Below are 72089 nucleotides of genomic sequence, written 5' to 3'. Positions count from 1 at the left end.
TTTAACTAAGTTTTTCCTTTTTAAAATAAAAACCTCCCTGAACCAATTCACCTGTGGCTCCAGGACCATGTCTTTTTCTCTCTTCAAAATGAACCCAAATGATCAATACAAACTTAGTTACAATCTCCTCATCACCCCCCACACCTTGGACTTACTAAGATCACCAACAATCTTCACATTAGTAAATCTCAATGGGATCACACTTACCTCCTCATAATTAAACCCACTGAGTGTTCCTGTGTCTTTATCTGACTTGGAATAAACCCACTGAGTGTTCCTGTGTCTTTATCTGATTGAATTGGACCATGACCTCCATTGGGGATGGTTATATTTCTAGGCTCCTTTGACACCACTGGCTCCTGCCTGGCTGGAGCTCTCTGCTCATTCCTCCCATTGTCTTTCCCAAAGTCCTTCTCACTCAAACTATGGGGACAGTCACAGACTAAGTCCTGGCCCTTTTTCTCTCCTTTTACTAGTCACTGTCTTTGAACTCTCAGGCATTTCTTCAATCGTATGTTTATCTTTCATGATGTCTGACAACATGTAAAAACCGCATCTAGTCATTACTTCTAAAGCTTAACCCTCTACTTGATGAGTTAGAGCAGTGGTTCTCAACCTTCCTAATGCCGCGACCCTTTAATACAGTTCCTGTGGGTCGCGACCCATAAGTTGAGAACCGCTGAGTTAGAGGCACCTAAAATGGAATGTATCTCAAAGTGAAGCCATTAACTCCCCACACACCAAATAAATATTCCTTCTCTTGTCTCCAAACATATTTTGTCATAATGTGAAGTGAGAAGAGTATACGAAGAATATTTTTGAATATTCCTTAAATTGTGTGAAAAGTTATTTTGCACATGGCCAAGCTGGGGTGGGTCCGTGTGGCTAGAGCAAGGCAGGAGGCCCAGACGTTTTGGGGTTGGGATTGTGGCCACTCAGCAGGGAAAGTCCTGGGAGGGAGTCCTGGAGAGTCTCCAGGTTGGCATCTGGCAAGAGGCCTTCCCTATCCATCTAGAGGCCACCCTGAGACAGAGCTGACTCCTGGTGCCTATGTGGTGCATCTCCCCCTCGCCCAGGGAGATGGAGTGGGCAACACCCTTGGCAGCTCCTCCATAGTCTTCTGCCTGCAGCCAGGGCAGAGGGCATGTTGTTACCTCTCCTTCTCCACACATGAGCTTCTCAGATCTGCAGCCCAGAATGAGAAAAGATGAGACTTCACCGGCTCGGGAAAAGCATCAGGGAACATAATTGGCAGCCAGCTTCCTCCACTTGCCAGCGATGGTCTTGGTGTGAGTATGACAAGCCACCAGGCCTCTAACCCCAACTGCCTGTTCCTGACCAGGACCAACCAACCCCACAGCCACTTCCCCACAAAGGAAAGCTGGTTGAGCTGCCCCAGTGGGAACAGAAGAGGTGGCCTGGTCTAGCCTGGTCTTCCCTGGGCCATTCTGTGTTACCCTTGGGCTCTTCCTGCTAAAAGTCCTGAGGTATGAGGGATGATAGCTGATCCTACATCTTCAGTGTTTGAAAAGACTCCCACTCTGGGTTTTCCTGAGTTCAGAATGTTAGGCAATCCAGACAGGAGAACATCTGGTTGTTTGGGGACTATTCTGCCAAGTAAACTGGGAAGGGGGGCTGTCTCTGGAATGTGGGTATCTGTTAGGTAATTGCCCCAGAAAAGCCCCTTCCTGCTTTCAACAGATCAAGACTAGCTGTCTCACTCTTAAAGTTACAGCCACCCACTGAAAATTTCAAACTTATGGCTTGCCCCTAACGGCTCTTCCTGCCAGAGCAGTAACTCCTTATTTGCTATTCTACCATCCCATCACCATTCTGAGACTTCCCCTAACTAAACCTATATAAAGATACAGCTCTCTCTCTCTCTCCCTCCCTCCCTCTCACTCTCTCTTTTCTCTCTCTCTTTCTCTCTTTTCTCTCCTTCTTGGTGCTGCTCTGCAGCATCCCTCCCTCGCCAATAAAGACCTTTCGTACAAGCCTTGGTGGTCTGTGAGATCTCTGCCGGTTGAGTGCCGCCCTTTTAGTATCTGATTACCAAGGTTGCAGGTTCTGTTGGAGTATAGTGTTCAGGAAGTGAAGTCATTCCTTGGGGTCCATTTTCCAGAATTTGTCCTCAGGCAAGACCTCCCAAAAAGGCCCCTCTGGGCTGCTGACTGCTCATCCTTCGCCCCTATAATGTGTCATAACTATGCCCAGTTATAGCTCACAGCCCACCCCAGAGCATCTGGGCCAGGTCTCCCTGCATCCAGGGCCTAGCTCAAGGAGATAGACTTGCATCAACCCAGTTCCTCCTTCTGTCCAGTTCTGTGATCCTCAATTGGGCCTCTCAGGGCCTCCCCACTTTCCTCATCTGCATAATGGGGATTATGTGATTATTCTAGCATCTAGATATCACCAGGTGTTTATACCTATGGGTACTTATGCATGTATAACCAACCCATGGACTAGTATCACACGTAGCAAACAATTTCAGAGATGGAAATATTAGCAAAAGTAGCCTGGAACCTCTCAAAACAGGCCTAAGTCAGGGTCTATGTTCTAGGGAAAGTCACTTCCTCTCTTGTCTTTTTGTTTCCCAGACTGCAGCATGGAAGCTTGAAATGAACTGAAATTCAGATGTCCTCCTTTAGCATAAAACCTTCCAAAGTCTTCTCATTATGTTTAGAATCTGGTTCCTAGTGCCTCACAAATACAACACAAAGAACCCCTGTGGTTCCATGCACTTCCAACAATCCCATATATCACTGGGCAAGAGACATGAAAAGAACCTCCTCCAAAGAAAGTAGACGAGGGCTGGGAGGGCTGGGAGCGGTGGCTCATGCCTGTAATCCCACTACTTGGGAGGCCCAGGCAGGTAGATTTCCTGAGCTCACAGATTCAAGACCAGCCTGAGCCAGGGCAAGAACCCCATCTCTAAAAATAGTTGGGCAATGCGGCAGGTGCCTATAGTCTCAGCTACTTGGGAGGGTGAGGCAAGAGAATTGCTTAAACCCAAGAGTTTGAGGGTGATGTGAGCTATGATGCCATGGCACTCTACCAAGGGTGACAAAGTGAGACTACCTCAAAAAAAAAAAGGCAAATGGCTAACATATGAAAAAATGCTCATCATCCCTAATCATCAGAGAAATGCATATCAAAACTACCCTGAGATATCACCTAACCCCAGTGAGAATGGCCCATATCACAATGTCTCAAAGCTGCAGATGCTGGTGTGGATGTAGACAGAAGGGAACAATTTTACACTGCTGGTGGGACTACAAACTAAGACAACCTTTTTGGAAGGAAGTATGGAGAAACCTCAAAGAACTCAAAGTCAAAGACCTCCCATTTGATCCTGCAATCCCACTAGGCATCCACCCAAAAGTAAAAAAAAATCCTTTTATCATAAGGACATTTGCACTTTATCACAGCTGTTTATCACAGCTCAATTTACAATCAACAAAATGTGGAAACAGCCTAAATGCCCACCAACCCAGGAATGGATTAACAAGCTAAGCTGTGGTATGTATATACCATGGAATACTATTCAGCCATTAAAAAAGATGGAGACTTTACATCTTTTGTATTAACCTGGATGGTGGTGGAACACATTCTCCTTAGTAAATCATCACAAGAATGGAGAGGCAAGAATCCAGTGTACTCAATTCTAATATGAAGGCAGTAGATGAGCTAACACAAGGGGTGGGGTAGAGGAATGACAGAGTGGGGAGAGTAGGGAGGGGATGGGGGGTCACGGTGTATGGCACACTTCTTAGGGGAGGGACACAATTATAAGAGGGACTTTATCCAACAAATATAATCAGTATAACCTAATTCTTTGTACCCTCAATGAGTCCCAAACAATAAAAAATTAAAATTATAATTATTAAATTACTTTGGAAACTAGAAGTCTGGACAAAGGTCTCATTTTTGCACTTTTGTTCATTGGCTCAGAATCAAAGTGTGGTTTTATTCTGAGGGAGTTTGAGAGTCATTCGAGGAAGAGTTGAAAAAGGATGGTCTTAAAAGTGAGAGTAGAGGCAGAATTGAAGTATTGTTGGAGAGAAGTAATTAAAGGTTGTTTGATTTTGTCGTACTATTACCACATAATGGAGAATGTAGGGTTTGAAGATTAGTATCAAAAGTAAAGTCATTAGAGGCGCTAAGAGAGGCATTAACCAAGAGAACCATGGCCACACATGGCGAAAACTGTTCAGTTTTGATTATTATGGTTTCCAGTATTAGTAAAGGATGGACCAGCTTCCTTTGGGCTGGGCTGTGGCAACACTTGTAGAATCACAAGAGAAGTATAAAGAGGAGGAAAATGATGCTAAGAAGCCATATGTACCACAGCATATTATTACAGTTCATGATTTTGAGGCTTTTGTTGGATGAATCAGAGTCTGTTGTCTATGATTGGCTAGGAGTAATGGGTTGGTGAATCTTTTAGGAATTTTGTGGTCAGAGGAAGTAGGTTCCTTGGAGGATCTGTCGTATAGACAAGCTGATATGCAAGGTAGTAACGAGGCAAGCTGAATATGTCTTTTATCTCTCTACCCCATTTTTAAAATTCATTTTCAACATTTACACTGTTGTCACTGCTGGGTAACCTTGAATTAGTGAAGTCATAGACAGTGAGTTTTGTTTCAGCATCAGTAACTTAGCAGCTGTAGCTTTACAGTAGACAGAAAAGAAAATAGAGATACAGAATTTAACAAACTCTGCATTTTAACTCTGTAGTGGCAGACTGGCCATTTCAGTTCTAAACTTTATGACATAATTTGTCTGTTAGTTGAAACATGTTTGTAATAAAACACATCATATGTAGAGACTAGCTGGAATCACAGAAAACCTGGCATGGAAAATAAAGAGAAGTTTAAGAGGCAGTAAGTCTAAGTCCAGGAATACCATATTAGAGAAGTTTTTAAGGATCATATTTCAAACAAACTGCTCTTATAAAGAACCTATCTTAGGTTCTTTGGCATAAAGGCCAAAATGACAGACACAGGACAGAAGTCAATATTTGTAGTTGAAAAAAGCCAGAGAGGGCCGCGGGCAGTGTCTCAATGCCTGTAATCCTAGTACTCTGGGAGGCTGAGACAGCTGGATTACTTGAGGTCATGAATTCGAGACCAGCCTGAGCAAAAGCAAGATCCTATCTCTACCAAAAAAATAAAAAAACTGAGGCAAGAGGATAGCTTGAGCCCAAGTTAGAGGTTGCTGTGAGCTATGATGCCAGGGCACTCTACCCAGGGCGACAGCTTGAAACTCTGTCTCAAAAAAAAAAAAAAAGAAAGAAAGAAAAGAGAGAGAGAAAGAAAAAAAGAAAGCCAGAAAGTTTGTATTTTGTAAGCATAGAGCATACTAAGAAAAGGAAAAATATTGTATGTATTTTAGCTAAAGCTTTTTTCCAGGAGTCTGAGAAAGGAAATTTGTAGTGTCTAACTTAACCATAAGATTTTTTCCAATAAGAGGTAGGACAACTAGAAACTATTAAAAGAAATAAAGACTTGATTTCCCAGTGAATAGAGAGGGGCTATGGAGTACACAGAGGGTTTATATTTTATCTTTTACTCTGACAGTGGAGATAAGGGTGGAAAACAAAGGTCCTGGAAGAGTAGAGTGAGGGGCTCTAGTGTTAATTAGAAAATTGGCCTGTTTGCCTGTGACAGAGAGCGAGTTATCTACAGCTCAGCCATCTCAATGTAAAGTTGAGCCTGTTTCAAAGTCAGGGTCTGTCCATCATGCTGATAGTCTCAAAAGGTATGGAGAATGTTGGCTTGGGAAGGCTCACTAGTTTTAAAAGGTGAGTGTAGTCCCTAGTTTTAAAGACAGGACATTTCTGCTACCAGTGTCCCTCTGCACAGGAAACAGGCAGCGGCTACCTGGGGCATGTTTTACTCTAGTGACTTAGTTGGTAGTAGGGGAAGCAGGTCTTAGTTCCTGGAGAACTGGAGAAGGGTGTGGTTCTGGACTCTTATCAGAGTCTCTAGGGCAGTAATTTTCAACCAATGTGCCATGAGAGGATCTTAGCTGTGCTGTGAAAATTTTTAAAGACCATTAATTAAATTATTTTTGAAAGAAGTTCAAAGAAGAGTAAATACTTTTTCTAATTGTTTACGTTATGTATTTATTTATTTATTTATTGAGACAGAGTTTCACTATGTCGCCCTTGGTAGAGTGCTGTGGCGTCACAGCTCACAGCAACCTCAAACTCTTGGGCTTATGCGATTCTCTTGCTTCAGCCTCCCAAGTGGCTGAGACTACAGGCGCCTGCCACAACGCCCAGCTATTTTTTTAACTTTTTTTTTTTTAATCAACATAATGTAAGTGTGCCACAGAAGTTTAACTATAGGTTCAAGTGTGGTGTGAGATAAAAAAAAAAAAAGGTTGAAACACACTGCTCTAGACTAACTCTGTCTCTGAAATATTCTTCCTTATAGTGGTAGCTACCATATGGAAAACAACATCTTTTTTGTTTGGGTTGCCAGTCGTATTTTCTTTTTTGTTTTTTCCTCTCTCTCTTCTCCTCATCTCAGTTGTCAAAGACCTGGAAACTCAGATTTTAAAAAGTTTTGTTTCCTTCTTAAGTTTTTGGAGTTTATGTCAAATATCAGTGCCAACTGGGAGACCAAGTATATTGTCAAGATGGATTGTCCCTCCCTAGTGTTAGGATCTAGATTAGTAAAGAGGTGAATGGCTTCAGACAGTCATGAAAAAAAGAGGATAGATTCTGATCTTGCTTCTGAGTGACTTATAATGTCTTCTAACCCACAGCTTCCCAGAGAGACAGTTGGCACATTAAGTGGGGAGAATGTTTGGAATAGCCAGCCAAGGTGAGTATAGCCAGGCAAGAGAAGATGAAAGGAGGTGGGGGTTGGAATAGAGAAAGCCAAAAGAGAACTTAATCTGCAAAAAGAAGGCAGTGGAAGAAATGCAAAAGTAAGAAGTAACAAGTGGCAAGAGAACTGATGATCAGAATGTCTAGCAAGTTTGAAGAAAGCCTCTACACTTGTCGAGCCAGGGGCAATAAAACTCTAGTGTTAAGATTAAGAGATCCATTTCCAGGCTAAATCTCATGGTCATTTAATTATTATTACAACTAGGCTGCATTAAACATTTGGAACAGAGATTAGGTAAGTCCCGAAGTTTTCCAAGTTTGAAAGAAAAGGGACACTGACTTTAGAAATTGTCAGATATTCAGACACAAACCATCTGAGTGTCTGAGTGAGGTGTCCCCCCCACCTCCACCCCCAGACAGCCTTTGATATACTGATTTGACTTCAGGCATCCCTGTGTTCTGAGTCGTATCTGAAACCCAAAGAGGAGCTTTCCTCACGGCCAGGCATCCCTGGGCCATCCAGGTGAAGTCAGTAGGTGATTAGGAGGTGTCCCTTCCAGCCACCTCTCTGACAGTGGCAGACTGACACTAGGTTTCCCATAACCATGAAGCTGTCAACTCTTTTTAAAGTGCATGACTATTTTCAAAACCCCAGAGTCTTACCAAATTAGAAATGAGGGCACCAAGAATCACGTCCTGGGAGCTGTGCAGATGGGGAAAGAACAGTCTCAAAACAGAGGCAGGAAAGTGAACTCTTCATATGGTAGCAGAGATGATTCTTTTTCTTCCCCATAGGAAGCTAGAGAAGTGGGTGTAAATTTGTGTGTGAGTGGAGATTTTTCAGCACAAAGATAGTTTTAAAGAAAGAAATTTATTTTACTTTTCAAACAGTGAGAAAGGCATCACATGAAAAGAAAAGAGAAGTGTCAGCATGAGGATAAGGGGTTTGAGGTTTTTACTAGGGGGTAAAAAGAAAGAAAAAATTGATTATTGTCAACTGATAGCAAAAAAAATAGCTGTAAAGATACTATGTCTGCTTTTTTACTTTTTATTTCTTTTTTGTGAAGCTGGAATGTGGTCTGGCAAGAACTGGTGTGGGGAGCTTGTCCCACTTCCCACTTCTGTCCTCTTAGGGCTCTCCAAGGCTGTAAAAATGAACTTAATGATACCACAGATAGTTAATCTTAAAGATGAGCTAAGTCCCACCTGTTTAATTAAACAAAATAATGGGAAGAGTTGTGCTATGAGTTTATTCTTACTTCTTGATAGTTTATCCTTCTCTCTTAGCTAGTTTATTAATAAGACCATCCTTTAAAGTAGATATACCTTGAAAGAAGTTAGAACAACTTCCTTACAAAGGGGGAAAATGATAAGGAAAAACAGAGAATTCAGGAATAAAGTGAAATATTTCTATTCTTAATCTGATATACAAGAGTTTGTATATATATATATGGTCTCACTCTATTGCCCAGGATAAAATGCAGTGGCTGATCATAGCTCAGGTGTAACCTCATATTCCTGGGCTCAATAAATCCTCCTGCCTCAGCCTCTCCAGTAGCTGGGGCTACAGGTACATACCACCAAATCTGGCTAATTTTTTCTTTTTTTTTTTGGTCATTCTCGCTCAACCTAGTCTCAAACTTCTGACCTCAAATAATCCTTCTGCCTCAGCTTCCCAGAGTACTAGGATTAATGGTGTGAGCCACCATGCCCAGCCAATAAATGATATTGATATACAGAATAAAGTTAAAGATGAATCCATTGTTCACATAAAGTAAATAAAATTTAGAGAACAACATGGACTGATTCGTTCATAAACTGGGTCAAGAAGGACCATTCTATCAAAAACTCAAAATCCAGAATCCATCTAAGGGATAATAATTTGAATAAATATAAAAATGTATTCTGACAAAATTTTTTTTAATCCCACAAAGTGACAGCATGTGGGACCCAGCATGTGGTCACCTGCCCTGATAGCTGACAGTGGCAGAGACCCCCTGATCCAGGAAAGAAATATCTTCTCACCCCCAGCAACTAATGACTGAGGCAACAGCTGAGCTCCTTAGATGTGACTCGGTGTAGATTCATTTTCGCAGAGCAGCCCCAGGATAAACGGGTGGCTGACCAGCTGAGCCGTAACTGGCAGCAGGCCTCAGGTGCAACTCCTCACAGCAGCTCAAACTGAAGAGTCTGAAGACTCAAAGGACTTCAAGGGCTACCACCAATGTGAGAAACCAGAGGGCCTGTGGTGAGATCTTCAGCTGTCTCCATGAAGACCTGTGAAATCTGAGGGTGTTTCTGCTGCTCACTGCAGAGCCCCAGCTCCTAAGGAAAGCCCCACTCTGTCCAGACCTTCACTCACAGACAATGGTAATGGGGGTAGCTGTGGCAGGATTCCAAGCAGAAGCCAACTGCCCCGTCTGTATGGATTACCTGAGAGACCCAGTCATCATCAAATGTGGGCACAACTTCTGTCACTCCTGCATCTTATGGTTCTGGGCAGATCTACAGGACAGTTTCCTTTCTCCTGTCTGTCATCACCAATGCCATTTGCACAGCAACATCCCCCTGGGATGGACAATTGAAATTGCCAAGCTGCTGGGCGGCGCCTGTGGCTCAAGGAGTAGGGCGCCGGTCCCATATGCCGGAGGTGGCGGGTTCAAACCTAGCCCTGGCCAAAAAAAAAAAAACCACAAAAAGAAATTGCCAAGCTGCTGCACACCCCCAGAAGCAATAAAAAGAGGCAGAAAGAAACACCTTTGTGTGAGAAAGGTGAGCCCCTGAGTGTTTTCTCTGAGGAGAACCCAGTAGTGGTGTGTCCCCTGTACACTCAGGCCCCTGAGCACCAGGGCCACCACGTGAGGCCCATTGAGGAGGCTGCCTCTCTTCACAGAAGACTCTGTGAAAAAGCAATTGGTAGACTTTCAAAAATTAATAAGCATTCAAAGAAAAAAACCCTTAGAACTGAAAGCAACGGTAGAAAACCAAACGCAAGAATTATCCTCTAAATTTGAGCACCTGAACCAGTTTTTAAGACCGTGAGCAATATGCAGTACTTTCCAGGTTAGCTGAAGAGGACATTCAACAGAAATTCAGTGCAAACTAACAGATTCACAAACTATGCTGCCACCTCAAAAGTCGTTAAGGAAAGTAGTAGAGCTCAGTGTGCTGTCTGAAGTGTAACTGCTCTTACAAATTAAAACTTTCAACAGGTCTAAAAATGAGGTCACCCCATCACTCAGTTTGTGTAAGGAGAGAAGGCTGCAATTTCCCTCCCCAGTGTTCTGCTCTTCACAGAATTATAAAGAAATTTAAAGTAGATGTTATTCTAGACCCTAAAACAGCACACCCGAAACTGATTATCTCTGAGAATAAAAAATGTGTGAGATTTACAAAGAGAAAACAAAAGGTTCCTGATTTTCTCAAAAAATTTACCGTCAAGGCCAGGTGTGGTGGCTCATGCCTGTAGTCTCAGCGCTGTGGGAGGCCGAAGCAGGTGGATTGCCTGAGCTCAGAGGTTCGAGACCAGTATGACCAGCAGTGAGCCAGAGTAAGACCCCGTCTCTACTAACATCAAAAACAGCGGGACAGAGCATCGCCAGAGGAAGAAGAAAATGAACAAAAAAAAGAGTACTTCAAACGAAGAAGAAAGAACAAGCAAGCTGAAATTAAAAAAAAAAAAGAAAAGAATATACAGTCAAACCAGTTGTCCTGGGTCTTCTGTATTTCCATTCCGGCAGGCATTTCTAGGAAGGGAAGGGGAACTAGTCTGAAAGGGCTATTAGCATTTGCAAGGACTCTCTTCCCACAAAGAGGAGGAAACCACTATCACCCTGGCAGGGATGCTAGAGGATTCAGCTGCAGAATGATGGCTATGATGCTCCAGGAGCTGTTCCAACCTCATTACTGTAGAAGTAGAAGCCAGAAACACTGGCATTTTCCTGGACTATGAGCTGTGTGAGATCTCATTCTACAGCATGACTGACAAATCTCACATTTGTACTTTCAGCAACACTTTTACTGGACCTCTTCAGCTTTATTTATAATTTTCATGTCAGCCTGTATTCTTTGCAATTGTGCACAGTATTTTATAGCATGGTGATGTGTTCTGATACCAAAGAGTACTGGAAAATCTTATTAGTAACAGACATTACAGTCAGGTACTAAAAGGGGTTCCGGTATACCTAGAGAGAAGACCAGGAGAGGTTCAGGCCAGAAGGAAAGGGACAGAGACCCTTCCTGGGCAAGGTAAAGATGGAGTTTGCACCAAGGGTAGTCAAAGGCCTCATTTTGTGGCAAGCTGAAATTAAAAAAACAACAAGCAAGCTGAAATTAAAAAAAAAAAAGAAAAGAATATACAGTCAAACCAGTTGTCCTGGGTCTTCTGTATTTCCATTCCGGCAGGCATTTCTAGGAAGGGAAGGGGAGACTAGTCTGAAAGGGCTATTAGCATTTGCAAGGACTCTCTTCCCACAAAGAGGAATAAACCACTATCACCCTGGCAGGGATGCTAGAGGATTCAGCTGCAGAATGATGGCTATGATGCTCCAGGAGCTGTTCCAACCTCATTACTGTAGAAGTAGAAGCCAGAAACACTGGCATTTTCCTGGACTATGAGCTGTGTGAGATCTCATTCTACAGCATGACTGACAAATCTCACATTTGTACTTTCAGCAACACTTTTACTGGACCTCTTCAGCTTTATTTCCGTGTAGGACCTGATTCAAAACCTTTCAAGATCTGTACAGGAACAGATTTTGAATGAAAACTCTCCTGAGACACTGAACCTTTTTTTTTTTCTTAAAGGAAGGTAGGAAGGTAAACAGGCTAGACAGTATTAATACGTCTGTAAATCTAATCCCTCTGATTTTTTTCTTTTACAGTTTCAACACTAAGAACTTTTTTTGTTTTGTCTTGTTTTGTTTTTGAGATAGGGTCTTGCTCTGTCACCTGAGGTAGAGTGTACTGGTGTCATCATAGCTTACAGCAACTCGAACTCATAGGCTCAAATGATCCTCCTGCCTCAGTCGTTGGAGCAGCTGGAACTACAGGTGTGCACCACCATGCCCAACCCCAAGATTTTCTTTTATTCCAACAACTATCATGGGATTACCTACGACATGTGGCCTTGACACAGTCCATTGCTAAGTTTGATCATAACTTGGTTCTGTTTGTCAGAAAGTGCAGATGGAGTTTGCAAGAGATTGAACAAAGTAGAATTGGTCGGCTTTGCCTCCACTCTATAAAGTTTGCCTTGTTCTATTCCTGACACAAAGCTGTCTACTAGGCAGGGACAGGTTGTAATCCTTAGTTATACCACAGAGAAAAGGTAAGCATTTTTAGCCTTTAACATATCAATCTTTTAACAGTTTTTAGTCACCCAGAAGCCACCTACTGGCAGCACTTGCCACATTAACTTCTTAGAAACCTGCTCCACATAATTTTCATGTCAGCCTGTATTCTTTGCAATTGTGCACAGTATTTTATAGCATGGTGACATGTTCTGACACCAAAGAGTACTGGAAAATCTTATTAGTAACATACATTACGGTCAGGTACTAAAAGGGGTTCCGGTATACCTAGAGAGAAGACCAGGAGAGGTTCAGGCCAGAAGGAAAGGGACAGAGACCCTTCCTGGGCAAGGTAAAGATGGAGTTTGCACCAAGGGTAGTCAAAGGCCTCATTTTGTACTGAGCACAGTGGGAGGAACATTCCACAGCCTGTTGCAAGGTTCTGGTGGGCTAGGGTCTTTCTAGTGGAATTCTTGGGGTGGGGCCAGGTAGGCCTTTTGTTGGAGGAGGAGGGAGAGAAGGAAGAAGGAAAGGAGGAGGGACAGGGGTCATGTGGGGCTGCATTAGACCCCCAACAGGTACCACATCAGTGACTAAAACATGTATCACTGTGTAGCAAAAATTACTTGGGCATAAAGAATTCTCTTACAAGGCAGCACCTATTGCTCAGTGGTAGGGCGCTTGCCCCATATACCAAGGGTGGCGGGTTAGAACCCGGTCCCCTAAACTCCAACAAAAAATAGCCGGGCATTGTGGTGGGCACCTGTAGTCCCAGCTACTCGGGAGGCTGAGGCAAGAGAATCGCCTAAGCCCAGGAGTTAGAGGTTGCTGTATGCGGTGACACTACAGCACTCTCCCAAGGATGATAAAGTGAGACTGTCTCTAAAAAAAAAAAAAAAAGAATTCTCTTACAAACATGGCTAACATTTATTGAGCCCTAACTACATCTCAGGAGTTGCAGTATTTTCAAAACAACGGAGATGAAGGCAGTAGACCATTAAAAAAGGAGTTTAAAATTAAGAAAACAGCCTTAGGCAATGCACCCTTGCAAAGCTAATACAGCCAGTGGTAAGATGACATCAAGGGACACCTCAATCACTGATGAACCAGCACCATAAATGGTTTGTCAATGTAAGTGCTTTATACATAAACAACAAATAAAGTAGTGATTTTTCTAACTATGAAAAAGGAGATGGCCACAGGTACATGTTTAAACTCTGGGACAGGCACAGCACCTGTGGCTCAAGAGGCTAAGGCGCCAGCCACATGTAACTGAGCTGGCGGGTTGAAATCCAGCCCAGCCCGCCAAACACCGATGGCTGCAACCAAAACACAGCCTGGCCTTATGGCAGGTGCCTGTAGTCCCAGCTACTTGGGAGGCGGAGGCAGGAGAATCGCTTGAGCCCAGGAGTTGGAGGTTGCTGTGAGCTGTGATGCTACCACACTCTACCCAGCGGGACAGCTTGAAGCTCTGTCTCAAAAAAAAAAAAAACTCTGTGACACTACACTAATTTAACTAGAGGACCTGGGATTCTAGGCAGGTTCTGCTGATTTCTGCTAGTGGGCTTAAAAGCAAAATGTACATGTGTACACACCAAAGACTTCCATCTTTCCCTACTTCAAACAAGACTATAACTTAGCCCTTTTATATATCTTGTTAATGTTGATACATGTAGTGTCATTTTCCTTTGTCTTCACCAACCAAAAATCTTTGTATTTTAAAATAGTCTTTTTTTGGATCCTGATTTTAACAAGTGAAAAAGACATTTCTGATACAGTAGGGGAAATGTGAGTGTGGCAGGGTGTCCCTGGATCGTAAGGAATAAACTGTTAATTCTGTTAGGTGTGACAGATTCTAGAAATGCTCTTCTTAGAGATTTATAGTAAAATATGTGGGGATAAAATCATATTTCTATGATTTGTAAAATATGTGGGGATAAAATCATATTTCTATGATTTGGGGTTTTTTTCCTATAATTTTCATTAAAGAACTTTAGTAAACAAATGGGGATAAATGAAGCAAGTATGACAAAATATTGATGATTGTTGAACCATATGATCTATATGTCCTATTCTTCATTCACTTTATGTCCTATTCTTTGTACCTTAGATTAAAAAACAAAAACAATGTAAAAACAAATCCCACAAAGTCAAAAAGAACGAGTCACATCACAAAAAGCTTACTTTCCTAGTAATAATTATGAATATTCAGGCTCGGCACCCGTAGCCCAGTGGTTAGGGCACTGGCCACATACACCAAGGCTGGCAGGTTCAAACCCGGCCTGGGCGTGCTAAACAACAACTCCAACAAAAAAATAGTCGGGCCTTGTGGCGGGCGCCTGTAGTCCCAACTACTTGGGAGGCTGAGGCAAGAGAATCGCTTAAGCTCAAGAGTTTGAAGTTGCTGTGAGCTGTGACACCACAGCACTCTACCGGGGGTGACAGAGACTCTGTCTCAAAAAAAAATAAAAATAATGAATATTCACAAGAAAAATATAGAATATCTCAATGGAAAAAAGAACAAAAGATGACAGTTCACTCCCTACCCTCCCAAACTCTTTCAAAGTCTTTAAAAGTGTGAAAAGATGGTCAAACTCTTGTCAAAAAGAAACACAAATTAAAATTACACTCCAATACATTTTCATCTTATTTCTCAAAAGTCCAATATTTTTGAGATCTCATTTGTGAAGCCATGATCAAACAGATCAGCCTAGTGGCTCTACCCTCAAAATATATCCAAAATCAGTCCATTTCCACTTTATCCTTTTGCAAACCACCACGAAGTGTCATTCATGTACATGACTGTAATAGTTTCTTAAATGCATTCTCTGCTTCTGAACTTGCTCTGAACAGACTCAAATGGAAAAGGAAATGTCAAAATTGGCAATTTGAAGGGCCCTGACACCTAGACTTTTTCCACATAATAATTACTAAATTCTGAAGATCTACAGGGTATGAGGTTAAATCCAAAGAAAAGGTAAGTAAAATGGGATTCATTCTCACTTTGCTGAGGGCATATACAAAGACCCAAGAAAAAGAGACCCTTTGAGGTCTAAGTACGAGAAGTTCTGCAATGTGTGAGTCAACAGCAAAAAGGTTAACACATATGTAATGTAAACTACAGATTTCAATGGGGGTGAGATCAGAAAAATGAAGTAAAAGCTAAGTATTTCCCAAATGTGATGAAATTATAAACCCATAGATCCAGAAAGAGCCTACAGATCACAAGCCGTACAGGAAGAGATTATTTCCCAAGGAAAGGTTCAGCTCTGTACCTAGTTTCCGGAAGGTTATCTCTTACCCCTTAAAATGTTTTGCCTGGTGTGAATAACTTTGTTTACCATAAGGCTTTGGGCCACTGTATCTTACATTGTAATGTATGGTGTCAGCCTTGGGTCATAGGATATCAGCTCCATCTCTGGAATTTCTGGACACTAAGGGCAGTCACATGGTGGTCTTCTATGCCTACGTTACCAAACCCCCATAAAAAAGCCAAGCCCAACCTCACACCAGATTCTCCAGTTGTCAATGTCCTATGGGTATCATTACCCACTGTTGTGGAAATACATAAGCACTAAAAAGACGACCCCACTGAGAGAAGACAAATGAAGGACTGTCTGGATGATTCACAGACCTGCCTTATTATGTACTGTACTTCAGATTTTAGTGGATCTTTTCATAACAGGCCTTAACTTGTGAGTATAAAGTTTTTTCTATGTTAATTCCTTCTAGGAATACTGAACCTGACAGTGGTCTTGGGGAATCCCAAGCTTGCAGTTGGTATCAGAATAATTATGGTCTTGAGGACACCTAAACCTTGTACAGCAAAAAACATGAAGATAAACACACTGAGGCATACCATAAATGAACTGCAAAATCCCAGAAAATAAAACTGTTACAGAAATCCAGGCAAATAAAGACCATTGGAAATAGTAAATATGTGAGTAAATACATATTTTGCTGTTATTTTCAAACTCTTTAGAAGTCATTGCTCATTTGAAGCAAGATCGTAACGTGGGGTTTATAACATGTAAAAATAAAATATAACATGTCACAGAAGCTGGGAAGAGATAAATGGAAGTACATTATAGTTTTTATAAGAGGTAGAATACTAGTTGAAGCTGCTCAAAGATGAACTCTGTGAAACATGAAACAGCTATCAAAACAGTTACAAGTCATCAGCCAACAAAGGAGTTCACAAGGTCATACAAAATCAGGAAGTACACTATGTAGGCCGTTATTTGCATATTTTTGTTTTCTATGTATTACTCCTATGGAAAAAAAAATGGCACAGTAAAAAAGAAGAGCCTTCAGAAATGTGAAACAGAAAATATAGCTGTGATACAGACAGGAGAGATTAAATAGAGATCGTGCATTTTAGGAGTCAGTCCAAAAAGTATCCAGCCATGTACTATGAAAAATGGAGGCATTTATTGAAGATACAAAATACAAAAACACTGTACACAGGACATACCTCAACCCCTTCAAAATAGGCACCTTGGGACTTCACACTGTTTTCCCAACATTTCTTCCTGTGTTCAAAACACTCCGCAAAATTCTGTGTTGGAAGCACTATTAAGCTGCTTTATCATATTTTCCTAAATCTTATTTACGGACTGAAATCTCTTCCCTTATAAGGTGACTTTAGTTTTGTGGAAGCTGCCTTATATTTTTCTGAATCTATGGTCTGAAATCTCTTCCCTCAAGAAGTGACTTTACTTTTGGGAAAATCCATAAGTTGCAGGTCCCCAAATCAAAGCTGTAGAGGAGTGCTGAGTCACCTGGGTGATTTGCTGCACTGCCAAAAAACTGTATCCAAGATGCATGGGCAAAAGCACTGTTGTGATGGGGCTACAAATCACCAGTTGCCCAAATCATCCTGGCCTGCAGGAGTGTACTTATAATGGATATCACCTTCCCAATCAAAATAAAACAAAACAGGTATGGGCGGCGCCTGTGGCTCAGTAGGTAGGGCACCAGCCCCATATACTGAGGGTGGCAGGTTCAAACTCAGCTCTGGACGGCTAAAACAGCAATGACAATATTGCAACAAAAAAACAGCCAAGCGTTGTGGTGGGCCTGTAGTCCCAGCTACTCAGGAGGCTGAGGCAGGATAATCACCTAAGCCCAAGAGTTGGAGGTTGCTGTGAGCTGTGATGCCATAGCACTCTACTGAGGGAGACAAGGTGAGAATTCTCTTAAGAAAAAAAAAAAAACAGGTAGCAAGGTCCCGTACTTGCCACTACTTTGTTACATCTTCTTCATGTGTGGAGAACCAGAAGATTTAGATTAGGACTACCTAGGCCTTCATTTCTAGATCATAGCCGTAGACTCATGATTCATCTATGGTTATGATCTTCTTGAGGAAATTGGATTCACTGGTAGTGGCCTGAAGCATGTCATTAGCTAATGTAGCACAATGTTCCTTCTTCTCTGGTAGCAGAAGCCGTGGAACACATTTTGCCATGACACGTTTCATGCCAAGATCCTGTGTCAAAATTTCGGACACAGTAGTTTTTGGAATCCCCAGATCAGCTTCTAGTTCTCGCACTGTCAGCTGCTGATCTTTACTGATTGCAGCCCGAACACGTTCAACATTCTCAGGTGTTCTGCTTGTTGCTGGCCTTCCTGATCGTGGATCACTTTCAACAGATTCTCGACCATCTCTGAAGCGTTTGTGCCACACTTTTATTTGTGCTGCGCTCATTGCATCATCCCCAAAAGTCTTCCGAATTATCCGAATAGTTTCTGCAGAGGAATGTCCAAGTTTAACACAAATTTTGATGAAGATTCGTTGCTCTACTCGCTCAGTCATTTTGAATGCAGCAGTCACACAGTCACATGCTCCCTCAGTGGTGTCTAGTGCTCCACTGCCTAGTACAGTAAAGTAATCATTGTTCACATATGCACATTCCAAACCACTCTCCTTGGCTGCCAGGTTACACTGATGTTGCGCAAACCATTCTCATTCTCCTTATGTCACCCTTAACAATGGGTGCATACTTCCCAGACAGACCTCATGTACTATAAACTTAAAAGTTAGCAAGGCTCATGTGGTAGTGGCAAAGGGCCAGATGAACCCTAAAAAGAAAGAAAATTATGAAAGAAATTTCAACAATTTTTATAGAAGAACTAGACAACAATCAAAACAAGGCAGAAACTAGACTGTGGGAATATGTTTAAAAAAAAAATACAAGTAAGTAAGCTGCAGCTTTACCAACTTGGAATTTTACAGAGCAAAGTACAGGGCTAACAAGACTATCAGGTATCTCAGGATGGGTAAATTTTGGAAGAGAGGAAGCCAAATCTTAAGTCCCCAAATTTGTAAACAAAGCCCACCAAAATAGCCCACTACTCATGCAAGCATACCTCATTTCATCCCATTTTTCTGCAATTTCTGATACAGTTTTCCTACAAATTGAAGGTTTGTGGCAACCCCTCCTCAAGCAAGCCTACTGGTGCCATTTTTCCTACATGTACTCATTTCTTGTCTCTGTGTCACATTTTGTTAATTTTTGTGATATTTTAAACTTTAAATTATTAGTACAGCTGTTATGGTGACCCATGATCAGTTATCTTTAATGTTACTTTTATAATTGTTTTGGGGTCCCATACCAATGCTCATAGAAGATAGCAATCTTAATTGATAAATATAGTGCATGTTCTGACTATTCTACTGGCCATTCTCCCGTATCTCTCCCTCTCCTGGCCTGCGTATTCCTTAAGACACAATAATATTGAAGCTAGGCCAATTAATAAGCATGTTCCAATGGAATAAAGAATCACACATATCTCACTTTACATTAAAAGCTAGACATGATTAAACTTAGTAAAGAAGGGATGTTGAAAGCTGAGCCAGGGTAAAAGCTAGGTCTGTTGTACCAGTTAGCCAAGTTATAAATGCAAAGGGAAAGTTCTCAAAGGAAATTAAACATGCTACTTCAGGGAACACATCTGATACAGAGAACATATTAGTAGTCTCTATAGAAGATCAAACCAGCCACAACATTCCCTTAAACCAAAGCCTAATTCAGAGTTAAGCCCTAACTCTCTTTAACTCCATGAAAGTCATCAGATGTGAAGAAGCTAAAGTCAGAAGCTAGCAGAGGTTAGTTCAAGAGGTTTAAAGAGGTGTATCTAAAACATAAAATGTATAAGGTGAAACAGGCAGTGCTAACTTAAACCTGCATCAAGTTATCCAGAAGATCTAGCTATAATAATGAAAATGGCTACAGTTACAAAGAGATTTTCAATATAAATCAAACAGCTTTCATTGGAAGATGTCATTTCAGACTTTTGTAGCTAAAAAGAATCAATGCCTAGTTTCAAAGGTTCAAAGGATAAGCTCAATCTTTTGTTAGTGGGCAATTCCCTTATGATTTTAACTTGAAGCCAATGCTCACTGAGCATTCTGAAAATCTTAGGGCCTTTAAGAATTAGACTAATCTGTGTACTGTGTGCTCTAGAAATGGAACAAAACTAAATGACAGCACATCTATTTACAGCATGGTTTACTGAATACTTTAAGCCCAATGTGGAAACTCACTGCTCAGAAAAAAAGATTCCTTTCTAAATATTACCACTCATGACGATGTACCTGGTCATCAGGTACGAGGTGATTAATGTTGTTTCCATGCCTGCTAACACACATTCACTCTGCATCCCACAGACCAAGGACTAACCTCAAATTTTAAGTCCTATTTTTAAAGAAATACATTACATACGGCTATAGCTGTCATAGACAGTAATTCCTCTGACAGACTTGGGCAAAATAAATTGAAAACCTTACGGGAAAGGATTCAATAATCTAGATGTCCTTAAGAACATTCAGGATTCATTCATAAGAGGTGGTTAAAATATTGACATTAACAGAAATTTGGAAGAAGTTGATTCCAACCCTCATAAATGATTCTGAAGGGTTTAAGACTTCAATGGAGGACAAAGTGGAGCCTGAAGGTCTCCTGTAATCTCTTGATAAAATTTGAATAAAGAGTTGTTTCTTTGAGCAAAGAAAGTGGTCTCTTGAGACAGGATCTACTCCCAGTAATACTGTGAACATTGTTGAAATGACTGCAAAGGGTTTAGAATATAAAAGTAGCAGCGTTTGAGAGGACTGACTCCAATTTTGAACCTGCATATGCAGACAAGCTGAGAGAAATGGATGGAGAGTTATTGAAGTACTTGCAGTGATTCTACCTGCCACACATTAAAAGTCTTACCCATGTATGACATGGGGCCTGCCAAAACCAATCTGGGACTATTCTACATTAGCCAACTCCATAAAAATCTTACTAACTCACTGGTGTTTTAGCAGTAGGTAACGATTACCATGTGAGTCTTTATTTCCAGGTTGGTGGTAAAACATGGTGAACTACATCATCTATGTGACCAATAATGATTGTTTCAGACTTCATATACCATGAACGTTTACCATGTTGTCCTCTTAGGGACAATTAGAATCATATAACAAATGTGTCATTTTGTCAGTATATCAGAAATAGCAGAGACTGACTTCAACTCAACTTAGGTGGGCTTAAGGTCTTATAACCCGGTTATATCAACATGCCAACTTTATCTTGTTTATGTAAACACTATTATGCCAAATTTCATTTACTTTTACTTTAAATTTTAATTAATAAAACAAGCTGAGAAATAATTAAACAACTTACTGAAGATGTATTCATTTCTTTTGCTTTTGGAAATATGTAAAGGACTCTGGAATTATATCTGAAAGAGAAGGTGAATAGAAGGAGTCATGAGAGAAATGGTGTGGATCACTCCTAGATTCTTCAGTGCAAAGCCCTCTAAGTATTAGCTGGGGATTAAAAACAACAAAGACCCTGATGAATGAGCACCCAAAATTCTATTAATTGGTAGGGATTAAACACATAATTTACCCTTAGGTTAATAAAAGCATCTATGTGCTACTGAGTATAAAAATTAATGTCACATTAATTTACCATTTTAATGATGGCTGTATAAATAAATTACAGTACACAAAGGAAGAAACATTATGCTGTCACTAAAATTTATGTGAAAGAAAAATACTTGGGCAGTAGTAACTACTTTTCTATTAATACAGACCTACTACAGAGGCGCCCGCTAAAAAACCTTTCTTTCATACACCTAAACTTCACGGAAAGTACTGGCCAATGACAGTGCAAGGAAAAATGCACATAATGTACATTTATTTTATAATATACTTATTCATCAACATTTCCCAATGACATGCCCCCATATCCATGCCTTCTTGAGTTTCTTTTCACAGTGACTGAGGATCTTGTCATTTCATTTGTTTTGACCAAAGGGACATCTATAAGTGTGACACAAACACAGCTGTCCTGTCTAAGTACAATGTCCCTGCAAATCAAGGGACCTCAGCTTTCAACTTCCCAGCCTAGGTACCCCCAACTCAGGCCACAGAAGAAACTTTGCCTGAATACAGATTCAAGGTCTTATTTCTTAAAATGGAAAACAAACTTAAAGGTATCAAGGAAGTAGACTAAAACCCTGGAATACTCAGTTCTCACGTCCTTTCCCAGAAAGTGTTGTTCCTACACTAGTGGTCACTGGGATCAAAGTGTACACACCTCTGCTACCAGAACTGCTCATCCATAGGCTGAAGATGTGGATTTCATGAGGAGGATATTCCTAAGAGGGAGTAGAAGGACAAGATTCAGTTACTCAGTTACAGTTACAGTAACCTTAACTCACTCACTTCCTTTTTGGGTCTTAGTTATATTTTCTGTGCAGTGATTGGAATTCACAACTTTGAATAACTATTCAGTGTCAAGAGCTCTAATTTTTAATCTTACAGAACACAGAAGAATGAATAATATAGTCCCTGTGGTGAAAATAAAGGGAATTATGACCAGAGAGAGGAAGTAATTCAGAATTCCACAAGGATTAAGAACCCAGGTTAATTTACACTGTTAACTTTCACAGGACTTGTTGCTTCTATCCTTTTGGCTTGCCCAAAACCTATAGGTGTTTAGGCTTTGTGGTTCCAGTGGGCTAGTTTTAAAGTCACCTACCCGTAATATATTTATTAATGTACTCACACCACTGCAAAATGACATGTGTATACAGAGAGTCACTGCAGTAGTTTGTAATAGAATGAAATTTGAAACCACTGTCTATCAATAGGGGACTATTTAAATAAATCACTTTACATCTATGCAGTGGAATGCTATGCACTTGTAAAAAGAATTTTACATACTAACAGGCAGCTCAGAATGTACCAATATTGAAAGAACTCTACGATACATTAAGTGTAGAAAGAAACAAGACATTATAAATAGAATGCTAAGATTTATGTGAAGAAAAAAATGTAAGTGTATACATGTTCATGTGTATAAAATAACCTTGAATGCAAGGAATCAGCTTTTGCCTATTCAGAATAAAATAATAAATACAGCATCATTCTAAAAACACACACACACACAAACAAACCCATCACTAATGAAAATAGCATACATGTGGGCGGCACCTGTGGCTCAGTCAGTAAGGCGCCGGCCCCATATGCCAAGGGTGGCAGGTTCAAACCCGGCCCCGACCAAACTGCAACCAAAAAATAGCCCGGCGTTGTGGCGGGCGTCTGTAGTCCCAGCTACTCGGGAGGCTGAGGCAAGAGAATCGCTTAAGCCCAGGAGTTGGAGGTTGCTGTGAGCTGTGTGAGGCCACGGCACTCTACAGAGGGTCATAAAGTGAGACTCTGTCTCTACAAAAAAAAAAAGAAAATAGCATACATGTACCTGTGGTGTCCGATCATGTTTATATTCTTACAAAAAGATAAGATCAACATCACCTTTTCCCACGATCCCAAGTAGTCCCATCAACTTAACCACTGTTATTAGTCAGGTTTACATGTTACAGAAATTTCTCATGCATTTATACCTATATTTATATATAAACATATAATGCACTGTATGGGGCAGAAGTCACATTTTATGTGGATTTGCATCTGGAATACTACAATATAAAACATTACATACAAAATCTAAAATAGGGTGGCACCTGTGGCTCAGTGGGTAGGGCACTAGCCCCATATACCGAGGATGGTGGGTTCGAACCCAGCCCTGACCAAACTGCAACAAAAAACAGCCAGGCATTGTGGCAGGCCCTGTAGTCCCAGCTACTCAGGAGGCTAAAGCAAGAGAATTGCCTAAGCCCAATTAGAGGTTGCTATGCGCTGTGATGCCACAGCACTCAACCAAGGATGACAAAGTGAAACTCTTTGTCTCAAAAAAAAAAAAAAAAACAATAAAATCTGAAATAATTCTATATACATATTACCTGTTATCAGGAATCATAAATCTTAAATAGCTTCATTGAGATAAAATTATTTAACATGGAATTCATCCATTAAAAGTATATAATTCAATGCTTTTTAGTAAGTTTATTCACAGATACATGCAATCATCACCATCATTATTTTTAAAACATTTTTATCGGGCGGCGCCTGTGGCTCAAAGGGGTAGGGCACAGGCCCCATATGCCCGAGGTGGCGGGTTCAAACCCAGCCCCGGCCAAAAACTGCAAAATAAATAAATAAAAACATTTTTATCACCTCAAAAACAAAAAACCTGTACCTTTTAGCTATCTCCCCTCAACACTAAGCAACCACAAAGCTGCTTCCTATTTGTATAGATCTGCTTGTTCTGGACATTGTACATAGTGGGTGATAGTGTCCCAGTGTTCTCAGCAGCACCATGCCCTCATACAAGCAGGGTCTGCACTGTCTCATTTTCTTACTCTCACTTACTTTGAAACATAGGAGTATGATGATTTAGTTTAAATTAAATGAATAAAGCAAATTTCACATTTTATGTCAGATTTTGGAGTATAATTATGAATTTAAAATGTTTAATTAGGCTGTCACTTTCTGTTCTTAACCCAAAATTAACTACAGCTCTAGTCCACAAACATAATTACGACACCTGTGGCATAAATCCAATTTTCCCTATTCATTATTAAGTGGTTACCTGAAATGAGATAAGAATACAATCTTTAAAAAGATTTTGAAACATAACATTCCTTTCGAACTACATACAACTGTATATAAATAAAAACTATAGATAGAATTACTGGCATAAATCTGTATAAACAAAAGGTACAAATTAAGAAAATCTGTGCTTGTTTTTATTCTTTCACTATCTTTTTACTGTCTAATACAGTAATGTTTATTTCCACGTTGGTACTAAAAATATTCTCTACTTCATCACCTATATGACCAACAAAGTGTTTCAGACTTTTGTGACAGCAAATCTTCATGTCCTATGAAAATCCAGCGTATTCTCTGCTAAGGTTCCACTGAGTTGTGCAGCATTGGTGCAGCAAATGTGTCTGTCTGCCTTTTTGTCATGACATCAGGAAGTCCCAGGATAAGTCTGCAGTCAACTTAGATAAGTCTTAGGTTTTATACCCTGCCTATCTATGTCTACATGCCAACTTTACCTTATTTATGTACCTTTCCTTCAATTAAGCTTTACTTAGTCCTAATTTTCCATTTTAATTCTGTACCCCACAAAATAAAATACAAAGTGAAGAATAAATAAAACAACTCACCAGAGATTTATTCACATTTTTGTTATCCTAAGAAATACACCAAACAATATAGAAACATCACTGGAAGAGAAGACAAATGGAGTAGATTAACAAGAGAATGGCTGTTGCTTGGTCCTAGATTCTCCAACCCTCAACTATTGACACATTAGCTAGAAAAGACAAGGGGAAAAAAAAAAACGGTGAAGGGTTGGTTAACAAGTTCGATGAAAGTATTTCAAATTGTATATAAAACCAACACATTGTACCCCATAATTGCATTAATGTACACAGATATGATTTAATAAAAAAAAATGTTTTTTGAAAAAAAAAACTAAAACACAAACTCGGCCTCCCTAGGGGCAAATAGCTTTTTTTTTTTTTTTTAAAGCATAGTATTCCATTGCCTCACCACTTCCCAGTATGTTGACCCCACAATTTCCCTTCTCAAATTTCACTCCATCATACTTGTACTCTGTTGAAGTGGTCACCATGCATTCTTTATATGGCAGCTGATTCAATCACTCTTCCACAAGTCTGATCAAACAATCTGCAGAAAACACGAGGTCTCCTTCCCTGGCCATGGGGTCCTGGATGATGGTCTACAGCTCCCAGATCTGATCACTCCCAGGCAACAATTTAAGTTGTGTCTCAGTCTGCCAGGAGAGTTCACAGACTCCTAGGAGGGAGTTGCCGGCTAGTACTTCACAGCTGCTACAGTCACCACTACCACTACTGTCTTCGGAGTTGAGACTGGTGCCTCTGCAGGCCTCAGAGTCTCGTGGTGCTGCTGGCACGCAAGAATGGGCTTGCCCTGTGTGGAGAGTCAGCTTAGCCTTGGAGGCACTATTTCCCCCAGCATGGTCCAGGAATGGGTAGCCAGGTTGCAGCAATGCCAGGCTTGGGGTTGATGCAGAATTTACTTGCTGGTTGTCACAGGGCATGGAGTCCAAACCCTTTAATTCCAGGGTCATATACTGAACCCCAGGAAGTCCCTGCGGCTACAAACTCTAAGGATAAAAGGGAGGAGAGGAAGAAGGGAGCAAATAGTTCTTTATCCCTCAAGCGACAACAAAGACGCCATTGAAGATACATCTACAACAAAGTTAACTGGTAGAGATCAGACATACAACTTATTTTGGGGTTCATAAAACATACATTACCTACTGATTTATCTGATTTATCAACAATTACTGTTACCTAAAGACAGTTAACAGTTTAATAACTTAAACAAAAATACTGTGTCTTTACTAAATTAATGTTATAATTTAGAAATATACTTTGGCTATTTTAAGTATTTCCCTATTAATATAGGGATTCCATACAAGATCCCCTGAGTGTTTCCGTTATAGCGTATCCTACTTTCACAGACCTGATGAGCATGGAAAGCATGTATCTTGCAACCCAACATTTTTTGACCATGAGAATATAGAAGAAAAATGTACAGTATATATATTTCTAACAGTACACTGCTCCAATAACACTTCCTAGCCACAGACTTCCCTGCATTCAAGCCTTGACACAGTATGCCCAGTCAATGAAATAGGATTTACCATTTGATTTGTTTTGGCCCACGGAACATTAGAGTATGTGATGCAAATACAGGTTCCTTGCCCACTGCTATTCTTTTCTTGGACACAATCATATTGTGAAGAATTCTGGAGCTAATTTGATAGAGACACATGGCCTAGTCAAGAGTCAGCACAAACCAATGGACATGTGAGAGAAGCCATCTTAAACCAACTAGCCTCAATCAAGGCACTAAATGACTAAAACCTCACTTGTGACTCAGAAGTGACAAGCATAAAGGAACTCACCAGATGAACATGAACCAAAATGCTGATCCTCATTACTTTGAGAAAAGGTTTCTCACAGCAAATGCTAAGTGATATACCTAAGCCCCCAGAACTCAATGTTTTTAACAAAATTATGTAGAGGAAAAACTTTTTTTTTTTTTGAGACAGTCTCAAATTGTTGCCCTGGGTAGAGTCTCGTGGCACCATAGCTCACAGCAACCTCAAACTCTTGAGCTCAAGCTATCCTCTTGCCTCAGTCTTTCTATTTTTAATAGCTTAGGCTGATGTCGAACTCATCAGCTCAAGCAGTCCATCCACCTTGGCCTCCCAGAGTGCTAGGATTGCTGGAGTGAGACACATGCCCAGCTGGAGAAAAAGTCTTAAATTTCATGTCAAATACATGTCAAATAGAACTTCATATCCACATGTAAACATACATTTTACCTCAATGAATGTCAAGTATATGGACTTCAGTGAGGGCACTGATCATAACAGAGGCCATGTGAATCACAAAAAAAAACTTCTGGCCAAGTACTGCAGCTACTTGGGATGCCAAAATGTAGTACTACTTGAGCCCAGAATTTCAGACCAGACTGGGCAACACAGAAAGACATCCCCCCAACACACTTACAAACAAAAAGCAACTGTTTACGATCAATGAACTATGTTTTAAGTTTACATCACAAAATGCCCATTTAAAAACATAAAATGTCTGTAACTCGTAAGTTAGCACTGTACTTGTACTATATTTTATTCATATTTTAGAAAACTGGTTAGGAGGAGAAGTGTGATGTAGTCTAGTAAAATAAGATTCTATTATTTTCTGGCAGGATTTATGATTTTCAATAATAGATTACATACATAATGTGCAAAACACAAAGAAACTGCTGGGGATTCAAAAAAGATTGAGATTTTTAACGAATGTAATTTTAAAGCAGTGTTTTTCCTAAGGTGATTTCAATGTCACAAAAACGGACAAACATTTCCTGTGAGTTAATTGTAGCAAAATGTGTAACACTAGCCAAAATGTCAAAATGCCTAACATCTACAAACCATGAAATGCTAGGCAAATCACATCTCAAGTCCAATTTTTTTTTTGCATCAGCATCTCCACATGCCCAATTTGGTCATAGACTGGGTTTAAGAAACTTCCTCAGACCCTGGAAACCTTAAGGGAAAAATGAAGAAGGAGGAGTGCTTGGGAAACCCTACAGACAAATCCTCTCCGGTATGCCACGTTTATTCTGACACTTTCAACCCCTTTTCTATAGGAACCCTGTCTCATCTCCTCCGCCCAACTCATCTCCCGCTTCTGAAAGATGGTCCGAACCTCCTGATATCACCCAGTCTGATACTTTTAGATGAGAAATTACCAACCAAATACTATGCACTCCAAGGAGAAGAATCAAAAATTGGGCCAGGCAAAGCTAAGACCTTTAGGTTTTTCTGACTCTTCTGACACTGCTCTGAGGCGCTACTGAGAGGATTTAGGTCATTACGGATGTTGTGCTCCCTCAAACTTTGAAACACCTACTTTATTCCAAAGAAAACAGGCCATCACCCAGTAAGGATAATCTATCTCCCTCTAAGAACTCACTATCTCTAAAAACTAGGTCTTGAGCAGATGCTACACAATGAAACCAGGAGGCTCTACAGTGCAGAAACTCTGCTTGAGGAAGACACCTAGACAACCCACAAATGCAACGGCCGCATATAAAGACTCGGCCCGCAAACACCTCACAATTACTCATCTGGGTATTGAGAACCTTTCAAGAATATTGCTAATACTCTCACCTAACAGACTGGTAACCTGACGGCGCGCCTGGACCACCAACTCTCCGCGGACCCCCAAGCTCCGCCGCCAGCAGGCCCTGCTCCCTCCGTACCCGCCGCCAACCTGGATGCGACACCCGACCCCGCAGCTTCTAGAGGCAGCTCTTGTGCCCCCCGGAAGCCCACCTCCACATCGGGCAGCACGGTCCTGGGCAGAGAGATGATGGACAGCACAGCCTGAGTCGCCCCTTCACGGAACCGGCGAGGTGCACGGCTCGTACCTGCACGCCAGGCCCCGCCTGCCTCAGATCCACTCACGGTTCTGCTCCCAACAGTGGGAGACACATGCCGCTTCCTAAGTTCCTCTAAGGCCCGCGGACTACCCATTTACCCTCGCACCAACCTTCAGAGACGCAAAATACAATCTCTGGCTGGTGGAGCAACAGCAACAGGAGAAAACCAAATCCAGAACTTCGGCCAGGAAAATGGCGGGAGGAGGCGGGGCTGCGCAGACGCAGAAGGAACGCAGACGAGCGCTTCCGGGGCCCGGGCCCGCGACGCGGTCCTGGGGGATGCTACGTTTCCCACCGGTCACTGAGCGTCCCTGAGAGGCGCCAACTGAAGACATGTCCTTTATTTTCCCAGTACGAATCCTGTTACCGGAGACCAGGACCGATCCTTCGGGAATGGTTTCTACTAGGAGACAGCTAATGAGGCATGCAGCGTCCTTATCAAACCTGGGACCTTGTGCCAAGTTCCAATGTGGGCTCTACTGTTGCAGAGCCCACGGTCTACTTTTTTTTTTTTCTTATTTTTACTCTCAAGCAGAAACAGAGATGGCTGTTTTTTACAGATATATTCTTGTCTTCTTCTTCTCCTTGTTATTTAAGACAGAGTCGCAGAGTCTCCCTCAGTTGCCCTGGGGTTGAGCGCTGTGATGTCACAGCTCACAGCAACCTCAGACTCTTGGGCTCAAGTGATCTCTTGCCTCAGCCTCCCGAGTAGTTGGGACTTCACAGGCGCCCACCACAAGGCCAGGCTGTATTTTTAGAGAAAAAAATCTGTCTCTTGCTCACGCTGGTCTCCAAATCCTGAGCCCAAGCAATCCACCCGCCTCTGCCTCCCAGAGTGCTAGGATTACAGACGTGAGCCACAGCACCTGACCTTACAGATATATTCTAAAGCTGAAAAAATTAATGTCTCTTTTTTACTTTAAATTTTATATAAAAAAAAATTAATATGGTAACTCTCTTCCAACCCACTGAAAGACATTTGTTCTCATCCACTAATCTAGTTTGTACATCTTCAATGATTTTATTCTTCAATTGGAAAAAGTGCTCTAATATATATAATGGAATAAAACACCAAGGTTATGGGGTAGGTCACTCTATAATTTTTGTGCTAATTTACTCTCCAGTGTCTGGCCTCCTTTTTTTTTTTTTTTTTTTGAGACAGAGTCTCACTATGCCACCCTTGGTAGAGGGCTGTGGTGTCACAGCTAACAGCAACCTCCAACTCTTGGGCTTAAGTGATCCTCTTGCCTCAGCCTCTCAAAAAGGTGGGACTTCAGACACTCACCACAATGCCTGGCTATTTTTTGATTGTTATCATTGTTGTTTTAGTGGCTGGCTGTGCTCGAACCCACCACCCTTGGTGTATGTGGCTGGCACCCTACTCACTGAGCTATGGGGTTGAGCCAGTGTCTGGTAACTCTTTACCTAGACTTCCAGTTGCATCAATTCATCCATTCATCAATCAAAATTTTAATTATTTTTTTGTGTGTGAGATATGTTAGCAGCTACTATTAACCAGAATGGCCATGTCATGTAGGGCACTACAGGTCAGGCCCTAACAAGGCCAGATGAGCCTATGTTGACATCTGGAGATTATTCACTTCCAAGACCTACTGTCATACATAAGTATAAGTACTATCTCAGAATTAATAAATAAATTTGATAAAGGTGCAAGATACAAAACACCATGCAAAACTCAACAGCATTTCTATACACCCACCAATAATGAACTAGCTGAAAAAGAAATCAAGAAAGCAATTCTGTTTACAATGATTACAAAACTTATAAAATAAAGTTATAAAATAAATTATAAAATAAAATACCTACAAATAAATTTAACCAAGGATGTAAAGGACCTCTACAAGGAAACTACGAAGCATTGATTAAAGAAATCAAAGAGGATACAAACAAATGAAAAAGCATTCCAAGCTCATGAATTCAAAGAACTAATGTTGTTAAAATGACCATTCTTTGTAAAGCAATCTACAGACTCACTGCAATCCTTTTCAAAATAACCAATGACATTCATTGCAAAAATTGAAAAAAAAAACAACTACAAATGACCCTGAGCAAAAAGAACAGAGCTGGTGGTATCACACTATCTGACTTCAAAATATTGCTACAAAGCTGTAGTGACCACTACTACATGATCTCACTCTTTGTGGAATCTAAAAAAGTTGACCTTACAGAAATAAGAGTAGACTAGAGGCTGGAGAGTGGTGGAAAGACAGAGATATAGGGAGAGATCAGTCAACAGGTACAAAATACAGTTCAATAGGAGAAATAATTTCTGATTTTCTATTGCACAGTAGGGTGGGTATATTAACAATACTGTGTATTTAAAAACAACTGAAAGAGGGCTCAGCACCTGTAGCTCAGCGGCTAGGGTGACAGCCACACACATCCGGGCTGGCAGGTTGGAACCCAGCCCGGGCCTGCCAAACAACAGTGACAACTGCAACTACAGAGATAGCCAGGTGCTGTGGCGGGGGCTTGTAGTCCCAGCTACTTGGGAGGCTGAGGCAAGAGAATCACTTAAGCCCAAGAGTTTGAGGTTGCTGTGAGCTGCGACACCACAGCACTCTACCAATGCCAACATAGTGAGACTCTGTATCAAAAAAAAAATAACTGAAAGAGGATATTTAATATTCTCACCACAAAGAATTAAGTCTTTGAGGTGACAGATATGCTAAATATCCTGATTTGATCATTACACAATGCATACATGCATCAAAACATCACATTATGAATTTTATTTTTTTTTTTTGAGACAGAGTCTCACTCTGTTGCCCTAGTTAGAGTCTCATGGTGTCATCATAGCTCACAGCAACCTCAAATTTTTGGGCTCAAGTGATCCTCTTGCCTCAGTCTCCCAAGTAGCTGGGATTACAGGCATCCTTCATGACCTCGACTAGTTTTTTCTATTTTTAGTAGAGATGGAGTCTTGCTCTTGCTCAGGCTGGTCTCAAATTCCTCAGCTCAAGCCATCCACCTGTCTCAGCTTCCCAGAGTGCTCACAATTATGTTTCAAAAATAGAAGCCCATTGGGTGGCGCCTGTGGCTCAGTCGGTAGGGCGCCGGCCCCATATACGGAGGGTGGTGGGTTCAAACCCGGCCCCGGCCAAACTGCAACCAAAAAAAAAAAAAATAGCCGGGCGTTGTGGCGGGCGCCTGTAGTCCCAGCTACTTGGGAGGCTGAGGCGAGAGAATCGCCTAAGCCCAGGAGTTGGAGGTTGCTGTGAGCTGTGTGAGGCCATGGCACTCTACCGAGGGCCATAAAGTGAGACTCTGTCTCTACAAAAAAAAAAAAATAGAAGCCCAGGCATCATCTTCGAGATCTTTCCTTTACTCTGTACAATTACTTAGACACAAATCCTAATGATTCCTTATCATTTCTCTCAACTGACTCACCCGTTCCCACCTAAGTGAAAGACCATAATGCACAGGGAGGCTTCTCCACCTGTACTTACTTTCTTTCACCCTCTAAGTAGCACCTCAACCTGCCCCTTTCCATCTTCACTCCCGAATCCTCAGCAGGTCTCTGGTCATGTTACCTGGATGAGTCTGATGGCCTCCCAACTATTCTCCTTCCCTCCAAGCTGGCCCCTCAAACCCATCTCTTCAGCCCTGCTAGCTAGAGCTATGCCACAAAGCCAAATGGATCACACTCATCCTTTAAAATGCGTTAGTGGCCCCCACAGCTTCTAAGCTAAAGCTTTAAACAATCAGTATCAAGGCCCTTTTGGATCTGCCTCTAAGGCCTGACTGGCTTCATTCTACAATCCCCCCCATCACGCCACCCATTTTCCTTGCATAAATATTTTATACTTCCTCTGCACCAGCCATTGCTGAAAGATCCCACACACGTTTCTTCCTCTCCCCCAATTCTTAAACAAATGGAATTCCTAAATATATCCCCTCCAAGGCACCAGGATCTGCACATTCTACATCTCCATCTTTCCCTGCTTGCCTCAGGTCTCCCAGCCCATATTCACTGGGAATGTCCCACTTGTCCTCCAGGACTCGCCTCTTCCATAAAGGCCAGTGAAGGGACTTCATTCACCCCACTCCACCGGGCAGAGTTGGGCACTTCTCCCTTCAGCTTCTACAGCACCATATGCCTCCTGATAGAGCAGCATTTACTTCCTCATCAGTATATCACTGCATCATGTCAGTGCTGGAGCCTGGTGAGCCAGATCCTCAGAAGCCATCAGTTCACATTCCAGCTCCCCCACTTCCTAGCTATATGCTTATAACTTCTCTTAGCCTCCATTCATGCATTTTAAAATGAGGATAATAACAGCATTTAAACTTGAAGGTGTGCTGTGAAGATTAAGTGAGACAGTATATAGAAATCATCTTTATTGTTTCTTTAATGCTTCAAAATATTGTTCACTTGTCCACCTAATTAGTCAAGCTTTCTAATAAAGTTATTTAACACGATATGCATTTATTTGTCTTATACTAGAAGAGTGGGTTTCTTTTTTATTTCTTTTTTTTTAGAAGAGTCTCATGTTGTCACTCTGGGTAGAGTGCTGTGCTCTCACAGCTCACAGCAACCTCAAACTCTTCGGCTTAAGCGATTCTCTTGTCTAAACCTCCCAAGTAGCTGGGACTCTAGGTGCCCGCCACAACACCTGTCTATTTTTTTGTAGTAGTTGTCATTGTTTTTTGGCAGGCCCAGGCCAGGTTCAAACCCACCAGTCAGTCCCAGTGTATGTGGCTGGCACCTTAGCCGCCGAGCTACAAGCGCTGAGCCTAGAAGAGTGGATTTCTATGATGGTTTTAATGCCAACTGATGTGATTGTTAAGGTGTTAATTTCTCATTTACATAAAACTTTGAGTTAGATATAAAATTCTTTGTTATTAAACCTACACACATAATTGGCTTGGAATTATGCCTCACATATCATATACCCTAGGTATTAAGCACTATGAAAATTCATCAGGTTTTCCTCTCTTCATACAATTCTTCATTTACTGAGTCCATATATATGTATATATATATATACTTTTTTTTTTTTTTTTTTCCAGTTTTTGGCCAGGGCCGGGTTTGAACCCACCACCTCCGGTATATGGGGCCGGGACCCTACTCCTTGAGCTACAGGTGCCGCCCTTTATATTTGTTTTTATTTGAATTTATGTTTCTGTCCAGTCCAACTATTGATGAATAGAGAAGTAGGCCCCATCTGTCATTTTGGTGACAACTGGTATAGTCTCTTAATTTACCTTACATTATGCACCTCATTTAGCTCACAAATTAACTCTAAGTATTAAGCAGAGAAGGTATATGTAGAGTAATATTCCCCATCACACAACAGATGACTGTCCTACCAAACTGGGGCATCATGGATTGCTAATAATCCATGGTAAAATTCTTCCACAACACAAAAACAAAAAAATAAGGCATTCTAGGTGAGGATGTTGCTATTTAGAAGACACAACCACTGTTATGTTGTGTTGTTTATTCAATACTACTATGTATATGCTGGACAGACTTTAGTACTTATTTATAACATCTAGTCCTTCTAAATGTTTAGATGTACATTAAGTTAAAAATACTAGTAATACATAATATTTTGAGGCTAGCCTTTTGTTAAAATATTATATATTATTATTCTATTCATATTATTCTTCTAGTTATTTTCATTTCAAATGCCATGATAATAAAAATACAGAATACTACAAATTAGAACTCATTTTTTTTAAACTTTGTTGGTTTTCTTTAATAGATAGTACATAGACATCAGTCAACTGGACAGTACAAAAGGGGACCAACTGGAAGATAGCCTGGAGGGTAATGACCAGAAGCTCTTTTGGCATGAAGATTCAAAGCCTGGAACATTAGTCTGAACTGCAGTTGGACATCCTGACCAAGGATTGCTTTCTCCCACTAGTGTGCCTTGCAAAATGCATTCATCTTCCCAGAAGGCTGTTAGCTTTATAAACCTTGCTCCAAGTTTCAGTAACAGAGTCTACAGACTGCCCTTTGGCTGACTTAGAGGTGCTTCAGCCAGGCAAAAAATCATCCTGCTATAAGAAGAAAAGCAGGAAATAAATCCTGACTTGTCAGACTTCATATCCTAAACTATAAATTCTTCATTCAATGAATGTTTTCTAAGAACAATTTCTACTTATGGAGTCTGAGAAGTTCAAGGTTGAGGGGCTGCATCTGATGAGAGGTTTTTTGCTGGTGAGAACTCTGCAGAGCCCAAGGTGGGCACAGGGGCATCATATGGTGAAGGCTGAATATGCTCTAGAAAAAAATTCTTAGAAAATATGCACAAATTATTACACTAAACTCAAGAAGAAAACAAATAGGCATATAACAATTAAAGAGAATAAATTAATTTAAAATATTCACATAAAGAAAAGCCCAGATATGCCTTCGCTTGTTAACTCTACCAGACATTTAATAAAGAATTCAAGTTCACTTCCAAAAAAACAGAAGAATAAGAAGAAGACTCTTACCAACTAATTCTATGAGGCCAGTACTGTTCAGATAACAAAGCCAGGCAAAATTAGCAGAAAATAAAACTAGAAACCAGTATACCATATGAATATAGACACAGAAATCTCAAAACTCTAACAAACTGAATATAGCCACATATAAAAACTATAGGATACCATTACCAAAGGAATTATCTCACAAAATGCAAATTTGGCTTAACATTCCAAAATCGGTCTATAAATAAAAGATGACACAATTCATTTTGATAAACACAGAACATCTGACAAATCCCTAAGTAAATTAGGAATATCAGAGAATTTTCTAGACCTGCTAAGGGGCATCTACACAAAAACTTAACAGCTGTTACAACAGATAATGGGAAAACCTGAATTTGGGAACCTTACTTTATGAAAAAGAATGTTTGTGAGTTTTTTGGTGCCACTTCTATTCAACATTATATTGGAGGTTTTAGCCAAAGGGGGAGAAAAAAAAAAACATGCAACAAAAAGAAACTAATGGTCTCCAGGTGGGGACTAAAAGCCTATAATGACATTACTCTGTATATAAATATTTCTAAGGAGCTGCAAAGACAAACTACATCTATTAGGTCATTAAATATGAAATGTCCGATTTTGAATCAAATACTTAGTTTTGAATATAATACTTAGTTTATTATATCCCAAACAAGAAGCAGTATAATTAATCAAAGTATGCACCTAAACTATCAACACAGTTTTGCCATCTTAACGGTAGTTCATTTATGCCAGAAGCAAAAAAGCCTGGAGAGCAAGTGGCAACGAAATCACAAAAGGCATTTTCCACAGCTTGTTGAGAAATGAATAATTTTCCTTGCAAGAAGAGGTCCAAACCCTGGAAGAAGTGGTAGTCAGTTGGTGCAAGGTCTGGTGAATATGGTGGATAATAGAGAGTTTCCAAGTCCAGTTTCTGTAGTTTGAGCAGTGTTTGTGTGACATGTGGGCGAGTGTTGTCTTGCAAGAGAATTGGCCTGTCTCTATTGACCAATCTCAGCTGCTTAACTGCAAGCATCCTCATCATTTCCTTCAACTGGTTGCAGTAGACATCTGCTGTAATTGACTGACCAGGTTTCATGAAGCTGTAGTGGATAATACCAGCAGTGGACCACCAAACAGATACCATTAGCTTTTTTTGATGAATATTTGGTTTGGGACTGTGTTTTGGTACTGCATCTTTATCCAACCATTGTACCAAATGCTTGCGATTGTCAAAAAGAATCCATTTTTCATCATATGTAACAATACGGTGTAAAAATGGTTCAACTTTATGTCGTGACAGCAAAGAAAGGCAAGTTTCCAAACGATTTCTCTTCTGACATTCGTTTAACTCACGCGGAACCCACCTATCCAGTTTCTTTACTTTGCCAATTTGTTTCAAATGGTCCAAAATTGTTGGAATAGTAACGTCAAATCTCGCTGCTAATTCCTGTGTAGGCTGAGATGGATTTGCTTCCACTACAGCTTTCAGTTCATCATTATCTACCTTGGTCTCAGGTCGCCCACGCGGCTTGTTTTCAAGATTAAAATCACCAGAACGAAACTTCTCAAACCAACGACGTACTGTGCGTTCATTAGCCACATCCTTCCCAAACACTTCTTTGGTATTTCGAGCTGTCTGTGCTGCGCTAGATCCACGACGAAACTCATATTCAAAAATAACACGAATTTTTGACTTGTCCATGGCTTCACAAAAATTGCTCTAAAAAAAAATGTGAAAGAGAATCACAAGGCAAAACGTGTTTCAAAGAGTGAGGATGTATCTTCACAATACAAATAAAACAATAAGTGTCAAGGTGAAATAACAAAGAGATAGGGACTGTCAAACTTCATACTTAAATAACCAATAACAAGTGAGTTCAGCAAGGTTGGATAATTCAAGATCAATATTTTAAAAACAGAATCTACATACACTAGCAATAAAAATTCTCAACATGAAATGAAGAAATAAATTCCAATTACAGTGGCTTCAAAGATAAAAGGGGGGAAAAAATCCTGTAACATAAAACATGTTGTTTTTGTATGATACTACTTAAGTATCATTGTTGTCTTTTTGGTCTCCTCCACTTCCCCATCTTATTTCAATATTGTTACCATTACATCATAGTAAGTTATAGGATATCAAGGAAGTAAGACCATCTAAGGGCTTTGCATTTTCTTTTGGAGAAATGGTTAATGCATTTTCAGTTGTACGAAGCACACCTGTATCATATACATTTGTATATTTGTGTAAAACAATATGAATGTGTGGACATATACTCAGAAATATTTATAACAAAATATTTATAACAAAACAAATGATCTAGATAATTATAGTCCTTGTTTCTGTAACTGGTATTTGTAGTTGCTTTTTATAACTAACTTTATCCACTGTCCATTCTATATTCCTTTTGCCTTCAGCAGTAACCTCAGCTGACTGGATTGTGGTTCTTTACCTTAGAGGTAAAAAACACGTTGGGCTCACAGAGTTAAACTCTTATGATCACCAGAGACCTTTGTTCTGCTGTTAATATTTATCTTTAGCGTTAGACTGCTCTGTCAATACACTGAGATAAGCATATTTTCTGCTAAACCAAAATACATATAAATATATATATAAATTGTTCGAAAGTTTAAATTTACGAATGTGAAGATATTTTCTATATAGGAGTCCCAACTTACCCCTGGGGGTATAGGTTCCAAGACATATAGTGGATGCCTGAAACCACAGATACAGGGTGTCCAAAGTCATCACACATATGGAAAATGGGAAATTATAACTAAATGTACTTTTATTTAAAAATATGCTCTATGGGTTGGCCACCTCTTTATACACACATGAAGTCTTCCCTCCCACTCCTGATGATTACATTCTAAGATATCTTCTCTTATAATTTCCCGCTTGTATGGCAATTTTGGGGACACCCTGTATTACCAAACCCTATATACATGGGGTGCCAAAATAATGTATATGCATTTTAAGAAAGGAAAAAAACTGCATTAAAATTATAATACTCAGGGTGGTACCTGTGGCTCAAAGGAGTAGGGTGCCGGCCCCACATGCCAGAGGTGGTGGGTTCAAACCCAGCCCCGGCCAAAAAAAAAAAAAAATTATAATACTCAATATATTCCAATAACAAAAGATGAGTACAAGTCATGTTAGAGCACTTCTTTAATTGCAGAAGATAACTGTATTACAATTTTTTTTTTTGAAACAGATTTTTTCTTACCCTTGGTAGAGTACTGTAGTGTCAGACCTCACAGGAACTTCAAACTCTTGGGCTCCAGCAATTCTCTTGCCTCAGCCCCCCAAGTAGCTGAGACAACAGGCACCTGCCACAATGCCTAGCTAGTTTTTAGAAACAGTGTCTTGCTCTTCCTCAGGCTGGTCTCGAACTCCCGAGCTCAAGCAACCCACCCACCTCAGCCTCCCAGAGTGCTAGGATTACAGGCGTGAGCCACCGCACCCAGCCTTTGTATTACAATTTTAATAGAATTCTTCCTTTCTTAAAATGTGTATACTTCTTTTGGCATCCTCTGTATATATGTACTATGTTTTTCCTATATATACATACCTCTGAAAAGTTTAATTTATATATTAGGCACATAATATTAACAAAAATAATAATGAAACAAAAATTATAACAAAATTGCAATAAAAGTTATGTGAATGTGGTCTGTCTCCCAAAACATCGGCTCTATACTCACCCTTTTTCTTCTTGTGGAGATGTGAGGTGACACTTGAAACACTTTATGGATTCTCTTTGGCATATCTAAATTGTCAGCATCACTTCTCTTGCCCTTTGAGGTCAATATTAAATAAAATAAGGAAAAGGGTTACTGGAACACCATATGAATCAATCAGATAACTGAAACAACTACTAAGTAACTTAAGAGTAAGTAGTATAGCCGGAGGCAGTGACTCATGCCTGGAATCCTAGCACTCTAGGAGGCCAAGGCAGATGGATGCCGGAGCTCAGGAGTTCAAGATCAGCTTCAGCAAGAGCCAGATCCTGTCTCAAAAAAAAAAAAAAAGTTCCAGCTACCTGGGAGGTTGAGGCAACAGGATCACTTGAGCCCAAGAGTTTGAGATTACTATGAGCTATGACACTATGGCACTCTACCAAGGGCTACAAAGCAAAACTCAATCTCAAAACACACAAAAAAAGAGTGGGTAGTATATATACATGGTGGGTATACTGGATAAAGGGATGATTCACATCTGGGCAGAATGGGATAGGACGATTATAGATTTTATCATCCTACTCAGAATGTCATACTATTTAAAACCTGTTTTTTTCTAAAATTTTCCATTTACTAATTTTACACCATGAAAGATGGTAGGTAAGTGAAACCATGGATAAGGAAACACTACCATATGATAAAAATTGAACTATAATTCTTCTGTATGTCATTAATTGCTTTTATTAAAATCAAAATTACATAGTCTGGGGAAAAAAATAACTATACAAATGGAGATGAAAAACAATATGCCAAAATTCATGGGCTGCAGTAAAGTCAGTGCTAACTGTGGATGATTACATTAAAAAGAAGAAAAGTAAATCAACAGACTGAAGCTGGACCTCATGGAGCCCTTTATGTATGCATAAGGATGCCAAGACCTCTGGTGAGAAGATGAAGGACAGTAAGAAACAATCCATTAAAAACTAGAGAAAGGGGCCTGTGGATTCTGTGCTACACTAGCGTGGTCAACATTATTTCCTGCTAAAACATGGGAAACTGAAAAAGGATCTCACCATCTCAGGGATCTGCCTAAGGAGATTTCTAGGAAGATTATGGAAAGCGCTACCTGGCCTTTTCTTTAAGAAAATATGATAGGAGAAAGATAAATTAAAGAAGGATCTTTGATTTTCAAATAGAATTTAGAGAAAATAAAAGAATAGGACTGGCAGCACCTGTGGCTCAAAGGAGTAGGGCGCCAGCCCCATACGCCGGAGGTAGCAGGTTCAAACCCAGCCGCGGCCAAAAACTACAAAAAAGAAAAAAAAAGAAAAAGAAGACTAGGACTGGGCTGTATGAAACAGAACTGTTTCTCATTCCCAGTTGTTGCTAGCAAAACCTCTACAAACATAAATAAATGGTGCTGGGAGAACTGGATAACCACAAGTAAAAGACTGAAACTGGACCCGCACCTCTCACCACTTACAAAAATTGATTCAAGATGGATAAAAGACTTAAATCTAAGGCATGAAACAATAACAATCCTCAAAGAAAGTGCGGGGAAAACACTTAGATCAGTCTGGGGAAAGATTTTATGAAGAATACTTCCGTGGCAATGCAATAACAAAAATAAACAAATGGGACTTAAACTGAATAGCTTCTGCACAGCTAAGGCAAAGAATAACCAAAGCAAACAACCATCAGAATGGGAAAAGATATTTAGATATTATGAATTGGACAAAAGCTTGATAACTAAGATCTACAGAGAACTTAAATTAATCAACAAAAAAAAGACCCAAGAATCCCATGTATCACTGGGCAAGAGACACGAATAGAACTTTCTCTAAAGAAAAGACAAATAGCTAACAAACAGGAAAAAATCGTCATCATCCCTAATCATCAGAGAAATGAAAATAAAAAATACTCTGAGTTATCACCTAACTCCAGTGAGAATGGCTCACATCACAAAGTCTCAAAGTTGCAGATGCTAGCATGAATGTGGAGTGAAGGGAACACTTACGTTGCTGGTGGAACTGCAAACTAATACAACCTTTTTGGAAGGAAGTATGGAGAAACCTCAAAGAACTCAAATTAGACCTCCCATTTGATCCTGCAATCCCATTACTAGCCCAGAAGAAAAAAAATCCTTTTATCATAAGGACATTTGCACTAGACTGTTTATCGCAGCTCAATTTACAATCACCAAAATGTGGAAACAGCCTAAATGCCCACCAACCCAGGAATGGATTAACAAGCTGCGGAGTATGTATACCATGGAATGCCAATCAGCCACTAAAAAAGATGGACACATCTTTTTTATTAATCTGGATGGAGATGGAACACATTCTTCTTAATAAAGCATCACAGAATGGAGAAGCAAGAATCCAGTGTATTCTATTCTAATATTACAGTAGTAGATGAGCTAATACAAGGGGTGGGGTGAGGGAATGAGTGGGGAGAGGAGAGGAAGGAGGGGGCTGGGAGGTCATGGTGTATGACACACCTCTTGGACACACTTACTAGAGGGACTTTATCAAATAAATACAGTGTAACCTAATTCTTTGTACCCTCAATGCATCCCAAACAATAATAATAATAAAAAAAAACCTTTGCAGACTTGGCTACAAGGAATAAACACAATGATTTTGGAAACAATATAAAAGAACAAAAATATTTTCAGTATTCTAAGAGCCTTAGGATATGCTCATAGACAGTCCCAAACAATAAGGCTTCCAACGGTGCTGTCCCAGAGCAGCCTTGGAAAGAAGGGGAGACCACAGAAGATGATCTGTCTGAATGAGTGTGGGGGGTGGTTTTTGGTACACAGAGTCTGTACTTTTAAAAGGAGGAATTATATGGAATCCTTTCCTGTGCCATAGTCAGAAAAATATTAAAGGCCATTGGATCCTCAGACTACTATAAACAAGAAACAGCTGGAGAAACTTGGTCACATGTAAGCCCAGAAATTATTCTAAAGACAAAGAAAAGAATTATGAACTCATAGACTAGCAAGAGCCCAGACAGCAGAATGTAAAGGCATGAAGCATCTTCCCCAGGGTTCAGGACTGGAAACAGGTGTCCAATGAGGGCTCTTTAACTGCTCAGAACAGGGCCTGCAGAGTGGCTCCCTTCACCCCTGACTACAGGGACGTGCCCAGTACATTCATGCCAGTCTTCTCACGTGTGCTGGCTGTATGTGGATGGGCAATGACAGCTACCAGGACCTGATTTCATTGAGTTTACACTGTCACGATAAGAAAAGATTTAAGGTGCTCTTGAGAGGGGCAAAGTGAAATCCGTATGTGAAGGAAATGGAAACAATTTGTTACTAGAAAAACATTTTCGTTTATTAAAGATTGCTATAAATCTTACTGTTCCACTTGTTGAGAGGTAGAGCATAAATGCCCTCACTTGAATTGGGGCTGGTCTAGTGATGAAGAGAAAGTGGTAGAAGAGCTGCTTTGGGACTTCTGAAATCTCATATTTTTGCCTGGGCCTTTTAGACACTTTGCTCTGGGTGAAGCCAGACAAACCTGATTACCCTAAGATTATCAGACTTGAAGCATATCCAAGCTGGCCACAAAGACCTTAATACCTGTCCAGTGTTCCCAGACATGAGTGTCTTTCCAGCTGAAAACAGAGCTATCAAGTAGCAGACCATGATGCCCCATCATGAAGCAGCCCAGACCAGTTTACTGACCCCAAAACTTGTGACATGTAATAAGAATTCCAGTTCTAAACTAGTAACTTTTGTGGTACTTTGTTATAAAGCAGATAATCAGAATGCCTTAAGAGTCATTAGAGATCATAGGTAGTACCTTACTTCTGAAACACGTTGAGTTTATCTTTAGATTTACTATTAGAATAAAAATTTTAAAAGTACAATTCACATCATATCACTTTTTTTGACTGACTACAGTATTAACTACAGCTCTAGTCCATAAACATAATTACGATTGACGTACATATTCATTTTTCCTATTCATTAAATGGTTAGCTGAAAGAGCAGAAGAATTAATGTAGTCTTTAAAATAATTTGAAAACATGACAGGTCTATATGAAGTACACACATTAAATGTTCCTGAACACCAAAATCTCTTTCCCCTAGACTAGCACTGTATGCAGATATTAGAAGAAAATGAAAATAAGTCAACAAAAGTAGCAGGAGTTGACAATAGATGAGGTTAGACCCGAGAGACAGAGAGAGGAAGCCAGAAACAATTCCACTTGGATCAGTCAGGTAGCTGGCAGATTGGGAGCGATACTATAAATAAAATGAGAGGATGAGCTTTTCATTTTTAATTTATTTAACTTGTGGTCCCTCAAATATAGCCACAAGGAAGCATTTAACAGAACTGAAACCATGGTAAAAAGCCTGGGGAAGAAGCCCTAGAGCAGTGGTCTCAATCTGTGGGTCAAGACCCACAGGAACTGTATTAAAGGGCCACAGCATTAGGAAGATTGAGAACCACTGCCCTAGAGAAATAGTACACACCACAGAGGACACGACTTTTTTTTTGAGACAGAGTCTCACCATGTCACCCTTGGTAGAGTGCCATGACGTCACAGCTCACAGAAACCTCAAAATCTTGGGCTTGAGCAATTCTCTTGCCTCAGCCTCCCAAGTAGCTGGGACTACAAGTGCCCACCACAATGCCCAGCTATTCTTTTGTTGTAGTTGTCATTGTTGTTTAGCTGACCTGGACTAGGTTGGAACCTGTCAGCCTCTGTGTATGTGGCCGGCACTGTAACCACTGTGCTATGGGCACCTAGCCAGAGGGCCCGATTTATCCAGGAGAAATGCTGAGTGTGAGAAGGGGGCCCACAACGGAGCACATGGATGAGTTTTGCTAAGGAACAGAAGAAAGGAGAAGAGCTCAGAAAAAATAGAGTATATCATCAGACAGGACATTACAGGAATTAACAGAGAAGAATATCTAGGAGATGATTATGGACAGTTGTTTCAATTATAGGACAAGATTTAAATAAGGCAAAGACTAATCACTAGAGAGTAGTTGTTGGATTTAATTGTAACTTAAGTTTCTGGTGAGCTTTTGAAGAACTGAAGTATGGCACATGCAAAAAAAGAGAACTTTGAACACTGCCACATAACCTGCATGTACAGGCAAACTGACAGAAATGTAAGGAGGGTTACTCAAGGACATGTATTCAATTAAACCTCCAGAAATCCCAGGTTTTACCCAAGAATCAAGTATAGCCTTCTAAAAACTATCTAGGACCACACACCATTATAATTCCAGAAAACCTTACTATGTGATTTTTGCATCAGTAGTAGGTAACCATTTCTATTCTGTGGGTAAATGCTGTATGTGTTTATTTCCAGATGAGTAGCAAAAAACTTCCCACTACATCATCAAAGTGAGCAATGAAGCTGGTATAACTTTGGTGTCACCAAGTCTTCATGTCCCATGAGAATTAGCATACTATCTTCTCAGTTCCATTCCAATCATGTAACAAACGTATCTATCTCTGTCTTTCTGTCATGGTATCAAGAAGACTAGTAATAAATCTGTACTCGGGGAGGAGAGCAAGATGGTGGCCGAGTAACAGCTTCCTTGCATCTGGGCACCGTTGAGTCTGGGGAGATAGGACTCCAGGCATCTCTGGCTGGTGGGATCTGCCTATCATCACCCCTGCGAGGATACGGGGAGTCAGCAAGGGACTTCTGGACCCCAAGAGGAGGAATAAAACAGTGGAAAACCTGCAAGTGGTCGCGTGTGTTCAATCGGTCTAAACCCGCCCGCAACGGTAAGCTCAGTAGCAGCGAGACTGCAAACCAGAAAGGCCTTACCTGTGAACTGTTTTGGTGTCTTTGGACTTGGCACTCAGTTGAACTGCCTTGGGGAGAGCCTGAGTGGGAATGCGGAGAACTTTGGCCGCTGTCTAGGGCCCCAGTCTGAGCCGCTGAGCCAGAGGGAGCTAATAGTGTTTGGCTGTGGACCACAGGGAGCCATTGTGAGTGATCTGCCCCTGCAAGCTCCACCCTCAGGGTTGCAGAGCTAGAATCGGGTGGGAGCTGGTAACCGAGCAACCGAGTAGCCTAAGGGTGGGGTCTGAGCCGCCTTGCAGCCCTAACCCTCAGGGGCAGAGTGAGACCGGTTTTGGCACACTGGGTAAGTGGATAGCCACTTCAGCAGTGATTCCAGCGACAAGCACTTTCCTGGGAAAGCTTCTGCTCAGCAAGTTTACAAGTTCAAAGTGCCTTTTAAGTGGGCTGAAGAGAGATTTAGGGTATCTACCTGCTGGGGTTTGAGAAATCAGCAGCCTCCAGTCGTATCAGAAGTGTGATTAACATCTCATACCCCAGAAGACTACGTGTTGCCCAGACAATATTCAACAACATATACATACTGCTTTGTTTTTGGTTGTGTTTTGTTTTGTTTTTAGTTTTCTGTTTTTTGGGGGGTTTTTTTGGTTTGGTTGTTTTTTTATTTTGATGTTGTTGATGTTGTTGATGTTGTTTAATTTCAACCTTTTCCGTACGGATCTTTTCTCTTTCTTAATTATTCTAGTTTAATTATAATTTCCCATTGATGCCTTTTTTAATAACTAGAACTTCATTTTTGCTAGTGTTTCTACTGCTATTATTTGGTTTTTCACCCAATATTATCCTGTAAAGTTTTCCGTTTGCTTGTTTTGGTTTGATTTATAGCATTTTTGTCTTTCCTCTCTACTTGGTGGAGGTGGGGTACCGTGTCTCATCAGGTTAGCAAAGAGCTGCTGACCTCAAGGGAACTACACAACTGGGCACCCCCAGAAGGTGGTTTTCTTTTAAGGTTGTGTCAAAGTACCCTACTGTACACCTATATTGCTCTGTCTCTCCCTCTTTCTGTGCCTCTCTTCTTTTTGTCAATATTCCTTTTACCCACCCCCTCTCCTTTCTCTGTTTTTTTTTTTTTCACTCGATCCTCCTTTCTTTCATCCCTTTCTTGCTCTTCAACCTTCTCACCCTTCTGGTCCTGGACGAAAAGGACTCATCCAACCCTTAGTCCACAGGCACGGGAACTTAAAGAGCAGGAGGAAGTGAAAGGAAAATTAGGGCAAGGAAACAGATAAAAGAAATCACTCATGAGGAAGAATCAGCAGAAAACTCCAGGCAACATGAAGAACCAGTCCAGAACAACCCCGCCAAGGGACCATGAGGTAGCTACTACAGAGGATTCCACCATACAGAAATGTTAGGAATATCAGAAAGGGAATTTAGAATACACATGATGAAAACAATGAAAGAAATGATGGAAACAATGAAGGAAACTGCTAATAAAGTGGAAAATAACCAAAAGGAAATCCAAAAACAGAATCAAATAAGAGATGAACGATATGAAAAATATAAAAAGGATATAGCAGAGCTGAAGGAACTGAAACAGTCAATTAGGGAACTTAAAGATGCAATGGAAAGTATCAGCAACAGGTTAGACCATGCAGAAGAAAGAATTTCGGAGGTAAAAGACAAAGTTCTTGCGATAACTCAGATAGTAAAAGAGGCAGAAAAGAAGAGAGAGAAAGCAGAACGTTCACTGTCAGAATTATGGGACTTTATGAAGCGTTCCAACATATGAGTTATAGGAATCCCAGAAGGGGAAGAAGAATGCCCCAGAGGAATAGAAGCCATACTAGAGAATATTATAAAAGAAAATTTCCCAAATATCACCAAAGAATCTGACACACTGCTTTCAGAGGGATATCGGACCCCAGGTCGCCTCAACTCTAACCAAGCTTCTCCAAGACACATTGTGATGAACCTGTCCAAAGTCAAGACAAAAGAAAAGATTCTGCAAGCTGCCAGGAGTAAGCGCCAATTGAACTACAGGGGCAAATCCATCAGAGTGACTGCAGACTTATCTAATGAAACTTTCCAAGCAAGAAGATAATGGTCATCTACCTTTAATCTACTTAAACAGAACAATTTCCAGCCCAGAATTCTGTACCCTGTTAAGCTAAGCTTAAAAATGGACGGAGAAATCAAATCATTTACGGATATATAAACATTGAGGAAATTCACCACAACAAGACCAGCTCTACAGGAAATACTTCAACCTGTTCTGCACACTGACCTCCACAATGGATCAGCAGCAAAGTAAGAACTCAGAAATTAAAGGACAGAACTTAACCTCCACACTGATGCAAAAGATAAAACTAAGCAATGGACTCTCACAAAATAAGATGAATAGAATACTACCGCACTTATCAATTATCTCAATAAATGTTAGTGGCTTGAATTCCCCACTGAAGAGACATAGATTGGCTGACTGGATTAAAAAACACAAGCCATCCATTGGCTGTCTGCAAGAAACACACCTGGCTTCAAAAGACAAATTAAAGCTCTGAGTCAAGGGTTGGAAGACAATTTTTCAGGCAAATGGAATTCAGAAGAAAAGAGGAGTTGCAATCTCATTTTCAGATTCATGTGGATTTAAAGCAACTAAAGTCAATAAAGACAAAGATGGTCACTTTATATTGGTCAAGGGAAAAATACAACAAGAAGATGTTTCAATTCTAAATATTTATGCACCCAATTTAAATGCTCCCAGATTCTTGAAACAGACCTTACTAAGTCTGAGCAATATGATATCTGATAATACCAAAATAACAGGAGACCTTAACATTCCTCTTACAGAGCTGGACAGATCCTCTAAACAGAAATTAAACAAAGATATAAGAGATTTAAATGAGACCCTAGAACAACTGTGCTTGATAGACACATATAGAACACTCCATCCCAAAGATAAAGAATATACATTCTTCTCATCACCCCATGGAACATTCTCCAAAATTGATCATATCCTGGGAAACAAAACAAATATCAACAGAATCAAAAGAATTGAAATTTCACCTTGTATCTTTTCAGACCATAAGGCACTAAAGGTGGAACTCAACTCTAACAAAAATGCTCGACCCCACCCAAAGGCATGGAAATTAAACAATCTTCTGTTGAATAACAGATGGGTGCAGGAAGAAATAAAACAGGAAATCATTAACTTCCTTGAGCATAACAACAATGAAGACACAAGCTACCAAAACCTGTGGGATACTGCAAAAGCAGTTTTGAGAGGAAAATTCATCGCTTTAGATGCCTACATTCGAAAAACAGAAAGAGAGCACATCAACAATCTCACAAGCCATGTTATGGAATTGGAAAAACAAGAACAATCTAAGCCTAAACTCAGTAGAAGAAAAGAAATATCCAAAATCAAATCAGAGATCAATGAAATTGAAAACAAAAGAATCATTCAGAAAATTAATGAAACAAGGAGTTGGTTTTTTGAAAAAATTAATAAAATAGATAAACCATTGACCACACTAACGAGAAATAGAAAAGTAAAATCTCTAGTAACCTCAATCAGAAATGATAAAGGGGAAATAACAACTGATCCCACAGAGATACAAGAGATCATCTCTGAATACTACCAGAAACTCTATGCCCAGAAATTTGACAATGTGAAGGAAATGGATCAATATTTGGAATCACACCCTCTCCCTAGACTTACCCAGGAAGAAATAGAGCTCCTAAACAGACCAATTTCAAGCACTGAGATCAAAGAAACAATAAAAAATCTTCCAACCAAAAAATGCCCTGGTTCAGATGGCTTCACTCCAGAATTCTATCAAACCTTCAAGGAAGAGCTTATTCCTGTACTGCAGAAACTATTCCAAAAAATTGAGGAAGAAGGAATCCTCCCCAACACATTCTATGAAGCAAACATCACCCTGATACCAAAACCAGGAAAAGACCCAAACAAAAAGGAGAATTTCAGACCAATCTCACTCATGAATATAGATGCGAAAATTCTCAACAAAATCCTAGCCAATAGATTACAGCTCATCATCAAAAAAGTCATTCATCATGATCAAGTAGGCTTCATTCCAGGAATGCAAGGCTGGTTTAAGATACACAAGTCCATAAATGTTATCCACCATATTAACAGAGGCAAAAATAAAGATCACATGATCCTCTCAATAGATGCAGAAAAAGCATTTGATAAAATCCAGCATCCTGTTCTAATTAGAACACTGAAGATTATAGGCATAGGTGGCACATTTCTAAAACTGATTGAAGCCATCTATGACAAACCCACAGCTAATATTTTACTGAATGCAGTAAAACTGAAAGCTTTTCCTCTTAGAACTGGAACCAGACAAGGTTGTCCTCTGTCACCTTTACTATTCAACATAGTGCTGAAAGTTCTAGCCAATATAATTAGGCAAGACAAGGAAATAAAGGGAATCCAAATGGGAGCAGAGGAGGTCAAACTTTCCCTCTTTGCTGACGACATGATCTTATACTTAGAGAACTCCAAAGACTCAACCACAAGACTCCTAGAAGTCATCAAAAAATAAAGTATAAAATCAACGTCCACAAGTCACAAGCCTTTGTATACACCAATAACAGTCAAGAGGGGAAGCTAATTAAGGACCCAACTCCCTTCACCATAGTTTCAAAGAAAATGAAATACCTAGGAATATACCTAATGAAGGAGGTGAAGGACCTCTATAAAGAAAACTATGAAATCCTCAGAAAGGAAATAGCAGAGGATATTAACAAATGGAAGAACATACCATGCTCATGGATGGGAAGAATCAACATTGTTAAAATGTCTATACTTCCCAAAGCAATCTACCTATTCAATGCCATTCCTATCAAAATACCAACATTGTACTTTCAAGATGTGGAGAAAATGATTCTGCGTTTTGTATGGAACTGGAAAAAAACCCGTATAGCTAAGGCAGTTCTCTGTAACAAAAATAAAGCTGGGGGCATCAGCACACCAGATTTTAGTCTGTACTACAAAGCCATAGTGCTCAAGACAGCATGGTACTGGCACAAAAACAGAGACATAGACACTTGGAATCGAATTGAAAACCAAGAAATGAAACTAACATCTTACAACCACCTAATCTTCGATAAACCAAACAAGAACATACCTTAGGGGAAAGACTCCCTATTCAATAAATGGTGTTGGGAGAACTGGATGTCTACATGTAAAAGACTGAAACTAGACCCACACCTTTCCCCATTCACAATAATTGATTCAAAATGGATAAAGGACTTAAATTTAAGGCATGAAACAATAAAAATCCTCAAAGAAAGCATAGGAAAAACACTGGAAGATATTGGCCTGGGGAAAGACTTCATGAAGAAGACTGCCATGGCAATTGCAACAACAACAAAAATAAACAAATGGGACTTCATTAAACTGAAAAGCTTCTGTACAGCTAAGGAGACAATAACCAAAGCAAAGAGACAACCTACACAATGGGAAAGGATATTTGCATATTTTCAATCAGACAAAAGCTTGATAACTAGGATCTATAGAGAACTCAAATTAATCCACATGAAAAATGCCAACAATCCCATATATCAATGGACAAGAGACATGAATAGAACCTTCTCTAAAGATGACAGACGAATGGCTAACAAACCCATGAAAAAATGTTCATCATCTCTATATATTAGAGAAATGCAAATCAAAACAACCCTGAGATATCATCTAACCCCAGTGAGAATGGCCCACATCACAAAATCTCAAAACTGCAGATGTTGGCGTGGATGTGGAGAGAAGGGAACACTTTTACACTGCTGGTGGGACTGCAAACTAGTACAACCTTTCTGGAAGGAAGTATGGAGAAACCTCAAAGCACTCAAGCTAGACCTCCCATTTGATCCTGCAATCCCATTACTGGACATCTACCCGGAAGGAAAAAAATCCTTTTATCATAAGGACACTTGTACTAGACTGTTTATTGCAGCTCAATTTACAATCACCAAAATGTGGAAACAGCCTAAATGCCCACCAACCCAGGAATGGATTAACAAGCTGTGGTATATGTATACCATGGAATACTATTCAGCCATTAAAAAAAATGGAGACTTTACATCCTTCGTATTAACGTGGATGGAAGTGGAAGACATTATTCTTAGCAAAGCATCACAAGAATGGAGAAGCATGAATCCTGTGTATTCAATTTTGATATGAGGACAATTAATGACAATTAAGGTTATGGGGGGGAGGAAAAGCAGAAAGAGGGACGGAGGGAGGGGGGTGTCACACTTTATGGGGGTAAGACATGATTGCAAGAGGGACTTTACCTAACAATTGCAATCAGTGTAACCTGGCTTATTGTACCCTCAATGAATCCCCAACAATAAAAAAAAAATAAAAATTAAAAAAAAAAAATCTGTACTCAACTTAGATAACTCTAAGGTTTTATAACCTACTCGTGTGAACATGCCAAGATTTTTCTGTTCATGTATACTTCCTGTTGATGAGTTTTACTCATTTCTACTCTTCCACTTTACTTCACAGAGTCTATGAAACTCAAGAAGTAGAATGTAGAACAATGTGAGGAAGAATTAATCAACTCACCAGAGAATTATTCATGTTTTGCTGCTCTTGGGAATACTCAGAAGATTCTGCAAGCATTGATGAGACAGCAGGCAACTGGAATGGAGTTGTGAGAGAGTTGGAGTGGCTTAGTCCTGGTTTCTCCTGCTCAAAACAACTTAGCTGGAAGAAACCAAAAACATAAAAGCCTCCCAGTAGGAGAACAGTCCCTCAGTTAAGAAAGGGTGGAAAGACCCACTGAAGATGTGCCCACAACTACATTAATTGGCAGAATTAGACATACAATTTATTATTAGGTTAAAGAAAACATACCATCTGGCTTATAAACAAGTAATGTGCTTCACAGAAATAATTTTAAATTTAGACCAAAAAAGCAAACATTATGTCTTAATAACTAAAATTAAAGTTATAAAAATACCCTTGGCCATATGAACTACTCTTCTATTAATACAGAGGCGTCACACAGAACTCCACAGAAGTTCTGACTACAATACTACCTGCTTTTATACAGCCAAATGTCACTGAAAGTTTCATGTTACCACACAACATTTCTACCCAAAATCATATAGGAAAAAAATGTACATTGCTGTGGTGCACAGTTCCCATAATGATTTCAAATGGCATGTCACAAAGTATGCACATCCTTTTAAGCTCTCCCTCCAATGATGACAGGATCTTGCCATTTGACTGCTTTGACCAAGAGGACATTGGTAAACATCACTAAAACACAGACTGACAAACACTTGCCCACTGGTGCTTGCCTTCTTTGACATAGTAATACTGTGAAGAAGCTTAGAGCTACAGCTGTTGGAGACAGAGGATCTAGTCAAGAGTCAGCACAAACCACTAGACATGTAAGTGAATCTACCTTAAATCAACAAACCTCAGACAAAACACCAGGTAAGTAAAGCCTCATTTGTGATCTTAAAAACACCAGCAGAGGAATTTCCCAGCTGAACCCAGCCCAAATGCTGACTCACAGGAAGACCATCAAAATTAATGGTGCTTTTTTAAAGTCTACAAATTTTTACTGATTACAAAGGAAAGGCTACATAATACATATAAACCCCTGGATATCAATGTTTTTAACATGTGGGGGAGCAGGAGAAAGACTCTTAAAATACACGCTAATACAATAATTAAAACTTCAAAACCTTATGTGGAAGTTTTGAAAAGCATACTATCCTATTAAGTGTATGGACTTCAGTGTGGTTGAACCCACTTGAATCAAACAAAGCAATTGTCCAGAAATTAGAAGACTATGTTTAAAGTGATTTTGCTTTTTGTTTTGTTTTTTACAATATTATATAAGTCTCTTCTATGCAGACTGTACTTTATTTTATTTATAATTTATTGGTTTGGAGGAGCATGCTACAATCTAATTTTCCCATTTTTAATAATGTAAAATAGTTCTTCTTTCTTTCTTTTTTCACAATATGCTGGTTGTTGTTCTTACTTTCCTGAAGAATTTATGATTTCCAGAAGGAAGATTACTGACCTGAAGTGAAAAATAGTGTTATCAGACCAGGCACAATGGCTCGAGCATTATTCTCTGCACTTTGGAAGGCTGAGGCAGGAGGATTGCTTGACCCCAGGAGTTCAAGACCAGTGTGACAACATAGTTAGACCCCCATCTCTACAAAAAAATAAAGAAGCAAAGCAAAGAAAGGAAAGAGAAGAAAAATAAAAAGAAAATATTGTTGGTTCTAAATGTCCTTCAGTATCACAAAGGTAATTTCATAAATAAGCAATAACTCAAATAGACAAACTGAAAAAGTGTTTTGAGTAAATTGTGGCAAAAATAACACTAGCCAAAAAGTCAGGATGCCCGACATCTACATATCATACAAGCCTGGGCAAGTCACTTACCTCTTCAAATCCCAACTTTTCTTCTTAGGCAGAAATACCTTAACAAGCCCTTCCTGAATTACCAAAGAACTATCAGGATAGAAGGTGTATCAGCACATCTCTAGATACTAGATTTTGTGACAGACTAGGCTTAAGAAAGCTGATCCTAAAAACAATTAGTGAGGAAAGATTGAAGGAAAGGGAGTGCAAAATAAATAAATCTACTTCACCTAAACCCTAAATCACACCTTCCGGCTCCTCCAATAATTAACACTTTGTAGGATTCTGACAGCCGAATTCAACTCTCCCTTATAAAAGTTGGTCAAAACCTTCCAACCAGCACCAAGTTGTTGATAGCATCCGGAAAGGGTAGTATCACTCAAACCTTTTTATTTTAGGCAGCGGAAACACTACTCGCTTGGGCTATAAAAAGCTATGATCTTGTTCTTTCTGGGTCTCTCTTGCTTTTGCTCTGAAACGCTACTGAGAAGTTTCAGGACATAGAGAGTTCTTTCTGCTGGGATTATATTTACAAGGCATCTTTCCCCAGGAAGCTCTGTAACACCTACTGTATTCCAAAGAAAACGGGTTCATCATCCAAGACCCCAATCTCCCTTGTAGCACTATCTCTGGGAACTAGGTGTTGAATAAACCTCTGCAAACTGAAAATTTGAGAGCTAGGAAGGCTATAAAGTGCAGAGGGGGACCAGAAGAAGAGATACCACTTGCAGAAGAGATGCCAAGAAACCCAAATACAACTATCGCATAGGAAGACTGGTTCTGCACACACTTCACAGTTACTCATCTGGGAACTGGGGGCATTTCACCAGTATTGGTAATACCCACACTTGACAGGTGGGTAACCTGAACCTCACCCAGGTTAGTAACAAGGTCATCCAGGGCAGAGCTGGACCGTGAACTCCCCGCTGACCTCCCAGGCTCCCGCCGCCAGCAGGCCCCGCCGTTTGGGACGCGACCTACCCCGTTGGCGAAGCTTTTGGAACCAGCTTCTGAGCCCGGGAAGCCCACCCCAGCCTTCAGGCAGCGCCGTCTACCGACGGAGCGATCGGGGACAGCACAGCCGGAATCGCCCCAGGTCCGCTGTTTGCACCTGCACTCTGGCCCCGCCTATCCACCTGGGTTTCTGGTCCCATCAAGCAGAAGACACCCGTCCAGATCCCCAAGAACTCCGAGACCCGTAGACTCCCCCATTTACCCTCGCACCAACCTGTAGGGACCCAGAATACAACCCTAAACCTGCGGAACAGCTCTGAAGACAACCGAGATCCGGACCTTACCAAGAAAAGATGGCAAGAATCTAGAGTTGCACATGCGCAGAAGCAAGCCGGGAAAAGGCGTCCTGTGGTCCTACGGGATGACGTCTCCGGAGGGGTGTTTCTCATAAACCCCTTTTTCACGTCCGGGCTGCGCACAGGGTGAGAATCAATCTCTCTCTCTCTCTCTCTCTCTCTCTCTCTCTCTCTCTCTCTCTCTCTCTCTCTCTCTCTCTCTCTCTCTCTCTCTCTCTCACGGCGGCGCGAAATTTAACTTCTTTATGCAATCTTGGGTTAACTGCTTGCGACGTCGAAGGGATGAATCCTTAAATTCGAATATTGGCTGAACAGTCGGTTTTATTAATAAGTTAATTTTTTTCTCATTTAAAGCATTTGGCTTTGTAAAACCTGTGTCTACTTTTTTCTTTCTTTTTTTTTTTTTTTTGAGACAGTCTCACTGTGTCGCCCTCGGTAGAGTGCCGTGGCGTCACAGCTCACAGCAACCTCCAACTCCTGGGCTTAAGCGATTCTCTTGCCTCAGCCTCTCTAGTAGCTGGGACTGCAGGCGCCCGCCACGATGCCCAGCTATTTTTTTGTTGTAGTTGTTTGGCAGACCCAGGCCAGCCTCCGTATAGGTGGCCTGGGCCCTAACCGCGGAGCTATGGGCGCCGAGCCCAACCCATGTTTATTTTTTACAAATGCATCATAAAACGTGAAAAATGGTTTCTCTATTTTTTCAAGTTTGCTAACAAAGCAGAAATTAATGTCAACAATTCTTGAAACCATTAGAAAGTTGTTTTTTTCACCCACTAATGTGGACGTTTTCAATGGATTGTAATTTAGTAGTACAATACTAAATTGGAAAACTGCTCTAGTGTATTCAGTGGAATGAAACAGCAGAGGCATGGAGTAGGTCCAGTGCATAATTATTGTGTCAGTTTATACTCCACATGTCTGGTAATTATTCACACAGATTCTCACATACCATCCACCATCCACTCATCTGTTTATCAAAGCTGCGTGTGTGAGAGAGACCTGATCTTTGTTTTTCCTGGTTTCTGCCATAGACTAGGCAAGAAGTATTGCACAAGGGTTTCTCAGCTCTTCAGCCAGCACTGCTGCTCCTCTTCAAAAGAGAAATGCTAGGTTTGAGTCTACCCATTGATGTGAGTTTGAGTGTAAAACAGAGCACTCAAAAGGTAAAGTTTGCAGACGGGCGATGGGGATATGAGAGGCTTGGATATGGACTATCATAATTTCTCTTCGTGGGCATTAGTCTTCTATGTGTAAAAATGAAGACATTAGTACATACTTGGATATGCAAATCTCACCCTGAACCTGACCTCTAATAATATAAAACTCAGGAGTGTCATACTTTCTCTCCTCATAAAAAGGCAGAGTCCTCAGAGCCAAAGCAAGGAGGCTCAGTAATAATACCTAGGTGTTTCCAAAACTACTCATTCATTATAGTTTGCAGTGTTCAGGTTTACATCTCTTTTTAAAGTTATTCCTAAATATTTTCCTTCTGATACTATTGTAACTAGAATTACTTCCTTAATTTAATTTTTGGATTGTGAAAGTTTTGTGTTCAGAAATACAGTTGATTTATGTATACTTACCATATCCTGTTATGTGTTGAACTTGTTTATTCGGTGTTTAGTGTAGTCCTTACAATTTTCTAAATACAACATCATGTCAAATGTGAAGAAAAACCATTGTGTTACTTCTTTTCCAATGTAGATGCATTTTATTTGCTCTCTTGCCAATTTTCTCTGACTAGCACCTCCGACACAATATGATAAATAGATGTGATTACAGTGGATGCATCTATTTTGTTGCTGATGTTAGGAAATATGTATACAGACTTTGACCATTAAGGATGATGTTAGCTGTGGGTTTTCGAAATGCCTTTTTATCAATTTGAGTATATTTCCATCTATTCTTACTTTGTTAACAGTTTTTATCATGAAAGAATGTTGGATTTTGTCCAACCACAGATGTGAACCGCATCTAGACACCTGCCCCCCTGCAAGTCAGAAAATAAGAGGACAAGATCCCAAGCCTGCAGTCTCACCACAGTCACATAGCATAAGAGATTTCAGAAACAGCGGATGCATCTATCTTGTTGCTGATCTTAGGAAATGTGTATACAGACTTTGACCAGTAAGGATGATGTTAGCTGTAAGTTTTTGAAATTCCTTTTATCAATTTGAGCATATTTCTATCTATTTAGACTGCAAGAGGGATAATTCTCAACCTTGAAGACAGAAGCTACAAAGAAGTCAGCCCATACACAAAACTATTAATAAAAAGAAGAGTGATCCTAGAATTTCTGTGTGAACTTCCTTCACAGCCAGGAGGATGCAGCTATAATGTAAGATTCAGTGGTGGCACAAACAGTTAAGAAGTGACTGATACTGACAACCCACTGTACCCCCCACCCCAGGCACCTGTTCCAAGAAGACAAGAAGATGAGGACTTTCTGTCAGCCACTTTCCCCTACCACAGCAGCTGCAAAGAATCAGCATAGGTGGTGTGGAGCCCCCATCTCCCATCCCTCCCCAGGAGGTGGCTGAGGAGGTCTCTCCTCTCATCTTTACTTTCACTTTCTGTGTCTCTTCACACCCATAGTCACTCCTCCACTACTTTTCCATCTTCTATTCCCCCATCCCACCCTCCTACCCCACCTTTTCCTGTTCAGGTAGAGGGAGGGTTGGATAAGTGCTAGCTGGGTCCCTGTGCAAGCCCAGACCGTGTAAGAGGAAACAGCCAGCCAGGAGAGGCAGTGAGCCTTGGAGTGGCAGATACTACAGATGGCTCCTGAATAGGGCTCGGTGTAAGAGGTCAGGAAGTTCCTCAGAGGATGGTCAAAGATGTTCCCATAGTTGGCACACCTAAGGCAAAGACATGTAGGCATGGCAGTGGGGGGGGAGGAAGAAAGGGAGCATTGGGAGGTGATGATATGGGCACAAAAATAGGTTGAAACCCCCACTTGTGGACTCAAACATATCACAGGCAAGTCCCAAGCTAAGAATCCCTGAGGAAAAAGATCCAGAGGTGCCTACCAAGAAGGGTCTGAGGCTTTTCTAGGCAAGGAGGTCACACTCTGCCCAGACCTTGTCCCATAGGGATGGAAGAAGTAAAGGAAAATTGTACCTCAGCTGAATCTGTGTTGGGGGAAAAGTAGGGGCTGAGCCCCTGAACTGAGTGAAACCTTGGCCTGACTCTAACTCTTGGCCTCAGCCAGAGTGTCATGGCAGGTGCTCAATAAATGCTTCTCCATGATACCCATCTCTGCTCTGTTCATCCCCACACCTGACAGGCTGTTCCAGGTCCCAGGCAGAGGGATGTAGGTGTGAAACCCTTTTTCAGTGGCCCCAGGGGGACAGGAACGCATCCTATGATGATCTCATTTCCATTCCTTTATATTGGCCGGGACTGTACAGAGACTCATTTTTTTTTTTTTTTTTTTAATGATGATCAATGAGCTGGAGTTCAAAGACAGACACTTGCTGAAGAAAGAAATGTAATTTGAGGCTGTGTGTGATTTGTGCTGCTATGGACACAAAATATATAAAAACCTTGATATGTTAGAAATTGTCAGTGTGAAGGAAGTCAATCAACTAGGACTTAAATTGTGTGCATCTGCAGTGTGTTTCCAATCTACAGAAATTCACTGTCTCATTTAAGGCTATGACGGGAGTTAAAGTCTGTGTCTCAGGGTCAAAATACATTGCATTAATGTCAAAGAGATTCCTTCTCTTGACAGGCTCAGGGATCCGTGTAATATAGCAAAACAGCTCAGCCCATTGCATGCCTACTAGAATTAACAAAACCAGAAACAAATAAGGATACAAATTTGAAAATGAAATTTATAATGTCTTAACAATACCAAGCACCAGCAATTAGGTTAATAACAAATGTATAAGATCTCCTTCCAAAAACTATAGTTTGGAGAAATTTTTAAAGACATAAATAAATGGAACAATATACCATACTCATGAATTGAAATATCATTATTGTAAAAATGTCATTTCTGTCCAAGATAATACATAAATCCCTTTTGATTTCAAAATATATTTTCCAGGTTTTTTAGGTGCCAATATGCAAGCTAATTCTAAAAAAGATATGGAAATGAAAAAGGGTAAGCATCTCCAACATAATGGTGAAAATGAACAAGTTGGGAGAATGTTTCTACAGGTTCTCAAAATATTTTATGAAGGTACACAGAATAAGTGTTTATAGTACTAATAGAATAAGAGATGAATGGTACAAACGAAGAGGTTGATCCATGTTGCATGTCTGATGAATGACAAAGATTACCCTGAGGGGTTATTTTCAATTTGTGAATCAGTGTTGTTGTTTCATCATTGGATATCTATTTTCTTTAGGTAATAACGTTTGATACCTATATAATACCCTACCAGAATATCCATAGATTTGTTACATAAAAAGTAATCTTTAAAGTAAGTTTTGAGAAACACTTTATGACTTTGTTTGGGGGTATTTTATATTAGATTTAGATTAGAAATTTTATAGAAAATGTTTTATGAACTTATATGAAATGTCACTACAATTAAAGTTCTCAGTTCTTAAAAAAATATAATTGAAGGTTGGACACGGTAGCTCATACGTGTCATCCTAGCATTCTGGGAGGTCAAGGTGGGTTGACTGCTTGAACTGAGGAGTTTGAGACCAGCCTGAGCAAGAGTAAGACCTGTCTCTACTAAAAATAGAAAAACTAGCCAGGCATTGTGGCAGGTGCCTGTAGTACCAGCTACTGGGAAGGCTGAGGCAAGAGGATCTCTTGAGCCCAAGGGTTTGAGGTCGCTGTGAGCTATGATGATGACACAGCACTCTACCCAGGGTGACAGAGTCAGACTCTGTCTCAAAAAATATGTATATAATTAAGATGTGCAAAGATAAGAAAGTGGCAGAAGATATTTGTAGTACACATTTGTATCAAAGGACTTACAGTATAGTATATATGAAGAATTATATACAGGGTATTCATAAAATTTAAAATAGACAACTATTTTAAATTGCACATGAACTTTATGGACACTTTGTATTTCTAAGGGAAAAAAAGACGCCCCCCCCCCCAAAAGAAAAAGCCAAGAGATTTCAACAAGCACTTTATTTAAAAAGGAGACATTCAAATGATAAATATATAAAACAATGTATACAAACTCAATAGTATTTAGGCAAATGAAAAGGTATTTCAGCATGCTCGCCAGAATGACAATACAAATGACAATAGGCTCGGCGCCCATAGCACAGTGGTTACAGCGTTAGCCACATACACTGAAGCTGGCGGCTTCAAACCCAGCCCGTGCCTGCTAAACAACAATGACAAACACAACCAAAAAATAGCTGGGCGCTGTGGCGGACACCTGTAATCCCAGCTACTTGAGAGGCTGAGGCAAGAAAATCACTTAAGCCCAAGCAGGGGTCCTTAAACTTTTTAAACATGGGGCCAGTTCACTGTCCCTCAGACCGTTGGAGGGTCGGACTATGGTTTAAAAAAAAAAAAACTATGAACAAATTCCTATGCACACTGCACACATCTTATTTTGAAGTAAAAAAAAACAAAACGGGAACAAAATACAATCACACCGTTGCATGTGGCCAGCGGGCCGCAGTTTGAGGACCCCTGCAACAGTTTGAAGTTGCTGTGAGTTGTGCCGCCACAGCACTCTACTGAGGGTGACATAGTGAGACTCTGTCTCAAAAAAAAGAAAGAAAGAATAGGCATGTGTGAGTTTCTCTAGATCACAGAAATAAAAGGTGATCTTAAATGAGCATGCAAGCACTTCTGGGAACTACAAACTCCTCAAGAGCAGTGCCCAGAAGGGATTCACAAGCACAGCTCCCTATTTTGCCTCAGCTCCCTATTTCTCCTCAGAAGGGATTTACAGCACATTCTTCCAATGGGCCCTTTATGGTCTGCTTATAACTATCCTGCACCGTAAGTTAATGGGATAAATTGTAGACCCCTCACAGGCCAAGCAGGCACTGGCACTTCCCAAGGTTTCTCCTCTAGCTCACCACAGTGATAAATCCAGTTCTGCCAATTCCTCCTGAAAACAGTTTCCACTAAATGCCACAACTTCTTTAACTCCCTCAGAGGACTGCCACCTTAACCACCAATCTCTGGGAGTGAGGAGGCTTTACAATCCCAAATCTCCCTTAGACATAAAAAACAGAGGTAAACAAACCACAAGTTCACTGCCATCAGCACTAGCCCCAGCATCAGAGGGTGTAGTCTGAATGTGTGTGCAGGCACTTGCCATAGATACTCTCCCTGACTTAATGCTCACTCTCAGCTACACCATCCTCATGTACAATAACTGGAACACAAGTGCAACATCCCAAGTTGTCCTGCTACTTCTAAAGGGTGTGGCTTCTAGCTACTGTCTTAATGGACTGAGAGGATGTAGTACATCCTTTCTCCTTTCTCCTGAAAGCCAAAAAAAAACAGACATTTTGGATAAACACAAATTTGAGAGGCTCTTTAGAACCTTTGGCCAGATGGATTAGTAAGATTCTTCTCTGTAAACTGAAAACCATAAAACACTGAAGAAATAAATTGAAGATGATGCAAATAATGGGAAAATATCCAAAACTCATGGATGAATTAATATCATAAAAAATGTCCATACTATGCAAAGCTATCTATAAATCTAGAGAAATCTCAAACAAAATTCTAGTTATTCTTCCCCCAAATAGACAAAATTGCTAAATTTTTTACAGAACAAAAGACCATGGATATCCAAGGCAATCTGCAGTAAAAACAACAAAACAGGAGGCAACACAGTACCTGATTTTGAGTTATCTTGCAAAGTTATACTTACCAAAAACAACATGGTACTTACGTAAGAACAGACACATCAACCAACTGAGTAGAATAGAAAGTCCGGGGGAAAAAAGCCCCACGTATCTACAGACAACTGATTTTCAACAAAAATGCCAACACATATTGATAACCCAGTCAGGCAAATAAAAAAGCCAAATAAATTAAAAAAGAATTTTAAAAAAGCCTATGTGACATATGGGACACCTTTAAGTGAACAAATTTTCAAATTTTATGTGTTCTAGAAGAGAGAAAGCTATAGAAAATAAATTTAGTGAAATAATAGCTGAAAATATCCTAAGTCTCCTAAGAGCTATAGACATCTACCTACAGGAGGCTAAAAAAATCCCCAAATGAATTCATCCCAAAAAGGTCTTCTCCAAGGCACTTAATAGTCAAACTGTCAGAAGTCAAAGAGATAATTTAATTAAAAAAAAAAAAAACAAAAAACAGCAGAAGCAAAGGGTCAAATCTCTGTAGGAGACTGAGCACCAGGCTTATAGGTGCGGTCTTGGGTTCTTGGAGGCGGCGCTGGGAGCAGGACAATCTCCTGGCCAGCATGGAGATGTTTTGCAGCCCAGAGACAAGCCTCAAGCAACAGAGTACTCCAACGTGATAAGATTGATTGCTCAATAGTAAGCAAGTGTTATACTTTGAACATCTGTGATGCAACAGGGTGGCAGTCGAGCCAGTGGGGAAAGAGCACATAGCCATCATTAAGTTGCAGAGGTTATTCGGGGCTTCCCTGCACCTATGGGGAGTCCACCTCTTAAAGCTTGTACTTCCAATCCATGTCCTGGCTGTTTCTTTTGCGTGGTGATGGGGGTGCCAAGTGGCCCAGACAAGTCACATGTAGGGGGATTCCTATCAGACTAACAGCACATTTTTCAGAAGTAACTGTACACGTCAGGAGCAAATGGGATGATATAGTCAAACTGATGAGAGTAAGAAAGTGTGCTTTGCCATTAAAAGGAGCAACACAGTTAATTTTGGATCCCACATGCTATGTCTATAATTTTAGACTAGTTACTTCTCTGGGCTTCTACTTTTAAAAAGAGAATAATTGAACCTACCTGGATTACTTAAGCCCAGGATTTCACAGTTACAGTGAACTATGATCATATCACCACAGTCCAGCCTGAGCAACAGAATAAGACCCATCTCTTTTTAAAAAAAAAAAAAAAATGGCCAGGTTGCTACACCTGTAATCCCAGCACTTTGGGAGGCTAAGGCAGGATAAGTGCTTGAGGCCAGGAGTTCAAGACCAGCCTTGGCAAAATAGTGAGAACTCATCTCCACAAAAAAATTAAAAATTAGCTGGACCTGGTGGTATGCACCTGCAGTTTTAGCTGCTTGGGAGGGTGAGGCAGGAAGATTGGTTGAGCCCAGGAATTTGAGGCTACAAGACCTGTCAAAACAAAATAAACCTGCCCCAAAGGATCATTGTGAAGAGTAAATTAGGTAAGTAAAGTGCATTGACTATTACTTGGCACCTAATAGAATATAATGAGTGGCTGTGACGATAACGATGGCTAGTATAGTTTACAAAATTAATCTGTAAATAACTGGTAGTAGGCAATAAGAGATTGATGTTTGGCTATGCAAGAGCAATCTTCAACTTTTTGACAACATGCTGATTTGGTTTTGTCAACAATTTGCATGGAGCTATTCGGGGATTTACATGTCTCTTGGTTGAGCCTTATGATTAGCTGGAACTAATTTTCTCTTTTGTGATCCTGTTGAGTTTAGCATTGGACTAACTCAGGTCTATCCAGGTACATACTTCAAGGATTCTATGACATATGTGTGTAAGTTTCCTTAAAGGAAGAGAAACATGGGATTATGATTTTTCTGCAATATGACACTGATCTCTGTGGACATGTTCCCCTATTGCTTATTGTGGCCCTCAGGGTGGTAACTGAGACTGGCTGGGCAGAGTGCTATGGAACCAGTGTGAGTGATGAGGTCAAAGGCCACTGAAATAGCTGATCTGTGAGCTTCTGTGTTTTGGAACATTTAGGCAGAGCATTAGATTTCTATTCCTGCATAAAAAAATTGCCACCAATTTACGGCCAAAACAACAGACATTTATTTACTAACTCAGTCTCTTTGAGTCAGGACACTTGGCATGCTTTAGCCGTGTCCTCTGATCAGGACCACTTTGTTGAAATTTTCATAGGTTTTTTTTTTTTTTATTGCTCTCTTGAACTTGTTGAGCATATATATATATATATATATATATGACTGTTATTTTAAATCCCCTGTTGTATAAATTACATATCTCCATTTCACTAGGGTTGATTTCCAGAGACTTATCTTGGAACATATTTCCCTGTTGCTTTGTTTTCTTTGACTGTGTTTGTTTCTGCACATTGGGTTAGACAACTGCCTCTCCCAGTTTTGTAAGACTGGCTGGTAAGAACCTCACCAGTCTATCTGGACAGAGATTTTATGGTGCCTCCCAAATTTGTATTTGTCTCTATTTTTGTTTTCCACCAAGAAAGCAGGATGTATCATATCTTATTAGTACCCAAGGCAGTAAGGTAGATGCCATATTTCCGAAATATGGCTGGAAATATCTAAGCATTAGATATATGTTCCAGCTTCTGTCCCACAGTGAAGATGAGTGTGGGTATTCACCTCCCATTTTCTGTAGACTAAGCTGGGCAGAAAGTCTGTGTTTAAGAGTGTTTATTTTAATGCAGCCCAGTTTATGAACATTTTCTCTTTAAATACTGTTTTGTGTAACTTTGCTTTTTTTTTTGTTTTGACACAGAGACTCACTTTGTCGCCCTCAGTAGAGTACTGTGGCATCATAGCTCACAGCAACCTCAAACTCTATAGCTAAAGCGATTCTTTTGCCTCAGGCTCCCCAAGTAGCTGTGACTACCAGCCCCTGCCACAATGCCCGGCTATTTTTAGAGATGGGGCCTCACTCTGGCTTCAAGCTGGTCTCGAACCCGTGAGCTCAAGCAATCCACTCGCCTTGGCCTCCCAAGTGCTAAATTACAGGAATGAACCACCACACCCGGCCAAACTAAACAGTTTTGATATTTGTCTTTTAGGTTTTAGTCAATAAAATAAAGTTTATTAAATAAAATGTGGTGGGATCCTCTTGCCTCAGCCTCCCGAGAGTTTGCCTGAGCCCAAGAGTTTGAGATTACTGTGAGCTATGATATCACAGCACTCTAAAGCAGAAAGGAGGGATTATAAAGAGGCATGAGAAAACTTGGGGTGATGGATATGTTTATTACATTGATTATGGTTTCATGGGTGCGTACATATGTCAAAACATAAAATTATAGCTGGGTGTGTTGACTCATGCCTGTAATCCTACTAATTTGGGAGGCTGTGGTGGGTGGATTGCTTGAGCTCAGGAGTTCGAGACCAGCCTGAGCAAGAGTGAGATAATGTCTCTACTAAAGATAGAAAAACTAGCTGGGCATTCTAGCAGGTGCCTGTAGTCCCAGCTACTTGGGAGGCTGAGGCAAGAGGATCACTTAATCCCAAGAGTTTGAGGTTGCTGTGAGCTATGATGCCATGGACTCTACCCAAGGTGACAGAGTGAGACTCAATCTCAAAAAAACAAAACAAAACAAAACAGAAAACTACAAAATGTTATACCTTAAATATGTATAGTTTTGTGTTTGTCAGTTACTTCTCAATAAAGCTGTTAAAAACAAGGAATAAATTTAAAACCAAGATTGAAGGAATCATACTGTCTTAAATAGGTAAAATAAAAGAAAACTAATAGTCAATTTGAATAGTTTTAAAAAGTTTTAAAAGGGCGGCGCCTGTGGCTCAGTCGGTAAGGCGCCGGCCCCATATACCGAGGGTGGCAGGTTCAAACCCGGCCCCGGCCAAACTGCAACCAAAAAAATAGCCGGGCGTTGTGGCAGGCGCCTGTGGTCCCAGCTACTCGGGAGGCTGAGGCAAGAGAATTGCTTAAGCCCAGGAGTTGGAGGTTGCTGTGAGCTGGGTGAGGCCACGGCACTCTACCGAGGGCCATAAAGTGAGACTCTGTCTCTACAAAAAAAAAAAAAAAAAGTTTTAAAATAGTTTTGGGCAGCACCTGTGGCTCAGCGAGTAGGGCACTGGCCCCATATAGCAAGGGTGGCAGGTTCGAACCTGGCCCCAGCCAAATTGCAACAAAAAAATAGCTAGGTGTCATAGGGAGCACCTGTAGTCCCAGCTACTCGGGAGGCTGAGGCAAGAGAATTGCCTAAGCCCAAGAGCTGGAGGTTGCTGTAAGCTGTGACACCACAGCACTCTACCAAGGGTGACAAAGTGAGACTCTGTCTCTAAAAGAAAAAAAAAAGGTAAATTTAATGCAAAAGGAAGGTAAAGAAAATCATAAGAAAATCAATAAAATTTTAAAATATTGAAAATAAGCATACTACAAATAGGGTGAGCTACCACATTCGCTCTTGCTCAGACTGGTCCTAAACTCCTGAGCTCAAGCTGTCCATCTGCTTCAGCCTCCCAGAGTGCTAGAATTATAGGCATGAGCCCCTGTACCTGGCCCAGGCCCATAATTTTTAAGAACTTATGTCTCATTAATATAAACAGCTGTAGAAAATAGTATTCATTCTATTTAGTGTAAATCAGGACAATTTCCCTTTGTTCTGAAAGAACCAGACCAGCGCCATCTTAGGAGTTAAGTTTCGCTGCCATTTCACTCAGTAAATTTAACTTTCCAGGCAAGCCCAGGCAATTCCCCCAAATCATGAGACAACTGCCCACCAATCAGGGACCCCCCCCACCTGACCAATCCAGAAGCACGCCCTTTGTTTCAAGCTGTGCACACCCACCTGCTGCGGGACCATAAGAATGCCCTGCTCCAGAGCTCAGGGCTCCTGGCTCCGATCCGTTGTAGCAGAGACCCCGGGTGCCCAAGCTCAAGCTTGCAATAAAACGGCTCTTTTGCTTTTGCATTGGACTCGGCTCCTTGATGGTCTTTGTGGAGGGCACAACAGTTTCAAGATCTGGGCACAACAGTTCCTCTTTCTCGTGGGCCAGCAGCATAGTTAAGAGTTTGTCTGCTTTGCTAATGGGGGCAACACAGTTAATTCCAGCTCTACTTGTTATGTGAATAACTTTTGATTGGAATTAAGTGATAGTAAACCCTGCCTTAAAAAATTATTGTTAGGAGGGTGGTAGTTAAATTTATATTGGTGTAAAGAAATATCTGAGGCTGGGTAATTTATAAGAAGTTTACTTGGCTTATGGTTCTGCTGACTGTACAAGAAACATGGTGCCAGCATCTGCTTCTGGTGAGGGCTTCAGGAAGTTTTAATTAATGAGGGAAGGCAAAGGGGAGCCCTCATGTGACATAGTGAAAGAAGGACCAAGAGAGAGGAGGAGATTTCAGGCTCTTTGACAGGATGGCACCAAGACACAAGGACTTTGCCCCGTGACCAGCAGGCCCCACCTCCAAAACAAGGTCAAATTTCAGTATGAGATTTGGCGGGAATAAATACCCAAACTATAATTATTCTGTTCCTGGCTCCCCAAATCTCATTTCCTTCTCACTCATTCCAGCATAAACTCACAAGTCCAAAGACTAATCTGAGATGAAAGGCAAAGTTGCATACAACTGTGAGCCTTTAAAATCAGACTACTTACATCCAAGATATGATGGTGGTACAGGCATTGGGTAAACAAGCCCATTCCAAAACAGAGAAATGGTCCAAAACAAAGGGGCAATAGTCCATGTATATGTAAGTCCAAAGCCCAGCAGCTCCAAAATACTCTCCTTTGACTCCATGTCCTGCCTCCAGGGCACATAGATCAGGGGATAGGCCCTGAAGTCTCAGCCCTACACCCATGACTTTGTTGGGCATAGCCCATGTGGCAGCTCTTGCAGGTTTTAGTCTACCACCTGTGCCTTTTTCACGCTGATGGTGAATGCTGCTGGGTAGCACTACCATCCTGGGGTGTGAAGGGGGCAGCCCCATTCATTCAGATCCACTACTGTAGTGCCCCAGTGGGTACTTTGTGTGGGGGTTCCAACCCCACATTTCCTCTGGAGGCTCTCTGCGGAGGCTCTGCCCCCAAGGAAAACATCTGCCTTGGTATGCAGGATTCCTAATACATCCTCTGAAATTGAAGTGGAAGCTGCCATGCCTCCACAACTCTTGCAGTCTGTACATTTGCAGGGTTTTTTGGGGGGGGTTTGTTTTGAGACAGAAAACGGCTTGAGTGCATTTTGATGAAAATGTTTCTCTTTGACTTTACTGGCTGACTCTGTGTTAGCCTCTAACTTTTGGGGAAAAACTTATCTTTTATTTTTTGTTATTGTTTTTTTTTTTTGAGACAGTTTCACTTTGTCGCCCTTGCCCTCGGAAGAGTGCCATGGCGTTACAGTTTACAGCAACCTCAAACTCCTTGGCTTAAGTGACTCCCTTGCCTCAGCCTCCCAAGTAGCTGGGACTACAGGTGCACATCCTCACCTCGGCCATGCCCCACTATTTTTAGAGATGGGAGTCTCACTCTGGCCTTCAGCTGATCTCGAACCTGTGAGTTCAGGCAATCAACCTGTCTCAGCCTCCAAGAGTGCTAGGATTACTGGCATGAGCTACCACCGTGCCTGGCCCGGAAAAAATTATCTTTACTTAAGAACATTTTAGTAATAATGGATTTTGCAAATTCAACATATGTTATAAAAGGAAAAGGTATGTACTTTTAGGATATATGTAACAAAACAAAAAGAAGCTATAGTAATATTTAATGTGGAAAATATTACACTAAGTATAAATATTCCAAAGTTATGCTGGATTCCATTTAAAAAATTTCTTCTAGGGGTGGTGCCTATGGCTTAAGGAGTAGAGTACGGGCCCCATATACCAGGGGTGGCAGGTTCAAGCCCAGCCCCGGCCAAAACTGCAAAAAAAATTAAAAATAAATTTCTTCTACCATAGAATAGTTATATGCCTAAATCCTACCTACCTGAGGGGGCTGTTCTGTAAACTATAGGTCACTTAACCAGTATCCTTCCTAACCTACAGTTATGACAACTAAAACTGTGTCCAGACATAGACAAATGTCCCCTACCTATTACCACTCAAATTAAATGACTGGTGTATAGTCTAATAGTTCTAAAATATTTTTGATAGTATATCTAACATTTCTATTTGTAAATTTGCACCTATATTACATAAATTAATACTTTTCCCTTCAGTTTAAATATTGATAAGTAAAAATGTTGAATGTTTTGGAGGAAACTTTTGACACATTAAAAATATTTATAAAAACTTATTCTAGTGTTCAATTAAGATGTACTTGACTGATAAGACAAGTACATCTCTCTGTGTTAGCCTCTAACTTTGGAGAAAAAATTATCTTTTTTTCTCTCTTTCTGATACACTGACTTTGGGCTAAAAGATGACAACACAAGTTTCTCTCCTGTGTAAATTCTGTTATATACAAGAACTGGTAACTTCTTTCAGAAATTTCATACATGGAATTACCTTTCATAAAGTAAATCACACATATAGTGGTTCAACAGAACAGGTATTTATTTCTTATGCATCTAAGTATAAAAGGGAGATTTCTTAAATCATACTGAGCTTATCCTCTTGAGGGCTCCCAAGACCACCCTGGGGATTATCTAAATATTAGTCACAGATGGCGAGAGACATCAGAGAAGAACACACTGACATTCTTCTGTTGCCAAGCCTGACTGTAATATTCATCACTTCTGTCCACGTTCACCTGGACAGAGCTCAATGTCACATGGTCCCATACACAAAAATAAGATGCTGAGAAATGCAGGTTAATGTGTGTTCTGAAGAAAAGAAAATGGTTTTTGAAGATCACATAGTCTCTCTCATACAAGATTTCTCCCTGCTGTGAGTTCTCTGATGTCTGCTGAGGTGTAACTTCCGGCCAAAGGTTTTCCCACATTCACTACATACGTACATAAGGTTTCTCACCAGTGTGAGTTCTTTGATGTTTGGTGAAGTCTGAATGATGGAAGAACATTTTTCTACATTCTTTACATTCATATGGCTTCTCACCTCTATGAATAACCTGATGCGCCATGAGGCTTGACTTCCAAACAAAGGTTTTCCTACATTCATTACATTCATATGGTTTCTCACCAGTGTGAATTCTCCAGTGTCTAGTGAGAGATGACCTCCGGGCAAAGGTTTTTCCACATTCACTACATTTGTAGGGTTTCTCACCACTGTGAGTTCTTAGATGTGCATTGAGGGTTGATTTATGGTAATAACTTTTTCTACATTCTTTACATTCATATGGTTTCATACCAGTGTGAACATTTTGATGGTTCCTGAGGTGTATTTTATGGCCAAACCATTTTCCACATTCATTACATTCATAGGGTTTTTCCTGGGTATGAGTTCTCTGATGAGCTATGAGGACTGACTTCATGCGAAATGTTCTACAACATTTACTACATTTGTAGGGTTTTTCCCCTGTATGGATTCTCTGATGTACAGTGATACCTGATTTGTCACGAAAGGTTTTCCCACATTCATTACATGCATAGGGTTTCTCGCCTATGTGAATTCTGTGATGTACATTAAGGACTGACTTTTGGCGAAAGGTTTTTCCACACTGATGACATTGATAGGGTTTTTCCCCTGTGTGGATTCTCTGATGCATAGTAAGGCCTAGCTTCTGACAGAAGGATTTACTACATTCATTACATGCATAGGGCTTCTCTCCTGTATGTGTTCTGTGATGTTGTTTAAGAACTGATTTTCTAGAGAAGACTTTCTCACATTCATCACATATATAGTGTTTCTCTCCTATGTGTTTTTCCTGAAGTTTAGTGAGGTTAGACTTCCTAGACAAAGTTTTGCCATACACATGCCATTCAAAAGTTTCTCTATCTACCTGAGTTGTCTCTTGGGCAATGGGAACTAACTTATCATAGTCTTTTCCATAGTCATGACATTTCCAGGACATGTTTGTGGTATCAGTATGCTTATGTGTTAATATTATTGTCTCCAGGTTAAAGGATTTCCCTTGTGCACTATATTCACACTGTTGCTGTCCAGTTTGAATCTTGTGATACTGACTAATATCCTCCGGACCTCTGAGGGATTCTCCAGTTATATGACATGTACTATGTTTCTTTGAAGTCTTCCTCTCATCAAGATTACTAGGGAGAAGCACATTCTGACATACATTAAGCTCCTTAGGCCTCATCACGGAATAGCTTGCATTATTTATAGTCAGTGTTGGCATATGGTGTGAGCTCAAATGATATAAATTTCCTAATGCCATCCTCTTCTTTGTTAATGTGTTGTAGTTGGTGAATTCAGCTTGCCACAAATGTCTACTGTGACTTTCTTGGCTTCTCTCAACTAAACCATCAACTAGGTTGACATCTAAAATGAGAAAAAATAACCATATTCATGTGTCACAAAAAAATGTTTCTTATGCAGTGTTCATATAAAGGTAAAAAAGCTTTTTTCTATCTTTTTTCTTTTGCAGTTTTTACCCGGGGCTGGGTTTGAACCCGCCACCTCTGGCGTACGGGGCTGGTGTCCTACTCCTTTCAGCCACAGGCACCACCCTTTTTTCTATCTTAATGGCATAACATTTTATAAAAATCAATCATGGGTATTGGTTTGAAACTATGTCATTTTTCTTTCTATGGACATAATATAATAATTGACATGAATAGGTTTTATAATATTAATTAATGTTTTTCTTTACTTTTTTCTTTTCTTAATTAACAAAGAAATAGGTAAAAATATTCATTTACTGCCTAATTGTAGTTTTAATCTACAAGCTTTCATTTGCATTCCTATTCTTTTTCTCCATTTTGATCTTTTAACAATGGTTTTCTCTATTTTGTTCTTTTAACAATGGTGGGTGTCTTGTGTTGGTACTTTTCTCATTTTCAGTTTTGAAAATGACAAGGCTTTCCTGGGTCATCTACTTGCAGATCCAAGAAAAGACCATTTGTTGGCCATCTAAATAGGAATATTGGGAACTGGATTCATACATGTGGTTGTTCAGTTTTAACTTTTACCTAGAAAATTATTATAGGGATCTGTGAGTTTTATGAACTTTCTTCTTACCATGCTACATGAAAACAGCTTGATCAAATTCTTAATTTAATCTGACTTCCTCTGCTTCAGAGGCACAAAAAGCTCCAGTTCACCACCCTGGGCAACTTTTCTCTGCTGCATTGAATGATTTAGTTTTGTGACCCAGGCTGTGTTCATCATCTTGGCAAAGTGTATTTCTGGTTCCTTTTGAAATCAACAACACTGGTATTCTTCCCCCAATTCCCCCCAATTCCATTCCCCCAGGTACATGCACCTCTGGTTAATAATTCATACTGTTCCTAAGGCTTTCGTTTTGTGTGCTGGAAGTTGTTTCTTAGTTTCATAGAAAATAGTCTCCTATATATTTAATATTTTTTGTTATAGAAGGACTCCCACAAAGAGAAAGGAAAATGCTAACTTCTCTACCATCAAACAGAAAACTGAGCCCCCTGAAGCCTTTGGTTCCCTGGACCTCGGGACAAGTAATCTCTTGGTTCTCCTTGCAGAAGGACAACTACTTTCTACGTTCCTATGCTGGAACTCCATCTCTTCCTTTCCTTCTTGATTCCTTAGGCTGTGGTACACAAGACTAACTCTTGCAGTTCTTTGCTCACTTTTGAAAATCAATTCTCCTCGATAAGTAGAACTTAAATACCAGCGTTAAGCTACCAATTTATACATTTGTATTTGCAACACTTCAAGAGTATATATGTTCACTCTTGAAGCTAGATTTTATATTTACATATATGTTATATGCCAAAATTAGAAAAGAATTATCAAAATCTGAAACTACTCCAAAGAAAGCTACTCCCAAACTATTTTTTCTGATCATCCTTCTTAATTTATCACATCCCACTTTTTTTTTCTCTCTCTCTCCCCCATACTCTGGTAAAATATTCATCCTGTTTGTTTCCAAATATTTAACAAATATGATGTCCTTTTTTTTCTTATCAGAATGTAAACTCTATGAGAAAGGGACATTATTTTAATCATTGTTATTACAACTGTAAGTATAAAATGATCATTATCAACTAAGATGTACTG

The 72089-nt window shown here is 40.3% G+C and overlaps 2 protein-coding genes and 1 pseudogene across 4 annotated transcripts; all 3 read right to left on the bottom strand.

Annotated features, from left to right (window-relative positions):
• Positions 1-16538: 16538 nt before the first annotated feature.
• LOC128572990 (protein GVQW3-like) lies at positions 16539-28638 on the bottom strand. Of its 2 annotated transcripts, XR_008376291.1 has the most exons (6): positions 28428-28638; positions 24697-24756; positions 22606-22847; positions 21720-21780; positions 20799-20856; positions 16539-18210 (listed from the first exon to the last, which is right to left on the bottom strand). XR_008376291.1 is itself a non-coding variant. In XM_053573177.1 (3 exons), exon 3 carries the CDS (start codon positions 17942-17944, stop codon positions 17462-17464), a length of 483 nt encoding a protein of 160 aa, XP_053429152.1. In that variant the 5' UTR covers positions 17945-18210; positions 20799-20856; positions 21720-22583; the 3' UTR covers positions 16539-17461. The 2 variants fall into 2 exon arrangements, 1 of the variants encoding a protein (XP_053429152.1); XM_053573177.1 differs by lacking the exons at positions 22606-22847; positions 24697-24756; positions 28428-28638 and having other exon boundaries at positions 21720-22583.
• On the bottom strand, positions 24711-28731 carry LOC128572989 (uracil phosphoribosyltransferase homolog; annotated as a pseudogene).
• Positions 28732-34242: 5511 nt separating this feature from the next.
• Positions 34243-54292, bottom strand: LOC128572768 (histone-lysine N-methyltransferase SETMAR-like). Of its 2 annotated transcripts, none has more exons than XM_053572850.1 (5): positions 54189-54292; positions 52541-52678; positions 51064-51204; positions 38705-38797; positions 34243-36719 (listed from the first exon to the last, which is right to left on the bottom strand). In XM_053572850.1, exons 3-5 carry the CDS (start codon positions 51118-51120, stop codon positions 35685-35687), a joined length of 1185 nt encoding a protein of 394 aa, XP_053428825.1. In that variant the 5' UTR covers positions 51121-51204; positions 52541-52678; positions 54189-54292; the 3' UTR covers positions 34243-35684. The 2 variants fall into 2 exon arrangements, with proteins under 2 accessions (XP_053428825.1, XP_053428824.1); XM_053572849.1 differs by having other exon boundaries at positions 54119-54199.
• Between the last annotated feature and the right edge of the window lie 17797 nt (positions 54293-72089).

This window comes from Nycticebus coucang, chromosome 20 (genome assembly GCF_027406575.1).
Source record: "Nycticebus coucang isolate mNycCou1 chromosome 20, mNycCou1.pri, whole genome shotgun sequence".
NCBI classification, from domain to species: domain Eukaryota; kingdom Metazoa; phylum Chordata; class Mammalia; order Primates; family Lorisidae; genus Nycticebus; species Nycticebus coucang.
This window is presented reverse-complemented; position numbering and strand designations above follow the sequence as displayed.

What these genes read in the sequence shown, in the direction of transcription:
- LOC128572990 (XM_053573177.1), bottom strand. Translation starts at nt 17,944, where the DNA reads ATGACTGAGCGAGTAGAGCAACGAATCTTCATCAAAATTTGTGTTAAA.
- LOC128572768 (XM_053572850.1), bottom strand. Translation starts at nt 51,120, where the DNA reads ATGCTTGCAGAATCTTCTGAGTATTCCCAAGAGCAGCAAAACATGAAT. An exon ending in AAAACATGAATAATTCTCTG is followed by an intron (nt 38,798 to 51,063) that starts GTGAGTTGATTA and finishes TTGACCTCAAAG; the next exon opens with GGCAAGAGAAGTGATGCTGA. An exon ending in TCTCCACAAGAAGAAAAAGG is followed by an intron (nt 36,720 to 38,704) that starts GTGAGTATAGAG and finishes ATTTTTTTTTAG; the next exon opens with AGCAATTTTTGTGAAGCCAT.